This window comes from Cyprinus carpio, chromosome B2 (assembly GCF_018340385.1).
Source record: "Cyprinus carpio isolate SPL01 chromosome B2, ASM1834038v1, whole genome shotgun sequence".
In the NCBI taxonomy this organism is placed as follows: Eukaryota; Metazoa; Chordata; class Actinopteri; order Cypriniformes; family Cyprinidae; genus Cyprinus; species Cyprinus carpio.
The window spans coordinates 16,228,344-16,300,432 of record NC_056598.1 but is presented as its reverse complement, the minus strand read 5'-3'; the positions used below and the strand labels follow the sequence as shown (position 1 = coordinate 16,300,432).

At 36.0% G+C, this 72,089-nt stretch overlaps 1 protein-coding gene across 1 annotated transcript; it reads left to right on the top strand.

Moving 5' to 3' along the window:
• Nucleotides 1-16,806: 16,806 nt before the first annotated feature.
• On the top strand, nt 16,807-46,202 carry LOC109095456 (cadherin-6-like). The gene is made up of 12 exons (XM_042718346.1): nt 16,807-16,963; nt 30,246-30,582; nt 32,749-33,043; nt 33,391-33,510; nt 35,739-35,912; nt 36,562-36,749; nt 36,910-37,160; nt 38,988-39,124; nt 39,372-39,502; nt 41,805-41,922; nt 42,162-42,413; nt 43,942-46,202. The coding sequence occupies exons 2-12, from the start codon at nt 30,370-30,372 to the stop codon at nt 44,445-44,447; spliced, it is 2,385 nt and encodes a 794-aa protein (XP_042574280.1). The 5' UTR covers nt 16,807-16,963; nt 30,246-30,369; the 3' UTR covers nt 44,448-46,202.
• Nucleotides 46,203-72,089: the final 25,887 nt, after the last annotated feature.

Below are 72,089 nucleotides of genomic sequence, written 5' to 3'. Positions count from 1 at the left end.
AGCCAAAACGATCATGTGAGCTTTATTTTCTTCACGTGTATTGCATCAGATTTGCCTTTTCATGTATGTAGATTTCTTTTGTTGCAGCATACCCCAACATCTTTTCACCAATGGTCACTGCTGTTTGTGTCATTGCATCTCGCCAAGTGTCATTGAAAATTAATGAGGTAAGGTCACTTTGTCTTGGCAATAAGTGGCAGCCTTATTTATTTATTTATTTTAGTATTTATTGGTTTATGGATTTATTATTTTACACTACTATTCATAAGTTTGGGGTAGGAAAAAATGTTTTAATGTTTTCAAAATACATTTCTTATACTGAATAAATACTGACTAAAAACTGTAATAGTGTAAAAAAAAAATAGAATTTAAAATAACTGTTTTCTATTTTGCATATATTTAAAAATTACTCCAGTCTTTAGTGTCACATGATCCTTCAGAATGTGTTCTAATATGCTGATTAGCTGCTCAAGAAAACTTTTTATGGCACTGAAAACAGTTGTGCTGCTTAATATTTTTGTAGACACATATTTTTGATTGATAAATAAAAAGATTAAAAAAAAAAATAGAAATATTGTAACTTTGTTGTAAATTGTAATGTTTTTTTTTTTTTTTTTTTTTTTTTTTTTTTGCAATTTGTTGTAAATTATTGTAACATTATGTGTTTGATGTTACTTTTGAGTATTAAAGGATTATTTCACTTCCAGAATAAATTTCCTGTTATCCAAGATGTTCATGTCTTTCTTTAGTCAGTCAAAAAAATGTATTTATTTTTTAAATGACCATTTTTTTCACTAGATAAGATTCTTATTCCTCGTCTGGAATCGTGTAGAGCCCTTTAAAGCTGCACTGAAATTGCAATTTGGACCTTCAACCCATTGAAGTCCACTATATGGAGAAAAATCCTGCAATGTTTTCCTCAAATACCTTAATTTATTTTTGACTGAAGAAAAAAATACATCTTGGATGTCATGAGGGTGAGTAAACAACTGAGATTTTTATTTTTTATTATTATTTATTTATTTATTTATAGGAAGTGAACCAATTTCTTTGTAATCAGGTGTTCAATTTAGTAACTTGGGTAACAAAGCTTGGTGACTCAGAGATAAAAATTATGTTTACTTAAAGAAAATAAAAAAAGGAACACAGATAACTTTTACAATAACATGTAAAAATGTTTTAAATATGATTTCATATTATTTGCACAACAGAATGATTAATTCATCTTTAATTAAGGCTCCCAAGGTTCACCTCATTAAGTAACTACATAAATATGCCACCTTTCCTTGTAGGTAGTTAGAGCGTGCTACAACAGCTCAGGCAGCTGTTATCCATGCAACAGTGGCAGCAGCTACTTTCAGCAATTAAGCCACTGTGGTGACTGTAATCCAAGAAGAGACATGAAGAAATGTGAGAGAAAGAAAAAAATCCAATCAACGTGCCATTTAGCACTTAGCTCCTTAGTGGTTTATCATCATTTCATCAGAATTATCGCCCTTTTACCACGCCTGATATGACAGTAGATTTGTGTTGGGGATGTCATTGTTGCAACTGTAGCTCCACAAATGACGAGCAGATAAGTGGAGGTTGGGAGGACATGTTCTCTGAGACCATGTGTCAGAACCTGCATTGTGTGCAGCTTTATCAGCCACAATGTGATCCCTCTGGCAAGAGAAGACACACAATCACAGAGTACTGACAGTTCAATTTCACACTTCATTATTGGGCTGCAGAGTGGTTGGAGTCACTCAGAGAACTAGCATTGTTTTCCTTCAGTTCTGTGATGCTGTTCATTTTTCTCTCTAAATTGATCTGGAACACAATATTATCCACAAGGCTTTGAAGAATCTATTCCAAAAATAGAACGCCTGTGCTTTTATTTACGGTATATGCTTTGAATGTACACCTCTGGCGTAGATGAGGCAGAGAGGGCTGGTTCTGTTTGCTTGCTAACACAAGCTAATATGTTATGTGTCAATAGTTTAAAAAAAAAAGGTCAAATCAGGGGATACAAGTTTTAAAAAGTTTCTGCGATTGCTAGAACACAATGGTGAAATGCTGTTACATTTTGGGGCCACACTCACATTCTGTTTTACTATTTATGTTACAGTAATGGTATACTGTATATATATATATATATATAGATATATATATATATATATATATATATATATATATATATATTTGCCTTATGTGCCAGAGAAAAAAGTGAACAGCTTTCTTTAGAACATTGGGTTTGAACTTATTTTTTTGCATTAGCTGTGTATATTTCTATGGTGCTGCTGATAGAATGGATTTACTTAATGAAAGTTATAAAGAGTATTGTAATGTTTGAAGTGGATGTCATATGGCAGTAGACCAGGAAGATTTTAAAATGAGTGATTTATAATCCAAGATCTTACCTTCATTCTGTGGATGTACTGATATGAATTTGTGCTCATGAAATTCTAAGGCGACACAACACAAAGTCATTAAATATATCTCTGTATTTCCCCTATAGCCACCGTCTTGTGTCATTCACACATTGCATTACAGTTTAAATGAGCACATTTTCATACCTCAAACTGAGAAAGTGGAGGGGGGCTACCACTTTACAGCATTAATACATAAGCACGTACATGTTAAACTATTCATTCATTAATTTGGCAGTAAAATGTCCAAAGGATAGGGGTCACATCCATAAACACATTATGCTAATACTAATAGAGTGCTACTTCCACTAATATGTTTAGAATGACCTCTTTTTCACAAAACAAGATGTAAATCTTGTTATTTTTACCGAGCAACTGATGTAAAATACCGACCATAAAATTAACATCAGTAAAGTTTCTCTCCTGACAAGCAGCTTCCTAAGAGATGTGCTTGATTAAAGCACACTCTCATTGAACCGTCTTTTTGAAGTTCCTTGAAAGTGCCGGCTCCATTTCTGATGCTGTTGGTGATTGGCCAGCGAATCCAGCTTAGATCTACCAAGACCAGCTAAATCAAACTTGCTGCACTGAATACTTTGGCAGAACAAATCACACATTGCTTCAAAAATCTGCTGCCTGGGTATTTGCATTCATCTGTTAAGGGTTTATTTGAATTAAAGGTTTATTTGTTACAAGAAGTCAGAGCTAAAAATGTAAATTAGTTTTAACATTGGTGGATATCTTGTTGGTTTACTAGTTGGTAATGCTAAACTAGCTTTTTGGCCTAAGTGGCTAATAAAGTAGCATTGCATGGCTAATGTTTAAGTCATCCAGAAGGGTTACTCTTTAAACCATACCAAACAGCAGTTAAATTTAGCTTAGGATTCATTTAGATAGTGGAGAACCCCCTGTAGTCCTAACAGTGTTTCATCTATCTTCCCCATTTTAGGGCCCCATTGTTCAGTCATCAAGTGAAGATAAGTGAAATAATGCTAATCACCTGTCAGAGAACAAAAGTACACAGACATCAGAATGCCAATACTGATAATGGTGGACATCAGAAACAGAGTGTCCTCACCCAGCCTGTCTCCCGGCCTCCATATCTACACGTGTGCAGGTGTAAGGAAACAAGAGGATCTTTCTCTGGCTTTTCCTAAACCACATAACAGCAGATTAATCAGCCTGTCTCAACCTGGTAAACAGAAAGAAAAAAAAAGTTCAGGTTCCAAGGTAACATCAAGAAAAAAAGAGTACTGCTGTCAGCAAAGGGAAGGTCCATTGCATTTAAATTTATGTAAAGCAAAGTCAGTACAGGAGAGAAAAATTTGAACCGCTGAGCAGTGAATGTGGGTGTTCGAATTTGAACCATTTTTAACAAAGAAATATTATTGAATTATTAATGCACAAGGTATCAGTCTATACTAGTAATATAACTTAATGTTTAAATACAGTAAAAACTGCAATACTGTGAAAAATATCACAGTATTGCAGTACGTATTATGTATTTTAAAATGTAATTTATTCCTGTGATGGCAGAGCTGAATTTTCTAGAGCTATTACTCCAGCTTCAGTATCACATGATCCTTCAGAAATCATTCTAATATGCGATTTGCTGCTCAAAACGCATTTCTTATTATTATCAATGTTAAAAACAGCTGCTTAGTATATTTGTAGAAACTGTGATGCATTTTGTCAGGATTTTTTGATGAATACAAAGTTCAAAAGAACATCATTTATTTTATATAGAAATATTTTACATTAGAAATTAACATTGAAAAGAGCCATTTGTGGTTGTCTCCCTGCTAAACAAACAATTAATTGGTCACACTTTATTTTAAGGTCCAATTCTCACTATTAGCAAACTATAACTACAAAATTTGCTACTTATTATTAGTAAATGAGGTAGTTGTTAAGTTTAGGTGTTGGGTAGGATTAGGGATGTAGAATTTGGTCAAGCTGAATATGTCCTTTATAAGTTAAAATAAACAGCCAATATGTTGATAACATGCATTCTAACAAGCAACTAGTTAATAGTGAGAATCGTTACCTATACTGTGTTACCACAGTGTTACCAATTAATTTTATATATATATAATATATATATATATATATATATATATATATATATATATATATATATATATATATAAGTAATATATAAGTAGTATATATATAAGTAATAATAATAATAAAAAAGTATAACATAAAGTAGTGTATATGTTACTATTTCTCCATTTTAAACATAAAAATATGTAATTTTGAGTCTTTAAACCTCTAAAACACTTGAGTTTAATTCATAAATACTGTAGTGAGACTTTATTTTACATCACCACCCATAAATCACACACAAAAAGAAAACAACAACATAAAAAAAAAAAAAATCAGATGTCTTAAATTTTTAATGTTTACATGTCTTTTTCCATCTTAGGCGGTTTCTGCTATCTTTTGCATGTAATGAAAGGCCTACATCTTACAATCCCCTCTCGCCTTTTTCAGGCCCTAAAGTCTTTTCAGAGAGGCACATGAGAGTGATTGTCTGCAGTGTGGTAACTGGTCCTAAACTAGTGCTCATTTGTAGGATGGCTGGCTCAGCATTGCTGATCACACTCTCACTAATGAGCAGAGCCATGTGGAAACTGTGGAATTTCTTCGTATTTCCCGCCCTGATTTGGGGGGGAAATCTGTGGGATGTATTTAAACATGATAAAATCTGTTAAATAGCTGAGAGTATTAGACAATTTTTGCTAGCTGCAAGCATAATCAAATTAGCCAAAATTTGTCATAAACAAACATGGATATGTAGAACTTTGTGGATGACGGCTTTCCACATATACAGATATATTTGTGGAGTTCTGCACGCTCACATTCCTGCGGGCCTGCTAATGAGGTACCAATCAAAGGAGAAATCCTTCAAACGGAATCTGAGCAAGTAAAATCAGACCATAACATGAAATTAAAATTAGTTTAATTTCAGTGTAGAGTTTCTTAAATTGAGCTCACTGGTCATCTAGTGATGCTGGTCTTTTATTTAATGAGGTCTTGAGGGTTTACATCTAATTCAAACCACAGGTGTCATTTCACTGGATGATTGGTGATGCCATCACCATAATCATACTAATTATGCTAACTACTGTACAGGTCCTTCTCAAAAAATTATCATATTGTGAAAAAGTTCATTATTTTCCATAATGTAATGATAAAAATTCAACTTTCATATATTTTAGATTTGTTGCACACCAACTGAGATATTTCAGGTCTTTTATTGTTTTAATACTGATGATTTGGCATACAGCTCATGAAAACCCAAATATTCCTATCTCAAAAAATTTGCATATCATGAAAAGGTTCTCTAAACGAGGTATTAACCTAATCATCTGAATCAACTAATTAACTCTAAACACCTGCAAAAGATTCCTGAGGCTTTTAAAAACTCCCAGCCTGGTTCATTACTCAAAACCGCAATCATGGGTAAGAGGTTAACCCAGAAGGCCATCATTGACACCCTCAAGTGAGAGGGTAAGACACAGAAAGAAATTTCTGAATGAATAGGCTGTTCCCAGAGTGCTGTATCAAGGCACCTCAGTGGGAAGTCTGTGGGAAGGAAAAAGTGTGGCAAAAAACGCTGCACAACAAGAAGAGGTGACCGGACCCTGAGGAAGATTGTGGAGAAGGACCGATTCCAGACCTTGGGGGACCTGCGGAAGCAGTGGACTGAGTCTGGAGTAGAAACATCCAGAGCCACCGTGCACAGGCGTGTGCTTTTGAACCAGAAACAGCGGCAGAAGCGCCTGACCTGGGCTACAGTTGCTCAGTGGTCCAAAGTACTTTTTTCGGATGAAAGCAAATTTTGCATGTCATTCGGAAATCAAGGTGCCAGAGTCTGGAGGAAGACTGGGGAGAAGGAAATGCCAAAATGCCTGAAGTCCAGTGTCAAGTACCCACAGCCAGTGATGGTCTGGGGTGCCATGTCAGCTGCTGGTGTTGGTCCACTGTGTTTTATCAAGGGCAGGGTCAATGCAGCTAGCTATCAGGAGATTTTGGAGCACTTCATGTTCCATCTGCTGAAAAGCTTTATGGAGATGAAGATTTCATTTTTCAGCACGACCTGGCACCTGCTCACAGTGCCAAAAACCACTGGTAAATGGTTTTTACTGACCATGGTATTACTGTGCTCAATTGGCCTGCCAACTCTCCTGACCTGAACCCCATAGAGAATCTGTGGGATATTGTGAAGAGAAAGTTGAGAGCAGTTGTAGCAGTCACTGAAGCAGTCATTTCTGCAAAAGGATTCCCGACCAAGTATTGAGTGCATAACTGAACATAATTATTTGAAGGTTGACTTTTTTTGTATTAAAAACACTTTTCTTTTATTGGTCGGATGAAATATGCTAATTTTTTGAGATAGGAATTTTGGGTTTTCATGAGCTGTATGCCAAAATCATCAGTATTAAAACAATAAAAGACCTGAAATATTTCAGTTGGTGTGCAATGAATCTAAAAATATATGAAAGTTTAATTTTTATCATTACATTATGGAAAATAATGAACTTTTTCACAATATGCTAATTTTTTGAGAAGGACCTGTATGTGTTGGAAATATTTTTCAATTTACCCTGACCAGACTCTCCATATCTACAAAAATACACTGTTCAAAAGTTTGGGGTCAGTAAGATACATATGCTGTGTATATATATTTATATTTATAATTTTAGAAAAGATTTCAGTAACACTTTATTTTAAAGACCTATTCTCACTATTAACTAGTGCAGTTGCTTATTAGCGTGCATATTCTTAGCATATTGGCTGTTTATTAGTATTTATAAACCACATATTAATGCCTTATTCTGCATGACCATATTTTAGATGCCTTAACCCTTCCCACACCTAAACTTAACAACTACCTGAATAACTATTAATAAGCAGCAAATTAGGAGTTTACTGAGTGAAAAGTCATAGTTAATAGTGAATATGTGTTCCCTATTCTAAAGTGTTACTAAGATTTCTATTTCAAATAAATGATTCATAAAGAATCTTAAAAAAAAAAATGTATCACAGTTTTCCCAAAAACACACACACACACTGTATATAAACATTGCTGAAAGTATTTTTTAAAAGTTTTACAATTTCTTCACATATTGTTGTGCCTTTGTTATTCATAGTTTTAATCTGAATATATTCACAGTGTCCATTTTGATTAGACTCTTTTGTTTTAGTTGTGTTTTGTTTTCCAGTTTACTTCCTCAACCTGTGCTATTTACAAAAGATATTTAGCATATTTTATTTTTATTTTTTCTGTACTGGTTATAATAATGAGAAATAAAGGACAATATAGCCACTAAAGACTAAATCACACTAGCTCTTCCTCAAAATCCTCCTTCAGTGAAACAGTCTGTGCCTAATACAGTTCAAGGAACAGAAAATAAATGAATTAGCTAAATCTACTGTTCCTCTTAAGAGATTTCATCTAACATTTTATTAATGCTCATCTTTGTACAACTTCAGTGTGTTTTAGATATGAGACGTGTGCTACAAATTGCATGGCCAAGTGTGGTTGGTTTGCATAAAAGCATTACTGCTGAAGGTTTATAGTCAGAGGCAGCTGCTGAAGTGCTGTGGCAAAAGAATTGCAGGGTCGAGTGCACTCTCCAACCAAAGGTTGCACCAAAGTTAATTACCGTAGACTGAAGTTATTTTCTGTTCCCCCTGGGATTTCCTCGGTGCAAAAATAAAGCAGTAACTTGTGAATTCATGCTATTTCCTGCAGCTGTCCACCTCATTTTAAAAAAGGGCCAACCTCCAATAAATGTTACCATAGGTTTCCAGCAGTCCCTGCTCCTGCTTATTGTAGCCCTATACCTGAATACTATTTTTGACTAATCCTTTCATTATGTTCTCTTCAGTCAAGACAAAGGCTCTGTGGGTCATCACCCATTGGCTCTTTTAAACCTCAAACCTAGTCCTTACCAGTTGGAAAAAGTAGATTCCGGGCCACTTCAAAAAAAGAGGATTACGTCCATTGGCTTTGTAAACCACCAACAACTGAAAAGGCCTTTAAACGGGCCACACTCTGGGTAAAGATTTTCTCATTTTTGCCTTGTTAATTTGAAGATGGATTTAAACATACCTCTTGGATTAATCGACTGAACAGTCTCTAAGTGCTTAAGGGTAGTCTTCAGACAGCCAGAACCGCACAAGTGTGAAAAGTGATTTTCCTGAGGGACGGAACGGAAATATCCTAATTTGCATTTAGAGAATGCATCAACTTTATGAAATGTTTAGCAACTGTGAAGCAGCGCTTGTGTTGATGTCATAGCACAATTTGGCTTTTAATAGGACCAGAGGCTTAAGCGTGGCATTACATCTTTCCTTCCTCTTGAAATTGTCACTCCGTAATCCCTTGGCAAAGAGTAATGCAGCTAGATTAGTGGGCCAACCCCAGATTTCTGAGCGATCGTCAGAGGACCTACAAAAAGACTGCAGGACCATCGGCTCAAAATATGATTGATTTGATTGCCTTCTGCCCTTCAAATGGTAATTTCCTCAACCCACATGAGATCCCTTTTCAGAATATAAACAAGATTAGATTAGCTCAACACCTCATTCAAAATACTAACATAATCGCCTGTTAATTCGTTTTTTAACAGCTTTTATCACCTGTCAGCATCTTTATCAATGCAAGACAATCAAGGGGTAATTGATGCTAATGTCACATACAAATCAATCATATTATTAAATGAACAATGAGAATCATTTTGACTGTCATCACCACTGACTTGGCTGTTGATCGTCATTAGAATTGATTATAAATTTATTTTGCATTGTGATGTGTGCGAACAGAAAAATATGCAATGTAAATTGGTTTTGTGAACTTTAGTTTACTGTTACTCTTTTAGGTAACACTTTGAAATAAGTTTTAATTTATTAATGTTAGTTAATGCATTATATATAATATGCATTATATATAATATGAACTATATTCTTCATTTAAAATACTTATTTGTAAAAGTTTTTTATATATATAATTATTATACATTTTAACATTTTATATATCATCAATATTAATATTTGTTTTGTGATTTGATAATCTATGTATGTTTATAATACATTCAAGTTATTTTATACATCTAGAAAAGTGAAAAATATATGTATGTATAATGTATGTATATGTAGAAATTGACTTGAACCTAAAATGCTGTTATATATTGTTCATTGTTTATTATCATAAGTAAAAATACTTCAATTATTTACAATGAAAAATCATAATGTTAATGGATTGTACATTGTTGCAAAGTTACCTCTTTTTTTTGTTTGTTTCTTTTGTAGTTTTATTTCAAAACACACACATGTACTTGTATGTCCTTCTAGAATTCTTTAGGCCAGTGTTTGTCTCTTTCGCTCTTGCTTCCCCATGACAGAAGCGCTATAAATGCAACATGACAAAGTCTATTGAGAAGCACGTCTAATACATTTCTCCACTGCTGTAGTGATGTTGCCCTGGGTCCTTGGGATCTGCTCTCTTGCTGAGGGTGGAAATCACATTCCAGTGGTGGAGACGGGTCAACCCCTGCGATTTTCCATGCTCAGCAAGAGCGCTCGGGACTACTCTCTTAGGCCTCAATGACTCACATTTGAATCCTCAGGGAATAGATACTTTACAGCTCATCTCTTAACACACAAGCCTTACAGGACATGCAAATAAGATGCCCTTGAAGTTTCCACATTCATTAAAAGAAATTCAGACATTTGCATTCGGAAACATGGAGATGCGAAGACTTGGATGTGACAAGAAGTCATCGGCATAATTATGTATGTTATACAAACTGCCGTTTGTTCCGTGCTCATATTTTTTTCTTTGAAATACTGAAGGCATTGCATGACATATCTGGGCTGCTTATTATTTTACATTGCGCCCATTGCTCCTTGACTCTGTCTTGGGTGGTATAAGGTATAAGCCTGAGCCAATATGCTGTTACTGATTTAAAGCGGATTATCGTTTGCTGTCCTAAGCCTCAGTGAAATCCTTTAAAATATTCATATTGGCAGACCTGGATTAGAAAACGAAACAACAGACCTCTTTTTTTTTATATGTATTTATTTATTATTCTTTTTTTTATCTGCAAAACTCATACGAACACACTAGTTAGGATGAATCTCAGCTTCTTTACAATCAACTTAATGCTATGTTCATAGTTAATGTGTGATGGAGTGTGTGTCGTATCTATGCTAGATTAGATAGCTTTTAATGCAGCATAACATAAACATCTGCTGAGTGATTGGCTGTTAACATAAAACATGTGTGGTGTCATTCCCTTCCCCGTCACCACATTTATACTCATCTTCACATTACAGCCATAATCTCTGTTAGCATGAGACTGGAGACAGCAAGGAGAAGAATTTTCAGTATCATGCTGGTTTATTGGAGTCAAGAGCATTTGTATTGTCATCAATAGTCCATATATACTATATATATATATATATGCATTTTCTTTAATTCACATGCATGTACAGCTTTATCAGTGTATGACAGGATACAGTAAATGCACTTTTCCAATTTTTCATTTTTTTACTCACATACAAGCAGTACAAGCATTTGTAGGTTTATTCACGCTGACTTGAGCAAGACTTTCTACTTTGTCAGCAGTCAAGTGGAATGTGCATCAGCCATGTCAAAGAATACATTTAGGTCATGTCAGGATTTCATCAGTTAGAATTCAGCTGGTGTGTGTTTACGTGTGGCATTTCCAGAGTCGAGCATCATGCCTGTGAGCGCTCTTGTCACATTCCTTGTAACTCGAATTACTAATGCAGTGTTGGTCATTCTTTTCTTTTCTTTTTCTTTCTTTTTTTAAGAAAAAAAAAATTGCAAAGACAATTGTTAGAATTTTTTCTGATGTCGTGAAATGTCTCAGGATCTTGTGAGCAAAGCAATACAAATTTCACATCATTCAAGTCTGCTCCTAAATGCTGAGTCATAAATCTGCTGAAACAATAACTTTATTCTGTGCCCCCACTAACAGACCCGCTAATGGGGCATCATTAGGCCTAGAGGAATTCCAATTGTGTTTAGGAGTGGTTGGAGTCGACAGGAAGGGGGCTTGCTTCATTAAAGTGTGACCAGGTTTCATGGGGTGTCTCTCTGATGACTGAACATGGTATGTGGCTTTTGACTTTAGGGCTTGACTTTTAATACATAGCTTACTATTTAAGTTATCATAACAAACTCAATTCACAAGTTTTATCTAATACAAAAGTCTCAAACTACTTGTCCATTGGGCAGAATCAGATATTTATTTATTTGTTTGTTTATTTATTTATCCCTCTGAGTATTATTGGTTTATCACTCAATACAGTCTGCACATCAGTTTTCACTCTGCATTTAGGTTTGGCATTTAATTTTATCTATGGATTTATTTTGTCTTTATCTATAGGTTTGCTAAACAGTAAATTATGCCGCCGATGAGAGGTACACTGAAAATAAAATGTTGTTGTATTTCCTTCTTGGAAAAAGAAAAAAGAAAAAAAAGTTCACTCAGAAATTGGAAATTTCACAGATAATTACAAAAGTACAAGAAACATTGAAATAAAACAACATTTTGAAGTAGAAAGACATGTTCCAGTAATCTTTGTTTTATTTATATTTTGTTTTTACAGTGTACATGTATATGCACATTTCATAATTCATGTATAATGACTCATTTATGCAAATTTGGATATTGTCACAGTCATAAAGGCTGAATTATTGAATTATTATATAGAGATATAGTATACTTTGTACGTTGATGGTGATCTTTTAGCTATGTTAGTGCTGTCAATCGATTAAAAAATTAAGCTAATCACACATTTTTTTTTTTTTTTTCTGAAATTAATTTTGATTAATTTTGATTTAACACACTTAACATTAAAGTTTTTCTCTAATACACATTGGCCACAATTAACGGCACCCTTTTATTCAATACTTTTTAAAACCTCCATTTGCCAGTTTAACAGCTCTAAATTTTCTTCTGTAATGCCTGATGAGGTTAGAGAACACCCGGCAAGAGATCAGAGACCATTCCTTCATCCAGAATCTCTCCAGACCCTTTAGATTCCCAGCTCCATGATGGTGCTTCTCCTCTTCAGTTCACCACACTCATCTTCTATAGGGTTCAGGTCAGAGGACTGGAATGGCCATAGCAGAAGCTTGGTTTTGTGCTCGGTGGCCCATTTTTGTGTCATTTTTGAGGCTTGAGTTTGGATTATTGTACGGTTGGAAGATCCAAAAATGGCCCATTATAGGATTTCTAACAGAGTCAGTCACTTACTGATTTTTTATCTGTTGGTATTTGATAGAGTCCATGATGCCATGTATCTAAACAAGATGTCCAGGACCTCCAGCAGAAATATAGGCCCACAACATCAAAAATACAGCAGTATATTTCATTGTACACATGGTGTTCTTTTTATCCCTGTGTTCACCAAACCCATCTTGAGTGTTTGTTGCTAAAAAGCTCATTTTTTTGGTACATCTGACCATAGAAGCCAGTCCCATTTGAAATTCCAGTCGTGTTGGATAACTGAATATGCTTTAGTTTGTTTTGGGATGAGCTAGGAGAATTTTCTTGAAACCCTCCAAAACAATATGTGGTGATGTAGGTGCTGTTTTTAAGGTTTTCTGACCCTGAGACTCAACTATTTTCTGCAATTCTCCAGCTGTGGTCCTTGGAGAATCTTTAGCCACCTAAACTCTCCTCCTCAGCGTGCATTAGGACAATATAGACACACGATGGTGGAAATGGGAATTTTTACTGCTCTAGCTCTTTTCTTAAAGCCACTTCACTAATTTGTGAAGCTCACTTATCTTTTGCTGCACATAAGAAATCTATTATTTGGTTTTTCTCATTGTGATGGATGATTAAGGGAATTAGGCCTTTGTTTTCCCTACTATTTATATTTTTGTGAATCAGGAAGCCATGGCTGGATAATTTCATGTTCATAATCACCCTGGAGTGCTCCAAATTGTGAATATGAATGGGAATATACTTCAGAGATATTTTACTCATAAGAATTTCTAGGGGTGCCAATAATTGTGTCCAATGTGTATTTGAGAAAAAAATATATATTTCATAAAGATATTTCCCCCCATTTTAAATTCTTATTATCAAATGAAAGGTTCGATTTTTGTGAATTTTTAAAATAAAAGATCAAAAGGATTAACAATGCAGATACATTTTCACAGCCTCCTTTGATCATATTTACCAAGGGTGCCGATATTTTTGGCCATGACTGCATTGCAATAATTTCACATTCAATCTGCAAATTAATGTAGAAACAACATAACAACATGCAGTATAATTTTAATATTTGTTTAATGGCATCTTTTTATAACTGAAGGCATGTATCACTGATGCCAACACTACTGGTTTCTCTAGGAATTTTTCCCCTAATATTTAACCATTGACTATAGACATTTAAAGGGATACTCCACTCTAAAATTAAAATTTGTCATTAATCACTTACCCCCATGTCATTCCAAACCCGTAAAATCTTTGTTCGTCTTCGGAACACAATTTAAGATATTTTGGATGAAAACCAGGAGGCCTGTGACTGTCCCATAGACTGCCAAGTAAATAGCAGTGTCATGGTCCATAAAAGGTATGAAAGTCCTCATCAGAATGCTCCATCTGCCATCAGACGTGCAATCTGGGTTATATGAAGTGCCGGGAACACTTTTTGAACACTACATTAAAAATAACATTAAAAATAACGACTTTATTCAACAATTCCTTTGTCAACTGTCTCCTCTGTGTCTCTCCATATCACCATATGCTGCATATGCTCTTCTGTATCATCTGCTCCACAAGAATAAAATCGTTATTCTTGTTTTCTTCACTTACAAAAAGTGTTCCTGTAACTTCATATAACCCAGATTGCATGTACAGTATGATGGCAGATGGAGTATTCTGACGACGACTTTCGTACCTTTTATGGACACTGTTATTCACTTGGCAGTTTATGGGACAGTCACATGCCTCCCGGTTTTCATCCAAAATATCTTAAATTGTGTTCCGAAGACGAACAGAGCTTTTACGGGTTTGGAACAACATGGAGGTAAGTGATTAATGACAAAATTTTCAATTTGGGGTGGACTATCCCTTTAACATTACAGTATAATTGAGCATAATTGTTACATATACATTTGTGACCCTGGACCACAAAACCAGTCTTAAGTATCAATTTTCATCATCTGAAAACTGAATAAATAAGCTTTCCATTGATGTATGGTTAACTAAGAACATATAACATATATACAACAAACAAAAAATCTAAAATCTGAAATCTCAAAAAAAAAAAAAAAACTTATAAAAATACCTATAAAATTGCCCAAAAAGTTTTAAAAATGAATTCTTAGCAATGTATATTACTAATCAAAAATTAAGTTTTGATATATTTATGGTGGGAAATTTACAAAATATCTTCATGGAACATGATCTTTACTTAATATCCTAATGATTTTTGGCATAAAAGAAAAATCAATCATTTTGACCCACACAATGTTTTTTTTTTTTTTTTTTTTTTTGGCTATTGGTACAAATATACCCCAGCGACTTAAGACTGGTTTTGTGGTCCAGGGTCCCTTTTGTCTCCTGATGGATAACAGTATCCAGCTAGGTCTTTTGCGTTTGAGACCCCTGATCTAATTCTTGATAGTGGTACTATTAAAGTAAAATGATTTGCCTTGCTGTCCATAATGGAGGGCTCAAGTGTTAAGATTCCCCCATGGATTACATAATGTAATATTCAGTAGAGTTACATCAAAACAAAGGATGCCGGAGAACAGATGTCACGGGAGTGAGCTGAGCAGATCTTTATATATTCTTATTACTGACAAGAGTAGAAAAACATGCTCTTCCCGAAATTTTTAGAGCTCCATAAAGTGCAACAAGGCCAAGAACATAACATAATAGTTAAATAGCTTCTGATGTAGGCAGCCTGATGCATTTCACTTTATTGTGGAGTCTAACTGTACAGCTGCTTCCATAACCAGAGATCATACATCAGTAATTCTTTTATCACTAGTCAGAAAAGTGCTAAAGCATCATAGTGCAAAAGAAGTCAGGCTGGGGTCTTGAGGGGGTTTTGATTCTCAGCAGAAAAATATATGGATGGTAAAACTTCAGTGAAATGTTAGGCTTCAATGCCTACAACAGCTATACAAGGTCAACAGAGTTATGACACCAAGTCAGAGTCTTTGAAAATGAACTAAAAAGCTTGTTCTCCATCTCACATAACATGTTCAGGATTCTGAAGCCTTTCAATAAAAGGATAGTTCACCCAAAAAAAGAAAATCCTGTCATGTGGGCCTACTCATCCTCATGTTGTTTCAAACCTTTCTTCAGTGGAACACAAAAGGAGATGTAAAAATGACAGCTTCAGTCACCATTCACAGTCACTGTATGGAGAAAAAAAAAGTTGAAAGTAAATGATGACTAAGGCTGTCAGTCCATAATATTCTGCCTGTTCTGCAATCTCATAATCTTGTACTGCAGTTATATCTGATCAAATGCACATTATTATTCTTTAGCTTGGGTTAAACAAATCAAATTTGCTTGGTTGGAACAGCCGCTATGCTAATTATGTCTCTATTTGTCTGTTTTTGCCACAGATTTACACAAGCTTCAGTCTGGATCCAGAACACCTGAGAAGAGATGATGCCAACCCCTCACAGGAACTCAGATGATGCCCACCCTGAAACAACATACAGACCTACCAAATTTCGCTATAGGTTTGATTGCAACATAATTGCTATTAATAGTATGCATCATATGTTTGATTACATCTTTAATTGATTTTTTTTTTCCTGTACATTTCTGCCATATGTACATTAACTGACATAGTCACCACTGATAAGCTACAATTAAATATATTGTAGAAACATAATTTTCTGTAAAGCCGCTTTGCAATGATTTGTATCGTGATTTATATACAAATAAACTTGAATATAATTGAATTGCCTAACATCTCTTTTTGAGCTCTTTGGAAAAGTCATACAGGTTTAAAATATCATGAATATGATCAGTAAATGACCTACTGTAATTAAATTGAAAGAATAGTCCCTTTACAAGCAACGTAAACACAAGTTTGGTTGTTTGGATTTTTTGAAAAAAGCTGCCTCTGACATTCTCCTTCACGGCCAAAAATGGATTAATGATAAACTGAATCAAAGTAGAGAGTTAATAGTAGTGACCCAAATCTCTGAACAGACGTGACGATATCATATAATGCGGGCATAATTTCCAAACTACTGTCGCATCCCTTAATGTTCATGATCCCTCTCAGTCACCGCGCTGCGAGTGACAGCCAATCAGCGGCTCTGTCGCTTACTCACGAGATTTGAGAGAGAGAGAGAGAGAGAGAGAGAGAGAGAGAGAGAGAGAAAGAGAGAGAGAGAGAGATGATGCTGCGCACTGGGGAGGGGAGAGAGAGAGACAGGGAGTACACACAGCACAGTGTCTTCACAGCGCTCAGCGGATACACATCGAAAGCAGGACTACTCTTGACTCCTCAGCATAGAGGTGAGTGGGGAAATGAACTAGACTTATCTAATATTCGCCTTTAATTAAACAGAAGTGCACTGAATATGCCTGCGCTATTTGACCCCTACACACTGTGTGCTTATGCTGTAGACTGACTTTGGTGGATGCGCGGATGGATGGTGCCTGTCAAAACTGGCCCGAATACTTAAAAATAAAAAATAAAATAAAGTAATAAAAAAAAAAACTATTAAGCAACATATAAGTGATGTTTACCATAGCAAAACATTTTTATGATGTTATCTCTACGTGTTAAATGTTTATGGTTCGACAGCTTCCTGTGTTGCAGAGCGCGTGAGTTTTAAAACGCTCGTTGTAATACTGCACTTTATAGTGATGTTTATTCTTGTTTTTATTGCTTAACCTAATATTCGAGTTTAAAAATGTTAATACTATTTCTGGAGGGAAGTTGAAGTATTGTTGTTGCCGTTTAAGATGCAAAACCTGCTGTAAAATGTATATTTTTTTTTTGTTTCCATCTATACACATAACTTGCCACAATAATAACTTTTTAATAGTGTTTTGATGGTTTTTATCAGTAATTGAATTCAAAGGAGTAAAAAGTGCACTGACCGTATCACTGCAGGTTGTGATGTGATGATTTTATTTAATGATTTAAGGTAGCAATTAAACTTAATTTTTCAGTTTTAGTGGGTTGACATTTTATGCAGTGTGCTCACTGTCCATCTGTTGTGTGACATGATTGTCAGAAATGATGTCCTTAGTTATTTACATTTCAAGGCCTTTTTTTCATCGATAACACTGAACTGTTAATAATTGTATTTTTCAGCATGTATATGCAGCATCTATTTTTGTCAGTGCTTATGTGACAGAGACTCTCTGTGCTGTTTGGTGAACATTGTTACCCTATTTTCACCATATTTTAATGTCAGGCCTTTTAAAACTGAGATGCTAACTTTAAGATTTGTAAGATTTGCCTATACACAGATGTGAACATGAACTGACCAGGGGTCTCATTTATAAAACTATGATCCAGAAAAGCAATGCAAGATATACCTGATTTATCGACTAACCATTATTAGTATACCGATTTAAAAACGCCAGATATTATATAGTGTTGAGAGTATTAAGTATATATATATATTAGGGCTGTCAAATGATTAATCACAAGTATATATATATATTAGGGCTGTCAAATGATTAATCACATAATATATGTATGTGTACAGGGATAATATATGTATGTGTACAGGGTCCAATCATGTACAGGGTATATTTATTATGTATATAAATACCACATATAAATTATATATTTTTGTAGAAAATATTTACATGTATATACATTTATTTTATATTTATATTCTTATATTTTATATTATATATAAATATATTAATATATAAACATAACATATTCTTCTTAAATATATACATGCATGTGTGTGTATTTATATAACATAAGTAAATATACCAATATACCCCGGTGTTTGTGCACATATATTATGTAAACAAAACTTTTATTTTGGATGTGATTAATCGTGATTATCATTTGATATAAATACACACATATAAATTATATATTTAGAAAATATACTGTATATACATTTATATATTGTAATGATTAATCATTTATGGTGACAGCCCTATATATATATATATATATATTATATATATATATATATATATATATATATATATGTGTGTGTGTGTGTATGTTGTGTGGTGTGTGTGTGTTTTGGATGTGTGTATGTATATATAATATATATATATATATATATATAAATTGCTAGAGATCACTATAAATTACTACAGACCACTCAAAATTATTTCAGAAAAATCAAAATCAATTAAAAAAAAAGTATGAATAAATTAAGAAAGGAGTTCAGACTGAATCCCTTCTGAAAAAGTAATGGAGAAGTCATGGAAATTCAATGATCAAAAGGTGCGGGAACATGTTCAGACTGTAGCTCTGTTTGAGTCCTTTTATGTCAGGCACCTGTAGATTTTTGGGTGGATTGATTAAAGTTGTTCTACATTATGTAAATTATTCATAAATTCAGGACTTCTCCTTCAGAATTTATTCTGAGGAAAAACCACAATAGTTGCAAGTGTTTCTAAAATGTAAGATGGTATTTTAATTTGTCAATGTTATTATTTTGTCATACGAATACAAAACAATATTAATGTTTGTTCTTTCCAGTCTTTGTGGCGATGCAGTTTTTAATCCTATAAATTGCTGGATTTGACACACTGTAATATATCTTAGTCTTGTGAATATTGGTTGAGCAACTGTGGTCTTCAGTATATGGATTGTTTTGTAGTCTTCTACTTGGACTTTGATTGGATTTTAGGCCATACACGTAACAAACAGTAGACCTCTTAGATATAATCCTTTTTGATAATGCTGATGTTAGGATTTTTTTTTTTTTTTTTTTTTTTTTTTTTTGAGAAATTATGAGGAAACTGATAGATGGGTTTATTCAAATTGATGTTAGTTAATAGTATACTGGACATAAAGATATGACATTTTAAGTTATCCTTTTAAAGGAATAAGTCTTTATGTGGTTCTCTATGGCTATATAATGGATTCTGAACAGTTGGGTGTTCACTAAAGGCTCAAAGAACCCTGATACATAATTTCTAAAGGAAGATTTGATGCAAAACATGGATTTTCAATGGATGGAAATGTAGCTGCCTACCACATGCATGTTTTTTTAAAACCCAAACTTATCATTTAAATGTTAGCATATTGAGAAATATGTCACCCAGTAATCAAAGGGTTAGAAAATACTTGCAATTCTGTTTGGGTTCAGAATAGTTTGCCAAAGTCTATATGATAGTGAGGCCATTTGACCTTTGACTTGCTGAAATTCTTTGACAACAAGCCATGTCACAACTGAATGGAGAATAATATACATGTTTGTTGTTGTTTTATCGTGGCCATTTTAATTAAATCTGAGAGGCCGTCTGAGAGGTTTTTTTTATTTATTTATTTAAAAACACAAAACAAAAAAGCATTTTAATGGCAGTTGTCTTAGTTGTCATGTTGCATTTAAACAAACAGATTTTAAAATATGATGTTTTAGCAAACAATAGACTTTCTCTGTTTATCAAAAGTTTCACACTTTGACAGTTTTAATAGTTTGAGAGTTCTCAGATTGTGAGGATGCCTGTATGCAAATGTTTCAGTAGGCTCTGTATGATAATTAGATCAGAGCTATCTGTCACCTGACATGACAAAGGCCCAGCAAAAGCTGTGTTTGCTCGCAGGAGATGAAGCAGGATAACATTGATTAGCACATGCACGTGATTAATTTCACCCAAGAGTGATTTATGGAGCTCCATCTTGCTTTTACCTCAATAATGGAACCCCTCATAAATATCGCCCAAAATTAAGCACTTTCAGACAACTGAACTGCAAAATAACATGATCAAGAAAAGCGCGACTGGAGTTTAAGCCTATTTTTCCAAGATATGGGTAATTTGCTGTTCTGATGTGTAGAACACTTCAAAAATCAATAGAACAGTGTTTATCTACACCCGCTTTAGTCCAATACGAGGTGATTGATTTTCTTTACCAATTCATCGTCCGCTATCTGTTTTCAGTTTCCTGGCTTGTTCGTGTTCGTTCTTGTTGTTTACTAATTCGTAAGGATGGGGATGGAGGGAGGCGAACGAATGAAAGTGTCTCCCGTGAATCTTTAAATGGGCCCACAAAGGAAAATACGTTCTCCACGGTTTCTGTCTATGATAATAAGTTTACTTCTTACAGCAGGGTGTTGTTATTTTCTTTCATCCACACGTCCCTATAGGAAATAGCCTTGATATAAGCCCTGGACGTCCTCCATAGCATACTCCTCACATCGTGTAGTGTGTAAGATGACAGGGCAGATCACAGAGAGTTTGAGTTGGAGGGAATTTGGGGGGAAAAAATAGCATTGATGATGAAAAACAAACTTGAAACGGAATCCACTATGCACAATGAATATTTCTACGATTCAGGCTGGTGCTTTAGAATAAATTAGGATTGCTTGCTTTTTTTTGTGCCGAGTGCAGTGTGAAATAAGAATGCTGATGACAGAGACACCGTGCTGGCAGTCCTGCCATGGCTGTGTTTATGTAAGATGATTTATTCAGTCAGCACATGACTTCTCTGACCTGTGACTCCCCTCCATCGTAATCACTGTGACCCTGGTGAATCAGGTAAACTTCAGTTCAACTTCAAGTCTTCTGAGCATGTACAGTTAGTCAAAAGGATGGGGAGCGGTTTGCATATGGTTCCTTTAGTCATCGATGGTGGGATTTTAAAACATTTGCTTTCATAAAAGATTCACTGTAAACAAATCTGTGAAATGGCAACATTTTACATTATACAGAATATATAAATATATATATATATATATATATATATATATATATATATATATATATATAGATATATATATATATATATATATTCTGTATAATGTAAATGTAAAATGTATATATATATATATATATGTATAATGTATAATGTAAAATGTATATATATATAAATATAAAGATTTTTAACAGTGTTACTATATCAAAGTAATAAAGTTCATCACAAGTACTTTTTTCACAAGTTGAGGTAAATACTAAAACATAGAAGGTGCACAGTGTCAGTTTAAAGTTTATCAACAAAATTAACAAATAGGCTACACACGATACATCAAACTGAGCACAACTGCCAAGTAACAATGGAAAAACAAAACCAAAACTTTAATTTAAAAGCCCAAAATGGGGAATATGTGACAGCAGCACACAACACTAAAAAAAAATAAAAAAATAAAAATACAAAATTCAATATTCATTCATTTAACAACATAAGATGTAACAGAAAACCTGACTTATATGAAAGTAAGTAAGATAGTTTTTAATTAAATGTGAAGTGTCACAAACATTTTGAATGTCAATTTTTGTCAAATGTCAAATTATAAGATTGCTTGTTCTTTTTCACTTCTTAAAACTACACTTTTAAAAGTATTTTTTTTTTTTCTGAAAAAAAATACACAAAATGTCCCATTATGTCTTTGCCAGTTTTTTACCATACTTACTATAGAGTAAGGGAACTTACTGTCAATCAATTAATATTTTTTTTTTTACTATAGCATTTTTACAGTCATTTACCATTAAAATTACTTTCATTTTTACAGAAATGCAGCTTGAATCTGTTTTCACGAGAATGGAAAGCCTTTAATCGGAAATCCTCTTCAAAGTTTTTGATTTGTGTTTGAAGTGACTTTTGATTCATGTATGCAGTGACTTGCTCAGCTCGGCTGTCTCTGCTGGTGTGATCTGCTCTGGCTGGTACATGTTGAAGCTAAGTTCTCCACCCTTGTACACAGGGATACATGAGTCCTCTCGATCAATTTTTTATGGTCATATATAAGACATCTCTAACTGTCTCCAGATGTCCCAGTTGCATGGAAATTTGTGTGTGGCTAATTATCTGGTGGCTGGTGTTTGAAATACAGCCCATTGAAATCTAGCGCTCATGTATCTCCTTCAGCATAGCCTCTTGTAATAAAGTCTACATTTGCATAACTGAGGAGCTTCCTCCCTTTGGAAGTTGAATCTGTGTCCACAATATATGGTGGCACCTAATTACTCACCAGAGCTGGGTTGTCAAAAATTGGCTATCTGCGCAGGCAGCATCCAATCATGTAGTCCACTTTCAGGCACAATATTAGGCCTAATTTCATTAATGTTCCTCTCAGTTGTCATGGTTCTTTTCAATTGATTGCTTTCTCCTATTACGTACGAGTCAGTCCAAAATGAGGCAGAATGTATTACAGCTCTCCAATTATCGAACCTACCCTGGATGTGTGTGATATGAATTACACCAGCTCCGAAAATGTCCATTCTGTTGAGGAATCACGGTTGTCTCAAACCTAGATTGGCCAGACAATCTAGCCTGGATATTTTCCGCCAGTGACATCTCGCACCGAAACTGCGATACTGATATATTTACCTTTGGAAAAACAAACTGCCATACAAGCAGCATGGTCCAAAAGCAAATAGTTATTACCTGGAAGACGACACAGTCAGAATGTGGTCACCAAAAGGGCACAAGCCCCAAGAGCAAAGTGCTAGAAATACAAACCACATACAGATTACTGTATGGCTGATGTATTTAATGGTAAATGAGATGCAGTCTGTTATGGAATGGGTGAACAAGCTTCTTCTGTAATAGAAGTAGTGTGTATACACAATTTTTGTGGTACTTAATCAGTAATCAGCTTATTTTCCTTGCATTATTTTTTTTATTATTGTTTATTATTATTATTGGCCTTTTGGGTTTTTATTGGATATTTAATTGTGCACACTCATCTCTCTTTTTTCTTTTCTTTTTTTTTACATGTATATTAAATTTGCCATCATCAAAGTCTCATTTTAAGTTAATATTTAGCAAATATTACTTTGTATATGTACATTTTATATATATATATATCAACGTTGAAAAATCCACAGTCGATAGAATTTAGCCTTTCCACCGTTTTAGAGCCAAGTCCAAAGAAAGAAAATATAGAAGAAAATAAGTCAGTTTTAATTAACAGCCTTTAAGCTTTGCACTCTGTTTGCCTTTGGCATATACGGTGGCTTTTAATATAAAGAATTTTCCATTTCCGCTCACAGGGTTTATTTATTTGTGGTCACAGAGCATTGGGATTTTCAATTGTTGCTGCGCTTGTTAATGTCAATAAATGTCATTATTGATTATTTCTGTTGATATATACTTTTTGCTTCCTTGTCGTGTGGGGCCTGAACTATAATATCAACAAAGAAGCAGAATCAAATGTCAGAGTTTGTTGTGATTGCAATCAAGATGACTTCGTGTGACCTTTTGAAATGGAAGCATTGTTACCTTGATTGTAAAATCCTGTCTTTAAGGCTTCTTCTACAAAGCAAGGGTTAGAGGCATAAAACAACACAATGAATTACGACCCAAGCCAGGAACGGTTCCATTTAGATACCTTCATGTAAATCCCAGCCGTAAATTTCAACCTATTCTGGGGGTTAAACAACATGTCACAGTCTGTCTGGAACTCAAGTCTCTTGTGTTTACCAAGGTAAAGGTGCCACACTTACAAGATGTTGTGAGTCTCAGGATGAGTTAATGGCATTGTCAAGTTGTAAAAGGGCCTTCAGGGTAGAACACACAATAAATATCAACTATGATACGAGAAACAGTCTGTTTGACTTTGACAGGCTCTGCAAACTCTATTAGCACAGTGTTTGTGATTTGCGTATTTGTCAGTCGTGGAAGTGACAAGTAAACAAGCACGCACGTAAACGCGCGCACACAAAACAACCAGACGTGGAGACATTTGCATTGCAATGGGAGCTGCATTCCAGGGCTGAATCACAATGCTGAAGGGAGGCTGCTGTCTCGTAGGCTCCCGTGGAGCTCTTTACACAGGCCGTAAAACTGCGGTTCCCACGGCTTCTCCTGTGCCTCATGAGGGGAACCCTAAACAAACACCCCACAATGCTGTTTATGGGATTACAGGGAAACCTTTCCAGCTCCACTGTAAACGCTAGGAACACACTGACACAAAGGTTAACAGGTGTTTTGTGCTATCTATTTGAACAGTCTGCACAAAACGTCAAAGGAAGGGCAAGCTGCAGTCTTTCACGTGACACTCTCTCGAGCAAATGAATGGTGCGCGGCTAAATGGAGATTTGAGGAACATTTGATTTTAGCAGGTTTGGCTAAATTGCTTTAATTCACCACACAGTACGGTCTGCTCCAGGCAATTTGTGTGGCAAAAACACACGCTTTCAGCGTCATTATGGCCGACCAGGAAAAGCAGATTCGAAGTCAGTGGCACAACATTGCTTCCAGATCACATTATGGCCTCTCTCGTTACGTAATTAAGAGGACCCATCTGGTACGGGCAGTGCTCCCTGACACTAATTGTGTTGGTGTGCACATGGCCGTCCCATTGAGCAAAAAAAGACCTCCAACATTTGAATCCATTATCTCCTACTGTTCAGATTAAGGCACACATGTTGCCGGGGAGATTATGGCGGAGGGTCGAGCGACGCTTGTGTCTTGTAGGGTCGAGGCTTGAGGATTAAGTCTGTGGTTTGGTAACCCTATTGGTTAAGTACTTCCAGCAATCTAGTCACATGCCGGGTGTGCTGTGTCTTAATAAGTCACTCCTTTTACATGTAGAGATAATCGGTTTTGACCGATATTCATACTTTTCATACTTTCAAACTTAATCATATAGGAGTTCTTTAACATTGGGTCTATTTAGCAAGTCACTACAACACCCACCTCACTTACCAACAATAGGTAATAACATTATTTGAAGAATTAATCACCCTTTTTCAAATAACAGCCATTCATTCTCAAGTTAGATATGTATAGCTTAAAACTGAGCTAATAATTACTATAAATATAGGGGACAAATTTAAATTCTTAATAATAATAAATATAAATAGTAAAATCTATTATTGTAGCTAAATTAACATGCATTATATTTTTTTTTACGTTATTATTATTACTCATTTAAATTTTGAAAAAAATATAATGACACATTCTATATATATATATATATATATATATATATAAATATATATATATAATAGCAAAATTATATGAATTATATTTTATCATATTATTATTATTATTATTATTATAATGTATATGTTGCTATTGTAGTTTAAGTTCAGTTTTGAATTTGAGTTATTTGATAGTTAATTCTTAACATTAAAATAATCCCTCACTATCGATCATAAAAACAGTATATCAATCGATTGTGTGCTGTTATGTGATACTCCTGTCCTTTTGGTTGTGTCAGCCGCAAAAACAGCACAGTATTTACCTTCTCATCACCGATTTATTCCACATCTTAGCCTTTTTGCTGTCAGGTAAATGTGTTATTGCTTCTAAGCATCAAGTGATGTGTATAAATAGCCTTGGCAAAATGTAGGGTAGGTCAGATATGAGAAAAAATGTATGTCTAAAATGAATAAATCAATCATCGCTTACAGCCGAGCTAGAGTGTTGCAGGATAAGTGATACCTTAACATTCGAAAACCCAGCTGTCTAGACAGCCCTTTTCCCCCCAAACAGACAAATCAATATATATTGATTACCCACTATGCCCTGGGGAATGACATGGATACGCTGGTTGGCAGGCAAGTGCACTGAACGGACCGAAGAGGAACTCGAATCTGTTTAAGTGTGCCACCCTGACTGAATTTGTGTTCACCTGAGCTCGACTTTGCCTCTCATGCACTGTTGCTCAGCGGTAGTAAGAGAACCGCAATCAAACATGGCACATGTCTCCTACCATTTGCTCGAGCGAGATGAGTACTAACTGGAGAGTTTTCTCTTAATTCACTAACAAATAATTTATCCAGAAACAACACAAAAAATAATTACTTAACACAAAAAAAAAAAAAAAAAAAAAAAAAAAAATAAGAGATTTGCACAGCTCAGAAAAATCAAACATTTATGCTATCGCTATCATGAGACACTATATCATGTACCTTGGCTATGCAAACAAGAATGACCTATTTAAGAGCCGTGGCATCTAGTCTTTCTAGTTAATGGGTGGTGGTCCGGTGACTTATTCATTTTAATAGAGAGCCCGGAGACAGTGTGTGGCATTAGTCAGCTCTGTTTCTCTCTGCTCTGCTGGTCTGTGTTCCTGCAGCAAGACTTGTTACCTGTCGCCTCCCTACTCGGCTGCCCATGGCTGACATTCTCCTTCTCTCACTCCTAATTGCCCCTGTGGGACTTATCAGGGCTGCTGTGGCTGTCTGCAGTGTGGCAGAGCTTTCAGCGAGGGCCGCGCTCGAGGCCCCACCTCACTCGCTTTCTCTCTCCCCAGCTTCCAGCAGCCTGACCGACTTCCCGTGTCCTCCACAGGTGTCGCCGGTCTTCCTCGTCCTCCCTCACCTGTCAGCCCCCGCCTTGCTTGCGTTCCCGAAGGGGTTCTGAGGGGACTGTGTCTTTGAAAGAAAAATAAAAACAAAGCCAAAAAAATAGGACATCTGATGTCTCAAGGTCAGACTGCATGGTAAATTGCCTGATCTGAAAATAACAGCAGATAACGTTCAGGCAGACGTAAGTGAGGTGCTATTGAGGTTAATTTGTTTTGTCTGTGTTTTGGATGGCATGCAGACAACTGTGGCCCTGTTTATGGCAGGCACCCGGTGAGTTAATTACTTTATCGTTGCATTAATTAAAACATGAAAAATGTTAACATGCTAGGGTAACACAGTCAGTTGGTTTAAATGTGACGTCTGTAATTTATTCTACAGTTTGTGGGTTGGGTTCTCAGAAACTCTGTGGTCTGTTGTGTTTTCAAAACGTTGGTTGTTTGAGCTTCCACACCAGCCTGACACAGCAACAGAGGCTCAGCCAATGGCGTGATTTTGGCTGGGACTTTTCACCAATCGCTGACAGGGAGAAATTGTTAGGAAAATGTTCATTATTTTTGAAGTTCTGTTTTAGTGATGCCTAGTGACAGCAAAATTACGCACTGCAGCTTTATCTAATTATGAAGTTTGCCAAAATCTGTTTATATTGTAATGAACAAAAAAAATTTGGGGGGTTTGATCATGTTCATTTTAAAATATTAATAATAAAATAATCAGTGGTTAGTAACATAACATACTGACGTTTCCCCCTTTTTCATTTTAAAATACACATAAAAATAAGTCTTATTTTTAACAGTTACTTTCACCATGCTGTGCCATGTAAAGCATGTTGTAAAATGGAAACAAACTAGATAAAGTTGTATTTTTAAATTAAAGTTCGGGAGATTATCACATTTGAATAAAATCAAAGAAATTCCATTGTCAAAACATTTTTTCCATTATTGCCACATACTCATCAAGTGAAGCAAATATTAATTAACTATATGTTATAGACTATTTCTTCTGTGAATCACAATTGAAAATATTTGAAGTAATTTTGGGGTCCAACATTCATTTTCCCCAACAAATGATCTTCCTTCCTTCTGCATTTTACAGAAGAAATGCAGAAGTGGTTAGTAACATAACATACTCACGTTTCCCCCTTTTTCATTTTAAAATACACATAAAAATAAGTCTTATTTTTAACAGTTACTTTCACCATGCTGTGCCATGCAAAGCATGCTGTAAAATGGAAACAAACTAGGTAAAGTTGTATTTTTAAATTAAAGTTTGGGAGATTATCACATTTGAATAAAATCAAGGAAATTCCAGTGTCAAAATTTTTTTTCCATTATTGCCACATACTCATCAAGTGAAGCAAATATTAATTAACTATATGTTGTAGACTATTTCTTCTGTGAATCACAATTGAAAATATTTGAAATAATTTTGGGGTCCAACATTCATTTTCCCCAACAAATGATCTTCCTTCCTTCTGCATTTTACAGAAGAAACACAGTCATGCAGAATGAGGTTAATAGGCATTTGGATTATCACCCTTTAGTGGCACCTTTATGTTATGGTAATGGTGGGTTTGAAGATTTAAGAAAAGCTACAATGGAAGCTAACACTAAATACTATTCAGTTTACTTTTTTAGTTTTTGTTTTGTTTGCTTTATTTTTGAAACAACATAAGTGTGTGTACTGTAAATGATGAAAGATTTTTTTTTTCATTTTCATCTGAATTATCCTTTTAAGGTACTCAATCATGACTTTCACAGTATAAGACTGACATAAAGAGTCTGTAGTTGTTGATCAGCATGTATCAAAATGGCACAACAGTTAGCCTGTAAAATGAAGTGCTGTGTGAAACCATAGTGTCCCACTGAGTTCTCCTAGTTTTGTGCTTATATTTAAGGATAGCAGGGGAATTTTCATCCTTCACTATCCATCTCCCCCTCAGCTGGATGGAATTGTAAATGAACGAGCAGACATTTTGTCCTGGAAACTGTCTGTTCACTCTGACACACCATGTAACAAAACCGCTTTAGATCCAGCTGAGTTCCCCCGGCAGGACTGTGTCAAGGGATTTGCCAGGTCACAGAGCTGAGCAAAATGGCTGCCTGAGTTTGACTAATGTGCTGCAGGAGCCCGATCTCTTTGCCCAGGAGTTTTGGGTGGCTGAAATTCATTAAAGAGCACCATCCATAAACTACAATCGTTGGACATAACAGGGCCCACTTTTCCCATTTCGCTTTCTTGTTTGTACTGAAATACACAGAAAGAATCATGCACACACTTATTTTTATACATACGCAGAGCTCCCATGATAATTTCTAGCTCATTGAATTTGACAGCAAATCAATATCCTGTGCTATCTATTGTTACCTAATTCAATTAGGCCAATTCATAAAGCAGAACATAATGGAGCTAATGGAAAGTGCTATTAGGGGAATAGCGGCACCATTTAAGTCACGCAAGGAACTACGAAAGTCAATTCGGCATTGCAATTGTGCATTTCCATCTGAATCGCTGGCCCTCAGCCGCCGCTCTTCCCGGATAAAGGGCGATGTTGACCTGATGCATTTTTACACCGACGGAGAGAGGTGCGCAAATGTCGCAAGCAATATTGTAAATCAAAAAAACGGAGGTACTTAAACGCGATTCATTGAGAGGCCCGCGTCTCCCCTTTGCCACTTTGCGCAATCACATTTGCAATCTGCTTGATAAAGTGCGAGAGGGAGCGAGGGCAGGCGTTCAGTTGCAGACAAAGCCACAGATTGATGTGGAAACAGGAAACGTGCTGATTGCTGATTATTATGTGGTGGCAGGATGCTTTTGTCTCTCAGACTGTCATTCCAGCAGGTCAGTTCAGAGCCAGCAGGCTATTGTGTCCACGCATGCTGATAAAACCCAGCACACTTTGGTTGTTGGGTTTTTTTGAGGGCCGGCTGAATTCAATAGCGCTGCGAGCGTTTAGATCTTTAAAGTGGGGCATTTAGAGAGCATGCGTATTGATTCATTGATTACAGATTTGTGAGAGCTCGCCCATTGGCCCGCTTTTCAGTATTTTAGTCAGAGGTTAATGGCTAGGTGAAAAAAAGCCTTTCTGCCTTTTATAGTGATGGCTGCAGCACTTTGAATGGCCTCTAGTTTTATACTTCATGAATGTGGGACGCCAATTATATAGATATCAGAGCCTTGGCCACAAAACTTGCAGTGGAATTGGTGTCTTATGGAGAATGTTTCAAAGATATCTTTAATAAGGGGATGGCTGTCGTATGATACAGGAGCTCAAGTTGCCTTTAATTAGGAAGAGAAGCATTGCCAGCAGCCTTGGGATAACACAGTGAGACTTTGCCCAATAACTGATTGTTTTTCAATTCCTTTCTCTCTCTTATTACAGGTACTGTGTGGCTCACTGGCAGCCGGAAGGACTATGAGGGTGGCTGCTGCCTGCACTGCAGAGCTCTGTAACTTCGGCAGATAGGATCATTATCCCCCTGTAAAACACCCTAAGAGCGGAAAAGATGAGGACTTGGATTATACTTCTTCTGTGGGCATGTGCACACCAGAGTGTGAATGCAGTTACCCTTTCAAGAGGGCCAGTTCGAAGGAAAACCAAAGAAACTGAAGGACGGCAAGACAAAGATTTGCTCAGACGTTCAAAGAGAGGATGGATGTGGAGACAGTTTTTTCTTCAAGAGGAGTACACAGGAACAGAGCACCAGTACATTGGCAAGGTATGAGATTGTGTTTCTTTTCCAGGCTATAATGGTGGTGTGAGCAATGCTGGAGTAATGTTGATGGAGTCGATTGCAGAGATTTGGTTTCATCACTTCTGTCTTCTGAGGTTAATATAAAGAGAATGATCAAAACTATGGCTATGCCATATGTAGGGATCTCCAGCATAGCGCCTGCTGGATTTAAGATAAGGAGCAAGGTGAAATCTGACCTCCCTTGTACCTCACACTTTATCTAAACCTCAGAGCTGCTGAGGATCAAAGATTAGAGCAAAATATAACAGCTTGATACTGTTGCTTATAGCAGAAGATCTCAAACTGTGGCCCTCAGTTGGCAAATGACACAACACAGAATTTACAATACTAAAAATATAAGGTCATCAGTTTAAAATGTTAATTCATTAAAATATTCTGTAAAACAAAAATAATAATAATTGATTGTGTAAACAGAACAAGGAGTGGCTCAAGAAGAATCACATTAGTGAAAAAACTGACGCAATATCAAATATGTGAAAAATTTAACCAGTAATAAAAAATTTGACCAATACAGATAAAATCGATCAAAATTTTTATTTTAAGACTAAAATAACTTTACACTATGAAAATTTGGTATTAATAAGAATACATTTAACTGTGTTACTGAATTATTCATTTTATTAGAGATTAGATGATGGCAGGGAAAATGAGCATTTCACAATTAAATATCCAATATCAACATACCAATATAAACAAATAAAAGTAACAATAACCAATATACTACATATATTATGCATCCCTAAATATACACTAAAGTTCAAAATGTTTGTGGTAAGTGACATTTTTATTTTGAAATAAATGAATACTTTTATTCATCAAGGACACATTAAATTGAAAAAAGTGACTTATTAATAAAGACATAATGATATAAAATTTCTATTTCAAATAAACGCTGTTCTTTTGTGTTTTCTATTAATTAAACAGTCATAAACAAATCACATTTTCCACAAAAATATTGTTAATAATAATAATAAAAAAAGATTGAGTACCAAATTAGCACATTAGTATGATCGATCGCTATAGGATTAAAAACATAAAGAAATCTTATTGACACCAAACACAGAAATGCATTACTATACAATACCATTTAATAAACAGATAAAAATTTATACAACAATATTGATATTAATCAGTAAATGCTGTTCTGTATAAGGCCTGTGAAGGAACTGATAAGAGTTTTTACAGGAATATTGATATTAATCAAAATATGACACTGTCTTTAATACACAGTCCTTAAGCTTGCACTCCAGAGAGGAGAATGTATTAGGTGGTACTTGAATGTTCTGATTTGATCAAAGGTGCTACTTGGCCTGAAAAATCTGAGAACCCCTGACTTAGAGACTCGAAGGCTTTGCAAAGGATCACGGACCACTGGATTATTCATGTGGGAGGTTGTAAGCGCAGAATTCACAAAGCTCTCATTGTTGCTATGGACATTATGTGTCTGGATCATGTAGCAGTCAATGTGGAGTAGAAGCAGCTATTTCTAAAATGTTCAGAGGGAAAATCACGAAGAGCAAAAGAGCCATTGTGTTGGAATGGTCTTTTGTATTTTACTACCCAATTTTACTATAACAAAGCGGCTCATTCAAGTGGAAAGAAATGCCAAATCATTCACTCACTCCTCTATCAGATGTCATTGTCAAAGCTAATCACATCACACCTTCAGCTCTGAAGTGTGATGTTCCTATCAATCAATTCCGTCATTTCTTCTAACAATAGTCATTATCAAAAAAAAAAAAAAACAGTTCGACACATCTCTGAAAGACGACAAGCAGAAAAGTTTGATTTACCTTATGAATATCAGACCAAAGTGGTTGCACTAATAGATACCATGTGGCAGCATCACTGTTAGCAACAGACGTGCATTCACCTTGATTGCACATTCAGCATGTTGTACTTTCATCTGATATGCCATCAGAATTCAATTCCGCAAGGACTCATTTTCACATATTTACCATGGAGAACCTGTCTCTTGCTACATAGTATTTCTTCATTGTTTTATTCCTTCAAAATCAACGGATATTGAATACATTTAGAATATTGAATGCAATACATATTCATGAGCCCTATCAACAACAGAATGAGCGGAGGTGCTGATGAAATGCTTGAATTGCTTCCTCTTAACAGCTTCACTCAGATATGGATAGAGGAGACGGCACGGTGATGTATGTTCTCGCAGGAGAAGGTGCGGGAACGATCTTTGTGATAGATTCCAACTCAGGCGATCTGCATGCTACCAGGAGCCTGGACAGAGAAGAGAAGCCTTTCTACACGCTCCGAGCCCAGGTTGTCAACAAGAAGAACGGCCTCCCACTGGAGCCAGAGACAGAGTTTACTGTGAAACTACACGACATCAATGACAATGAGCCCAAGTTTGACAAGGAAGTTTATACAGCGTCCGTACCTGAGAGGTCACACATTGGTAAGATTCGGCAGCTTCAAAAACAAGTTTACTGAACAAACATGAATGATGTAAATATTGTAGAAGTAATACAAAACAATCTATTTCTTTATTAAGTAGTACAAAACAATATATATATATATATATATATATATATATATATATATATATATATATATATATATATATATATATATATATAATATTTTTAAAGAACAATTACGTCCAAAATAATCATTTTATTATTTAATCAATGCCATAACATTGATTAAATAAAGTCAGAACAAGCGTCATGTGAGTGACTGCATAATGACATTTTTTTGGTTTTGTAGGTGAACTCTTCCTTGAACTGATTTCTTGTTTTTCAGGCACCTATGTCACTCAAGTTACCGCCCATGATGCAGATGATGAAATGTTTGGCTACAGTGCAAAGCTGGCCTACAGCATCAGCCAGGGACATCCATACTTCTCAGTAGAGCCAAATACAGGTCAGTCCTGTTGAACTGTTATATCATAGACAGAGATGGTGAGATAAACCGAGAGAGTGTGTGTATCTGTATAATTTGATATGGGGCAAGGGTTGTACTGCAGCTCTGTCGTTCAAGCTTTTTAGCCGAGCAAATTCGCCCAGCGAGTTTAATCATTGCTAATGTGTGCCCTGGAACATTTTCCTCAGAGGTCTTTGTTTAAACAAAAGAGAAATAGAAACACAAAAGCTCCCATGGCAGATTAGTGTCCAGCTTAGCACTGATATGCTTTAGCCCAGATGGGACACGAACGATGATGTCCATGAGCACACGAAATCCTAAGACCGAAAAAAGGGATATTCATTAGAGGTGGGGGTTAATCTGGGAACATTTGTGCCATTCAAAGAAGCAGCAGGGCCTGGGTTCTTCTCTACATGAATTACTGGATTTGCCTTTCGCCTTTTTTTGAGTCTAACCGAGACATCAGGCGTATTCATGTTCAAAGTCAACGTGAATCACTGCTTGAAAGCCGTTTTACTTCTGTAATGTGATGTAACATGAATTTCAATGACAAAAAAATTAGGACGGGACTGAGGGCGTTACAAACCAGAAAGTGAGATTACTAAACAATCCCACAATCCCATAAAAGATATTTAGCTATTGGTTAACATTATCAAGTAGTTGAGTAGTTTTCTTAGAGTTTTTACATCAAGATTCTGACAAGAGTTAAAATAATGTGCAATGATCAAAAACATTCACAATAACAAAATTAATTTATAATTGATTTATTAAAGTAATAATAATAATAATTATTACTATTATTATTATTATTATTATTATTCGTATTAATGATATAAATCATATAAATATACAATTAATATAATAAATAAAACAATAATTATGCATTTTTATGCATAATTAAGGGTTATGATTACATGTTGTCTTAAAATTTAAATTTAAATTATTTTTTATTAGTTATTTGATAATTTATTTAAAATGTTTACATACCTTTACATCATGTACAGCATTTTATGATATTATATCTCTTGTTATCGATAGAAATTAAAGGTGTATTTCACCCAAAAATAATAATTATTAGTTAATTACTCACCCTCATGTTGTTCCAAACCTGTAAGACCTTTGTTCATCTACAGAACACAATTCAATATATTTTCAATGAAATTTGAGAGCTCTCTGACCCACCCATAGACAGCAAGGGTACTACTGCGATCAAGGCACAGAAACGTAGCAAGGACATCGGTAAAATAATCCATGTTACATCAGGGGTTCAACCGTAATTTTACGAAGATACGGGATTAATTTAACTTAATACGGGATTAACTGCTCCGGGTGTGTGTTCACAGTGTGTGTGTGTGTTCACTGCTCTGTGTGTGTGCACTTCGGATGGGTTAAATGCAGAGCACTAATTCTGAGTATGGGTCACCATACTTGGCTGAATGTCACGTCACTTCCACTTCTACTTCACTTCTTTATGTGTGCAAAGAAAATTCACTGAAAATTCAAGAAGACACACCATCCACATGTGTCGGGATACTCTGTCCACAATGGCGGTGCATGACAGCAGACGGGATGAGGAGGAGGAGAATTGTTGAATAAAGTCATTATTTTTGTTTTCTTTGTGCACAAAAGGTATTTCCGTAGCTTTGTAAAATTACGGTTGAACCCCTGATATCACATGGAGTATACTGTATTATTGATGTCTTTGCTATGTTTCTGTGCATTGACCGTGGTAGTACCCTTGCTGTCTATGGGGGGGTCCGAGAGATCTGGAATTTCATCAGAAATATCTTAATTTGTGTTCTGAAGATGAATGAAGGTCTTACGGGTTTGCAACGACATGAGGGTGAATAATTAATGACAGAATTTTCATTTTTTTGGTGAACTATCCCTTTAACTTCACTTCTTTTGCAAAGAATTGCTGGTCCAAATCTGTCAAGCAAGTCCAACACTGTCTTACTCTGAAATTGCTTGCGATCAAATTGGTTTGGCTTGTAAAACACTGGTTTTAATAATCCGAGTTCTTGTTTCCTCAGAACCCGCAGCGATCTCTCAATCAGCAGCTGCTGCCTATAATAATTTCTGCAGCAAAATGTCAGTCTCAGTGCATGTACACAATTAGTTCTGCACTGTTTAAACACAACCAAGACTCAGTGTCGTCCATCTCCTAGAGTATGGAAACTGGGCTGGATCGGATGTTAACCAATTAAAATAAACCATCTTTCCCTCAGGTATAATCCGGACGGCTTTGGGACCTTCCGATATGGACAGGGAGCAGAGGGAGCACTACCAGGTGGTGATCGAAGCCAAGGACATGGCCGGCCAGAGGGGGGGCTTAACAGGCACCACCACAGTAAACATTAGCCTCACCGATGTCAACGATAACCCTCCTCGTTTCACGCAAAGTAAGCATGCATTCAATAAATAGAAAAATATGTATGTAAATGCAGAAATATCACCGATCTGATATTTGCACAAGACATTTGTTCCATAATTCCAAAGATTTCTGATAGGATGCAAATAACAAGAATTATAATACAGAAACAAAGAAGGGGGCACTTTTTTTTATCTTTGTGTGAAGAAAAATTGTTAGTGGCAAAGCTTTAGCAACTGTGTGAGGTCTGTGTGTTAATCCTGATTAAACGAACAGAGTGGGATCAGCTCACTTATTCTTTTGTTTTCTCTCAATATAATCTATTCTTTTAGCCTCCATGCAAATAGAAAATGCTTGGAATTTTTGTCTTGTTAATCAGAGAAATGCACGGTATGAGCACAAAGCGGATTTATAGCAGGCAGCACTATATCAGTCGCGTTCGCCATTTATTACAGTAAAGAGAACACACAAAAAAAACAACTTTAATTGTCTGCAGTGTTAGATAAAGGGATCAGATTTTTGAATGTAAAAGTTCCCCCAAACCCTTATTTTGGCTTCCCCCAAACCATTATTTTCACTATAGTTGATAGTTTAAATTATAGATCTTCTCTCAAGAAAAAGAAGACTCTTGAGAATTCATAGTTCCAAGCACAGCCTGACATTAACATTATGTTCCCCAGGTATATATCAGTTCAGCGTTCCAGAGATCACCAAGGTAGGATCATTAGTTGGCAGGATTAGGGCTGTGGATGCCGACGTCGGCAGAAATGCGGAGATGGACTATACTGTTGTTAACGGAGACGGTCTGGATGTGTTCGACATCAGCACTGACAGGAACACCCAAGAAGGCATACTTAGTCTTAAGAAGGTACAGAGGTTTTTTTCATTTCACTAATGCAAGTTTGAAAAGCATTTTTTTTTTAAATTAATCTGAATGGTTTGTGAATAAAATGCATTTTTTTTTTTTTGGCTGAAAATTTGACCCAGAGTGGGTTGTTTATTCCTGTGAATGTGTTTTTCCATTGCAGCCTCTGGACTATGAAAAGAAGAAATCGTACATGCTTCAGATCCAGGTCCAAAACACACATCCAGACACACAGTTTTTGAGCATGGACGCTAAGGACATAGCAAACATCAGGGTCAGTGTTGAGGATGTGGATGAGCCCCCTCAATTTGAGAAAATCAACTATATTTTGGAGGTGAAAGAGGACGCAGCTGTGGGCACCGTGATAGGATCGGTCAGTGCTGTGGATCCTGACATACTCCGCAGTCCGGTCAAGTAAGGGCTTTGCATCAATATCATCCCACATTGTTTCCATCATCTATATTTACAAGATTGTGGTAAATCTCTTTAAATTCATAATTTCCCAACACACAATAGCTTGGCAGAAAGCTCTTAAACATCTGCCCGATTCTTCCAGTGACCTTTTGATAATCACAAAACCCAGATTAATCTTTCTGGAGCTAAGGCTATATGAGCTTAGATGGACTGCTTCCTCAGAGCGTGCTTATTAAATTCACATTTAATTCGAGAGGTCCTTCAATTGCAGCATCTTTATGAGATAATTGTAATAAACTACAATTATAAGAATAAATGAGGATATTATCACTGTCCAAAGTGCCCTAATGATAAAGCTGATGCAGAAGGCTCAGGAGAACAATAAATGGATGTTTTTCCCTCCGGAGTCCACAGTAAATAAGAACACAGAATGGAAGCGCAATTAAAAAGCCCTCTGCAGCAGAGAACAGGACTTCAGGGCTGGTAATTATCAGGGACATCAGAAGCACGAGCAACACTGTCGCTCTGAACATCAGGAGGCTAATTAGGAAATTGAACAATCCCACTGATTGATTGCATTTGAAAGAGCAATATTGTGATCTGGTGAAAGAAGAACAAATGGGAACTGGGCATGTGTGGGCTCAGGGCAGTGGGATTTCATGCAGTTATAGCTCTGGTGTGCATCAAGCTTTCTCAAGTGTCTCCTGCTCTAAAGGATCGGCCGTGTTAATGTTTGTGAAAACCAGTCTTGGGGAAGCTGTTTTGCCAAGTTACAAGCTAATTTGAATTTTAAGTGTTCAAACTAGTCAACGCACACTTTTGAAAAAGTAGTATCTTTCATGTTTTTTTCTTTCCTTTTACTGTGTAAGAATTAAAAAAAAAATATATATATATAGTAGTTACAAAGCATTTACAAAGAATATTTAAATGATCATAGCTGATCATAACCAGAAAATGTATTGTCATTTTTTTTTATTTATTTTTTTTACCTTTTAACTTTTTCTGGCATTTCCAGGTTTTCTCTGAACTGATTAATTTATGCTAAATGCAACAACATATATATATATTTTTTTTTTTTTAAATGAGGAAGACCTAAACAGTCACTGTGATTTTTGCAAAGGGACTCAAATCAGCGAGTCACTTTGATAGAATCAGTTCATTTACATGAACCATCTGAACAAACTGATTCTTCCAGAATGAATTACTTTCCAGCACTTAACAGGAGAGTGAAAGGGGCAAGTATAGCACTGTGGATTTGATTATTCTTCCCTACAAAGACAAAACAACAGTTACAACAGAACTGGCTAAAAAAGATTTCCATTATTTCTCTGAAATTTTAATGATTTTCACGCTCCATTTTCTCTGAGCAAATGAGCCAAACCTGTTTATCACAGGTCATGTCTTAATTTAAAATGTGTAGAAATTTTGTTTAACCTTGCAACACGACATGTTTTGTCATGCTAAAATGCTAATTAAAAGTCGCTAATTACTGGAAGAGTTACACATTTTGAAAATAACAGAGTAGTTCACTTCCAGAATGAAAATTCTGTCATCATTTTCACCCTCAACCTGTATGAATTTCTTTCATCTGTTAAACACAAAAGAAGATATTTTGAAAAGTTTTAATATCCGAACAGTTGATGAGCGCCATTGTAGGAAAAAAAATACTATAGAAGTCAATGGTGCCCATCAGCTGTTCGGATACTAACCTTTTTCATTTATTTGGAGGGTGTCTAAATGATGACAGAATTTTCATTCTGAAAGTGAACTACTCCTTTAACACTGTTGAAAACATGTTGACAATTGAGCTAAATGGTTTGTATTAAGGTACTCCATTGACCGGCACACAGATGTGGACCGGATTTTTGGTGTCTATGCTGGGAATGGATCTATATTCCTGCAGAGGCCTCTGGATCGAGAAGAATTTGCTTGGCACAACATCTCAGTGATCGCAACCGAGTTCAGTAAGTGACTCCACGCGGCTCACAGCCGCAGTTCATTTGGAATGAATTTAGGCTGATAAGCTCAAGTCATCCAGCATTAAATTTCTCCAATAGGATTTACGCATTTTCATTTGCCATGACAGCTTATATTGACTAAATATATTAGTTTACTTTTTTAAATTAGAAATCCAGTTTCCTCCTGCGACTCCAGTAATGTGAGTTTCTATCATCTCAAGTAGTCAACCATCATCTGCCACATCTTTTTAAGGACACTTAGACAACCCTGAGCAGACCAGCCGAGTGCCTGTGTACATCCGCGTACTGGATGTCAACGATAACCCCCCCATGCTGGCATCCTTCTACGAGACCTTCGTCTGTGAAAACGCCAAAGCCGGTCAGGTAAAGAGCATTTTAGTATATGTTTCCCATTTTATCTGCCACATTGTCAATTTTGATGTAAGATAAGGGGGAATGAGTCCACTTCTCCTGTTCGGCTGGTGGATGGATGTGTCGATTTAAAGCAGGGGCGTCTGTTAAACAGTGTGTGACCTCTACAGAACTCACACCTCCGGAGCGAGATAGAGATCAGTGATGAGTATTTCTCCTTCATGGATTAGACGGCAGAGCCTTTTTCTGTCAGGCTTGATGAGATTATGTGTCATGGTGGATGACAAGGGCTGTCACATATCACAGGCACTTCATAATAACTGTCCACCTCTCCTCCATTTCCTGACTCTTCTTGTATCCCTCGTTGTCTGTCATCACCCACCTCACTGACCCGCCCACCTCAGCTGCTGGCAGAATTGTTCAACCTGGGGTGTGCAAAGGTTTAGTTATTACTGGGTACAAAAAGACCGAAGACTCTATATTAAGAACATGCATCACATAGGGTAAATAAATAGAGGAAAAACAAAACTATTTCCTAAAGACATCCGTAGTATTGGTATAAGTGGTACTCGCCTTCAGTCATAAAAAAAAAGATGCCATTAAATAAATATAAAAATATATTTACTATCTATCTTTATGTTGTTTCTACATCAATTTGAAGATTGAATATGAAATTATTGCAATATAAAAGGGTAGGGTAGGATTAATTGTGATTTGTGAAGTGTAAATCTAACACAATTAAATGAGGTTTATGTTGAAAACAAGAACAAACAATCTAAATAAATAAATAAATAAATAATAGTCATTTACCCACAACCCTACAGAGAATAAGCTATTTGGAAAATGGATGGATGGATGGATGGATGGATGGATGGATGGATGGATGGATACACACGTCGGTGTGTTCAATTGCATTTTTTCTGATAACGGCAAACATAATTTACATTGCTCTGTCATTTTTGATCGTATAGATAAGAATAATACATCATTAAACAATGTGTGTCGCCTATTTAAGTATGTATAGGTAAAAGAGAGTTACAAAACAGCAGACTTACGTGGAAATGCTGTTACTTGCATAATGAAACTAAACAATTAGTAATTATTATGATGATTATTAGTTATATTTAAGCGACGGCAGTGTGAGATAAGGCTGGGATCTTGGTTCTGTTGAGCAGTTATATTCTAACAGACTGCAGTAAACCCCAGAGGAAAGGGAAGCCAGCCAGCAACACAAGAAATCTGGCCAGTACGTAAGCCTGGTAGAGAAAAAACACCAAGCACACAATGGATGATTACATTTTTGTCACAGCGTGTTGCCAGTGCACCCTTGAGAGATGCATTTAAACTAAAATTGCCCTTGGTGACAACTAAAGATAACCATGAGCCAACATCACTGAGCCAACATCTTTCCTCGCTGTAAACATGCTTACAGTGTTTACATGTAAACACTTATAAGGTCTGAAAGATGACATTGTGAATGGGTCATGCAGTACATTTCCAGCTGTGTACCTTAAATAAAAATGAACAAAATATGCAAGTAATAGGGTATGTGCAGACTTATATGCGCTGGTCAAGCTCATGCATTTAAATGGTATTTATCACACAAATTGAGAATTAACCGGAGACCTAACTGGAAGGAAATACAGAGAAAAAGTTAGCTAAAAGGAGTTAGAAGACAAAAAAAAAAAAAAAAAAAAAATTAAAAACGTGGAAATTGAAATTGGAAAAAAAAAAAGATAAATAAATCATGCTAATTAACACAATATCTCTAGAAAGCATTTTTATTAGAAACAAAATATAAACTATTATTTTGTGACGTTAGAAAAAATGTCTGTTTTGGATATATGAAGTTGATATAAACATCAACATTGCATTTTAGTTAAATAAACTAGAAAAAAAAAAGAAAAATGAGAGAGAGAAAATTTTAATGTATAAATATGAATTAACAAATAATAAACCATACTTCCCAAGTAGAATTGCAAAATCTTTTGTAATTTTTTTTTAACTGTTTTTTAAATATGCAAATTAGGCATTACCTAGTTAAATATGCACTAATTTGCATACATTTAAAAAAATGAACATTGGATAAAGACAGAGCAGATTTTAGATATCATCCCATAAAAAAAAAAAAAAAAAAAATTATAAAATCCTGCACGATATATGATCAATCCCACTGTAAAAAGAATGTAGATAAAGTTTGTTGTATGTCAGTACTTCTGAAATTGAGAGTTCTGGCTCAGTGCTGGAATAAAAACCTAATTTTGAGAAAATGGCTTTTAAATACAGTGTATCATCATTTGCTTCTTTGCCACAGAAAATCCAAACGATAAGCGCAGTGGATCCAGATGACCCGGTCGGCGGACATCGCTTCTTGTTCTCTTTAGCACCAGAGAGCTCAGTGCGAGCAAACTTCTCAGTCCGAGATAATGGAGGTGGGTGCCCTCTCACATTGTCTGGCCATCTAACTAGCTCACTGTCTCTCTTCATGACAACACAGACCAATCAAACAGGAGAAATCTTTAAGACACATGGCCTCTCCACGTCTAGCTGTTTAAACTGAGGCAGCTCGTTCTGCAGTACCCATAACTTTAGGTCAGTCTGGGCCCGCTGCGGTCTACAGAGAGGCCAGATCTTTCATTTCTTAATAAACTAAGCACTCAACTCTCTACAGATAACACAGCTGGGATCTTTACACGACGCACCGGATTTGGCCGAATGCACAAGAGCACCCATCTAGTGGCTGTGGTGATCTCAGACGGACACATTCCCATGCAGAGCAGCACGGGCACGCTCACGATTCGGGTTTGTACGTGCGACCGAGACGGCAACATGGAAATGTGCAACGCCGAGGCTCTGAGCAGCACCACGGGGCTCAGCACAGGGGCGCTGGTGGCCATCCTGCTCTGCATCCTCATCCTGCTCTGTAAGTAGCCTTCAGTTCTCTCTTTTGACTTTAACAATCAGATCACTTCTCCTACGTCCATCTGTCTGATGGCTGCTTCCTCCATCTGTCTGTCTGCTGTGAATCCAACTGTTCATCTTTCAAGCCCTTTGTTAGTGGGACTTTTCAGTTCATTTTCCCACCTGTCTTCCTGTCAGTTAGCGCTTTTGTCTGCGCTGCCATTTGATTAATTACAATTCCAGTGGTCTGAAGTATGTACGCCTGATCTGCATGTAAAATAATTTGCAATTATGGGGGGAAAAAAGGAAAATAAAGAAAAACTATTTCTGACATGCTCAGATGGCTGAACTGATAAAACTCACTTGTTGGTTTTTTAATCAGGAAACTGGGTAACAAGGGCTAGATTTCAATTAAACTCAATCTAGTCTTGATTTAATTCAACAAAAAAAAAAAGGAATATCACTTTTCAGTTTTAGACTTGATTTTAATTGAAACACTTGTGTCTTCATACAACTAACATTCTTCTGTAATTGATCGATTTACTGTGGATTTTTTTTTCTTCTGATGATGCATTTGAATTGCTGCAGGAAAGCTTGCTTATTTGAGTTCTAACTGTTAACATCAGCTAGATCTCACCTGTGCACTCTGCGCAGTGGCTCTCTTAACGACCTGACACCTACATTAGGTGTCACCCACAGGGTGAAAGCATGCATCATGTATGAAACTGTTCCAGCTCCACTACAGTGAAAGTTCACTGATAAAAGCAACCAAATGGCACTAAGGGGGGTGGGGGGGTTGTTACTAAAAATGTATTGCGGCCCACTGAAAGTGTGGTTTATTTGCACACACTGTCTGAATCACTTCTTCAAAATGCCAAAAGCATACTTGACTACACCGCACACCTGGAAATATGGCCATTTATAATGCTCTTCTTCATCATTTGATGAATATCTGCTATAATGATCAGCAGCAAATTGCATTGCGTTTACCATCTGCTTTCTGCGGGTGGTTTTAGCTAACGCTATTTAGCAGCATTGAGTTGCTAATATAAATATATTGTATTTTTTTTTTATATATATATATATAGATATATAGATATATATATATCTATATATCTATATAAAGATATAAATAATATTACTATAATAAATTTCTGTAATTGCAAAGCTGAATTTTCTCTGGGTTTTAGTGTCACATGATCATTCAGAAATCATTCCAGTAGCCTATGCTGATTTGCTTCTCAAGAAACATTTTTTATTATCAATGTTGAAAACAGTTGTGCTGCTTAATTTTTTTGTAGAAACTATGATACTTTTTGTCATAATTCATTGATAAATTGAAAGTTCAGAACTGCATTTATTTGAGTATTTTGCAACATTATAAATGTACTGTCACTTTTGATCAATTTATATGTGTCCTTGCTAAATTAAAAATAAAATCTTACTGACCCCAAACCTTTGATACATTTATGAGTATAAATAATATTTGGAAGGGTTTTTCATTCTGGTGCACCACTAATAATTACCTTTTTCCATCTCTCATTCTGTAGTGATTGTGGTGCTTTTTGCTGCCCTGAAACGTCAGAAGAAGAAAGAGCCCCTGATCATCTCCAAGGAGGACGTGAGGGACAATGTGGTCAGCTACAATGACGAGGGCGGCGGCGAGGAGGACACGCAGGCCTTTGACATCGGAGCGCTTCGGCATCCGGAAGTAATGGAGGAGAGCAAATTGCGGCGGGACATCCTACCCCCCGAGTCACTCTACCCTCCACCGCCACTTCGCAGAACCATGGTGCCGTCCCGAGGGAATGCAGACGTGCGGGACTTTATCAACCAGCGCGTGCAAGAAAACGATGGGAACCCCACGGCTCCCCCTTACGACTCGCTGGCCACATACGCTTATGAAGGTAATGGATCGGTGGCCGAGTCGCTCAGCTCACTGGGGTCCGTGTCCTCGGAAGGGGAGCAGGACTATAACTACCTCAGCGAGTGGGGACCACGCTTTAGGAAGCTAGCAGACATGTATGGCGGCGAGGACAGTGACTGGGACTCCTAACGGACAGACTGTGGAGCCAGACTCATTTGCTGATCTGCCACTACATGAAGACTGGAGTGGCAGAATGAGGCAGTCTAATTTCTTTTACAAAGTGCCCTTTTATCCTTCTCTTTGTCCTACAATCAGGCAGCCGGTTTCTCTGTCCTGATTGATTGATGAACTTCACGCTCTGGCGAAGAGGACGTATCCGTACGCCAAATTCTCATCAGAAAGATCATCTGTGGTGACATCTTCCTGCATAATCCCAAATTGTTCTGGAGATGTCTGCAGTTTTTCACATCCATAACCATCGCTGAAAATGTTCCTTTGAAAAGCTGAACATCTAATGCAGAAGCGCTCTTCAAATCCTGCTACAACGATCAGTTTATCAGTTGACTGTGAGCCTGTGAAACACTTGAAGTGACACTCGAGCAGGTCATTGACTAAAAAAAGGCCAAGGCCGAGGACTTTATGAAAGTAATGAAACCACCGCCAAACTCGAGCCTTTGAATTCACCATCAGACCTCAACGTGTAGCGGGCAGCTCAGAATCAAACCGTTCTACATCATAGGAGTTGTCTAATAACTGCGAGGAATTTTCAAATCCTTACTATTAACCATTTGCATAATTTTACTAATCTACTTACGCACTCAAGAAAAGATGTGTTGTCCTGTAACCCAGTGTAATCAAGACGGATTGTATGAAGCCCATCTAGAAAATGGGTCAGAAGATGTTTTACGGTTGGCACTGATTTTCATCATCCACATGAAAACAAAAAAAAAAGCCAGAAGCTTACAATTATCTGCTATGTCATTGGACCTAAATGTGTTTTGCTTCCTTTAGCAGTCTGACAAACGTTTGGTTGAACTCAGAACTGCTTAGTATGACTTTCAGACTTTCACACGGTCCCTTAATGACGTGCTGCAAAATTTACGTTCCATACTATTACCTTTAATCACTGTATTCGTATGTGTTTTTTTTTCCTCTCTGTCTATTCATTCAGATGAGACCTTGACATGAACCGCAATAGAGTCAAACCATCCGAAAGAGAATGAAACGTTAATATCCATACATAGAATTACAGCTTCGTGGACCAAGAGATCGAAACCAAAATTGTTAATTAATCACAGTTTGAAGCTGCAATTCTCACCTTTCCTTTGACAACCTTCTGCTTTTAATAGCGAGCATCAAATAACCAGGGAAGTAATAAAGCTCAACTGATTTATTTCTCGGCTGAATGTTAACTACAAACGTGTTGTATTGAGGTGCAAGTCAAATCTTAAAGTAAATCACTCCGCAATGATTGCGCCCTCTCTTCAAACTACAAAATGAGCCTGAGATTGCCTTCACCTCTTCAGTTAGGAGGGGGTGAGTCAGCTCTGACCGGCACTCCAGCAGGTAAATATTTGTGTTTTAGAAGCAGAATTTCCATTCTTTGTCATTGATATGCTGTAAAAAGAAAACAAAGAAAAAATGAAGAAAAAGATGGTAACTCATGCTGTAAAAACTTGGTTTAATGAACAGTGCTTTGTACCAGTGTCTTGGGAGAGTAGATTATGTCCATGTACTACTTTGCTTTATATCTTGTGAAATTTTGTACCAAATATTTATATACCACAATGATGACTAAATATTCTTGAATTATGTACATTCGGTATTATTGTTTCTGTGTTTTCAAAGTGTTAAACTGTAAATGTGAGCTGGTTGCAGTTCATTTGATGACGTGCAAATTGGAATGAAACTTTCATTAAAATAAATGTTCTCTTTTACAGAAAACCTGAGCAATTCTTTGCACGCTCAGAAACACTTATAAATGCATAATGTTAAGCTTTTGACTTATCAGAAGCAATTTGTGTTTATTTATTTATTTTGCAAATGACTGTTGGGCTGTTGCCCATTTTGTGAGCAAAGATAAGTTCAATCATAGAACCTTAAATAAATGTATTTAATATTTATTTAAATGCAATCATATTTTATAAAACCAGTCTTAAGTCACTGGGGTATATTTGTAGCAATAGCCAAAATACATTGTATGGGTCAAAAATATAGATTTTTCTTTTAAGCCAAAAATCATTAGGATATTAACTAAAGAGCATGCTCCATGAAGATATTTTGAAAATTTCCTACTGTAAATATATTAAAACTTCAGTTTTGATTAGTAATATGCATTGCTTTAAAGGCGATTTTCTCAATATTTAGATTTTTTTGCACCCTCAGATTGCAGATTTTCAAATAGTTGTATCTCGGACAAATATTGTCTTATCATAACAAACTGTACATATATAAATATAAGCTGTTATCGTTACTCCTGAACATTTATCTTTGTATTTTATTTTATTTTATCACAAATATATTTCCTACATATATAGTTTATAGTATATAGACATACTGTAGATAGTATCTAATAGTATTACTTCCTGTGATGCTTAATATATGTGCATGACTTTAACATGATTCTTAGAGGCCAAATGTCATGATCGTTATCGGAAAATTTCCAGTGTCTGTCCCAGATCGTCAGCTCATTAGACCAATCTATAATGAAGATCTCAAAGCTTGCCACTGGATTTGGAGGGAGAAGAAACAGTATTCATTTTAAATTGATTGGGGATCAGCAGTTGTGAGGCAGATGGTGACATTTCAAACAATGCCCATGTTAACTCAATCACCCTGCCACCCAGCGCTCTCTGCAAATATGTGCGTAGACACTAGTCTCATCTGGTCTATCTGTGTGTCTGTACAAAGCCATTAAGGGCTTAAATATAAAGCATCACTCTAGGATTCAGGTGCACTAACCTCATTATAGAAAAATCAGAAAAACATATACATTAAAAAACAATATAAGGGATTGCTATTTTAAAGGATGCGTTGCTTTTTTGCTTCTTTGAAACCGGTTGATTTAAAGGCTAATCATTGAAAAAGTAAGATGTACAAATGGATAACTATTTGCAAATACTCTTATTTAAGGTGATTGCTATTTTAAAGGAATAACCCGCTGTTATTTTATATCTAAAAAAAAAAAGTTTTTTGATAGATTTACAAAAAGGTGCCGATTGTCAAAATTCCAAAAAATGACTACACATGTAATAATAATAACTATTATTTTTTGTTCTTCCTCTTCTTCTTCTTCTTCTTGAAGCTAATTTGACTGTGGTTGCAGCTAACTCTTATTTAAGCTCAACCTCACCTTCTTCTTCATTCAACAATCAAATTTAACTAAAAAATAAATAATGTGAATATTCTTGTTTTGTGATCAGAAGTAACAATAACAGTTTATGAGTGACATGAAGGTGAGTAAAAAATTACGTGAGCGGAATTATAACATGAAATGTATCAGAAGGTGCTCGAGTAAAAAAATTATTTATAGTAAACGATTTAAATTACCCAAGATCCGATCGGTTTTCACCTGTTATCTACCAACGCCCGTCTACCAAGCTGATGCAAAATGTAACCTTACTAAAGCTAAAGTCTTCTGATAATGAACCCAGATAAGGAGAGATAACAAGAGGGAGAGAGAGGAGACGTGCCTGCGCGCGTACTCACTCACTATATTCAGAGCTTCGGTTTTTGAAAGCGTCGCAGAGTCACTGGTTTCTCACGCTGAAGTTGGAGAGTTGGCAGCTGGTTACGTTTGGCGCTAGCTGGTCAGCTGTATCCCAAGCAGGCGCTGAATGGCAATTAATTAATTCAGGGTAGTGAAATTCAAAAATGTACAATGAACATATTCCCTGGTGGTAAGGGATAGCAGCTAACAAAAGAGCCTGAGCAAAACTTAAACAGACTTTGTTTAACACTACGTGCTCAGTCATCAGGTGCAGATTTTTCGTATAACAAAACATCCTTAAAAAAAACTAAACAACCTGAACTTTTTTTAACACTTTAACGTTGCCGTAAAGTCATCCGCACAAGCTCATCAGGTGCAGATTTTTCTATGATAAACAACCCAAAGAGCCTGAGCAATAACTATATTTTTTGTTCTACTTATTGAAGTTAGCTTTTTGTAGTGACCCGTTATATGCAAAAATTAAGAATGTGAAGTTTTGTTGCAGACTAACAATAACTGTTGCATGATGGTGAGTAAAAAATCCCTCTTAAAAAAAAAAAAAAAAAAGAAAAAAAAAAAAAAAAAAACTTGAACCCGCCTTTTTTGCCATAGTTGGTGTTCTTAAGCTGGTTTTCAGCTATAGAGCACTCTTTCAAACCTCCACCTAAAGGGAGTGATCTAGCTGTTAGACAGGCTATGACGCGAAGACCAGCTAAGCCCTGGTTTCAACAACTTTCAGAACGAAATGGGTGAACTTGTTAACAATACGTGCTCAGTATCCCCGATATAATGAAGTCACCAAGGCTTAAACACATTTTACCGGTATGCACAAGCAGAGTTTGCGCAGAATAAACGTACAAATACTCAAGTGGAGTTTATATATCTCTGTCATACACGTTAATCGCAGGATAAGCCGGACAAATTAGTTAAACTATGTGCTTGAGGGCAAGGCGCACAAAGCAGTAAGGATGTACCGCTGGGGATCCGTCTGCTCTCTCCTTCTCAAGTTAGCTCTTGAGGCCGATCGCTGGAAGGAGCCGTTGCTCTCTCCAGGGCAGTCAGGAGCGTGTCAACCAGTCAAGATGTCACAGCCAAGCCAGTGCGGCTGCTGAGGGTTGTAACTACATCAATGGCCGAGGCTTGTTTTTAAACTCGGCGCCGTCGCTTCCATTAGCCTCGCCGTTCCTCTTTAGCCTTAATCTTTAATGGGCATGTCATGTTAGGGGAAATGCTAAACACCAATCTACCTCATCTTGGGCTTTGATTTCCTTCTCTTTCTACCCAATGCTTTCATGGGGTGCCGTTATTCACAAAACCATGTACAAATTTTGGGATTAAACTTTACTCCAGAGAGTTCTAAAGCACCGTTCCCACTTTCTTTTGTGCCAAAGATGATGTTTATATTCAATCTGTCAAGCTACAAATGTTGTGAAGTGCACTGAAAGGTCTGTTGTCTGTTATCTAAGAACTCCTGATGTTGTTTTGAATGTGTCGTGTCATGGCCTATTTTCCAGTCATTCACTGAATGAGTCTCATTCACTTGTACACTCATTTTGGTTACTTGTTGTAGTTCTGACTCATTTAACAAGCAATAGGCTGTTTATTTGCCATACAAAAGACATTTAGCTATGGCTCAAAATAATCTTCCAAACAGCATGTTTAGTGATACGTACACCATCGTTCAACAGTTTAAGCAACAGTGACTGTTAAAGCTTTACGTAGCCATCATTAGACTCTGATACAGTGAGCGCTTTTGATGGATTATTCTAATTAATATGGACTCTTGCGCTTTTCTTGGAATGGTACTGATGGGAAGTGTCTTATCTCACAATACAACACATCTCTCAAAACAAAACAAACCAAACTAACTTAACATTCCCAATACTAATACAGGCCTACTTTGATAAAAGCTAAAAAAAAAAAAAAAACTCTGAGTCTCTGAAGCAAAAATATCTTGTCAGCATTAATGCAGCATGATCTTTATCACCCGTATTCTTTATTTTTTTATTTTTACATAAAACTGATTAAATTAAAAGCTAGTGGGGATAATTTAGAAACTGTATGTGACTGATGAATTGGTCAAAATTAAACCATTTAGAAAATGTATAATGAAAATATGACAGGTGTTGCATAGCATTTAGGCTATGAATTGCCAGTGGTGGATAAAGTAATTTTATTTAAGTGCCTTTTTCAGATATCCTTTCCTTTATTACAGCATTTTCACTTTGGAAAACTTATTTTACTTTTGACTCATTTTGACTTTTGAACTAAGGCTCCAAGGCAGGATAGCAATGTCTGAGTCATGAACAAATCACGCATGTGAGCTGATTCTTTTAGACAAATCTATTAAATTGGATCATAAATGGCAGTAAACGATTCATTTGCGAATGGATCCAATTACATCTGTTCTCGAATCAACAACTGATTCAGTGATCTGCATGAAGCGAGTCTCTAGTCAACCATTCTAACTCGAGGGTGCAGAGGATTTGACTGATGGTACAAAAAGACACTAATGCTGAACTTAAGTAATGTTTGTTGTAAATGAAAATCATATTTTGGTTGTAACATTAATAATTTAAATGTAAACTAAATTCATCTATAAAGTAAAAAAAAAAAACTCATATAATCAAAAACCTATGTGTGTGTGTGTCTAGGACATTAGACCCCTCTTGCCCCTAAGACATTAGACCCCTCTCTCCTTAGGTATTTTGCAACCCAATCTCACAGGAAAACCTATTTAATGAGGAGGCAATTTCGTGTGAATTTTAACAATGTGAATCGTACAAAAATATTATTTTTAAAAAATACACATGAAGGTCCACCCCTAAACATAACCGTCAATGTGGTTTGAGAAATGAATATGAATGAGGTCGAATCAGATATCCATTCGACCAAAACACAAAGAAATTAAGAATTGTCATGAAACTGTGTTGGTATTTTGAGCAGTACACATAAATAAAGTTCATAAAAATACTGACCAATGTACTATGACAGAATTTCCATATTGACTTTCTACAAGTGTCGTTGTTGATTTTTATTCAATCATGTATTCCTGTGTCGTGTTTTAAGGTTGAGGGAAATGTCTGTAAACATATTTTTCTACAGATATACTGTATGTTTACTGGAGGCCGGTTATCTGTACTTTTTATGTACTTCATCTACCACTGTGATTTGTAAACCAAAAGTCCTAGTACCAGAAAATACTGTGGCATAAGACAATTCACAGAGCCTTCAATTTTTGTCCTTTCACCCTGCTTATCTGGGTACATGACAGGTATTTGGTAATCACTGTCTGCCCATCAGAACAATAGCACGTTGAAGAGTGAGTGGTCTGGAAGACAGCCGATGTCAAAAAGGCCAGCAAAAATTCATTAGAGCTTGAAATATCGAAACTGTAAGGCACCAAGAAACAATCTCCCACCGGGTTTCGTGTCTAGTTTTTCATGTCTGTAGTGAATGTGAAGCCATGCACAGAGTATCCAAATCTGTAAGGACCATCCCCGTATATGCTCTTAAGAACTCCCAAACCTTTCTTTTCATCCAAATTAGACTTCTCAAACTCTGCATCCACATAAACCAAACTCTGTTTCCTGCTAGACAGGACACAAAGGTTCGCTTCAAATCAACGCACATCTGAGGTGCTAACATCTCTCTCCAATGGGCCGGAAAATGTAGCCTTACCACACACCGGTGGAAAGAAGGAACATTTATTGGCCACACAATGTCCATCATCACGGACCAATTCGTGAAAGCAAAGACAGCATTAAATTTTTACCCCAAGTTCCCATTTTCCCACAGCTTAGCGCTTACCTGCCTCCAAAAAACACTGCAATTGCTTTGTCATCAGAATCAGAATTACCATCACCAAATGAAAAGCTAATCTCAAATCAAAATTATATTCTCTAATAAGCCTCCATCTGCCGAGTCTATGACTTTATGTTTACTCGGATGGAGGGTGGTGGGGTCTGGAGGAGAAGAAATGAAAGATCGTCGGGTCTGCCGCATCTCATTCACTTCTCTACATTTCATTTCACCCTCAGTATTCATATTCTTGCCCCTAAATTGATCAGAATAATTCATGTGCTCCAGCGTTGCCTGTAGAATGCGATTTCCACTTCTCGGCCCTCTCAGCTGAACAACCCCACAGAGGCTTTGGACTTTGAGGTCACTCGGATCCAGCATAGATGATGCCCATATCTATAATTCAATGGACAGGAAAAAAGGGATGAGTACAGATCACAGACTACTTAGAAGACATACGGTGGTCTGGAATCTCCCTCGTGTCCACAAGATTGGACCCACATTCCGATGGGGGCATCTAAAAGCAAAGTCCATTAGCAGGAACCTTTCCTTTAAAATATTCCTGCCCTCTGAAATGTTTGTTTTGGCCCTTTTAACTGAACTTTTAGTTTTAGTCTATTTTAGGGTCTTGCGCATTCCTCTTTTTTTTTTTTTCAAATGTAAGTGTATTTGCGTTCTCAGTTCGATCGCCCAGATGTCACTGAATCCACTTTAGTTGCTAACACATGGCAATATGAAAATGGTTCCATTTTCATCTTAGATGCACTTAGCTTCACCAAGTTTAAAACTCCTGTGTACTAAACAGGCTTTTTGCTCAGAAATGGGAAACATAAAAATTGCACTAGTTCAAACGGGATTACAGACCTTTTCATGTGGAGTGCTAGTCCTTTCAAGTTCGTTCACGAGTGGCCATTAGGTCTTCTTGCATAGCTTCCTTCTCAAGCACTTTATTGATTGAGCTCAAGGGCCTCTCTTAACCAGTCCAGTTACCTATTAATAATCCTCGTTGCGAACGAAGAACGACACGAGCACTTCTGTCGAGTCTAAACGCAATGTGAAGACCTAATATGACAGAGAAAATTAAATAATGTACTATTTGTGTACTGCCAATCATCTCTACCCTTGGGATAGAAATAATGCAGTTTACTGAAAAATAGATGCCTTCATACAACAACTACAGTTCTTATATATATCATATAAAATGGCAATAGAATGGTTAATAATGAAGCAGAATGAACCAGTAAAAGCTTTTCTTGGTCACAGTACATCCTGTAGTCGTTTTCTGGCACAGTGCACTATGTAACACATTTGTGCTCTGGAGAATTACTCTCAGAAAAGCATTTTTATTGATTTTCTACTAATTTTAGAGTCATATTTGTATGTAATGATTAATTTAAACGCTTAATTTTTTGTTTGTTTGTTTGTTTTTACCTGCAATAGATGCATCATTGTGCAATAACTGAGTGGATGCAGCTATTTGTATTTAACTATCTATCTTTTGTATGATTTATATAGTAACATTTTAAATACTGCTACATTTTTGGCGTTGTTTAAAAGCACTTTGTCAAATAGTCTCATATCAACAATTTAACAATTATAAATCACTCACTATAAATAATTATACACCCCAGGGCAAGATACCTAAAGAGGGCCCTCCAAATTTATAATATATTCATTTCATTAATTTATTCATTCATTCATTCAAAAAAGGGCAAATTGGCTTGGTGCTAATACTTAAACTTTTTAAAACTGAACAAAACCCAAGCTGAAATGTTGACCACTATGGTTCTGGGTAAAACTGTACAAAAACTTTTCAGCCAGTTCTACTTTTTTACATTTAGATCTATGGTTAATTTTGAGGGTCAGCGATGTAATCACTGGCACTCTCCACACTCACCTTTATTCATGATTATTTCAAATTTTGAGGGCCCTCTAAAGCATTTATGGTACTCCAGCCCCTTCTGCTTTGGTCTAGAAGAGAGGTGTCCCTTCTCATCTTCTCCACACCACTCATTCTCAGAGGCTCTAAGACGCTCTCAGACATGGGGCTGCCGGCTCCTCCCGCATCACTTCAAATGAGACCACCATTCTTTGTCTTAAGGGCTTTTAAGAAGAAAGAGCGCATTTTTGCTCTGTGTTCACTGAGTGCTGACTAAAATTTATTGTTTCAAGGGGGTGACTATTCTCTAAATTATTGTGTACATTTTTATCTATGTTTGTCAAATTTAATATTATATCAGTTTTTAAAAATATGCTTTCATTTGACAGCAATGACATGGAGGATCCTAATAAAGCAGTCTGCCTCATATACATAACACACCACATTGAAAAACCACAAAAGTAAAAAACAACAAAAAAATCTCCCACAAAAAACGGCTGTCCCACTTTCTTGGGCACATTGTGTTAGGCTCTACATTTGAATTTTCAACTCTCAAAAGACACACACCTCATTAGGCATGCTGTGATGCCAAGAAAAGGAATGAATGGAATAAGTCCGCTAATACATGAAAACTCCCCTGATAAAACATCGCCATTAGATAGCTTACAAAAATACTTTATTTTAGAGGACTTGTATGATTATTTAAGCAAGCAACCAGAAGTGCATTCTTACTGTTGATTTACTGTTGGAATCGAACAAAAGAGCTCTGCCATTTTTATATTGATCATTTTGCTCTGGAGAACATGTACATCCATCTAAACAGGCTGGACAGACTGGCAGCTCCTTCTATGTGCTGTTAACCTTGCTATCTAAAAAAAAAAAAAAAAAAAACTCTGATTTTCTGTTTCAGAGTGCTCCTATATCATAAATCCTGGATAAATGATAAAATCCCAGGTGTTTTTGATGAGCTGGTGTACTGGTAAAAGACAGCCCTGAAGGGAAATCAGGCTTAAATCAAGTTTACCTGTCTCCAATTACAGTAAATCAAGGTCAATTCAAGAAACTGTCAGCAATGAGACATCATAAAAGACCAGTATGCCATGTTTGTAGTTGCGGAATAAGTTGAAACACCCTTTCCAACGAAACACATGGATTAAAAAAATGCATCATATCAATGTTTTGTTCAGTTGTATTTATATCAGACAAGTCTGCTTGTTCTATGTCAGCATGTGGATGATGCATGAACCAGGCATGTGATCAACTAAAGACAAAAAGGACAGCATTTTTTTTTCTGAATTCAGTTTGATATGTGTGTATAATAATACTAATATTTTATTTTATTAATTCAATTATAAAAAATAAAAAAAATCAATAAAGACATGCAATACTATTTTGCTACTAATACTATTATCCTTTAAATAAATATTTTTTTCATGTATTTGAAAAATCCTTTTTCATCAGATTTATGCAGTTCATACTTTTTAGGCCATAATTAAAATCTCATGAAAAAAAGATTTTGAAAACACTTCTGTTGTTTCTTCTGAAAACAAATAGCCTCCAACACTAGCAGTTTTCAAACTGGAGTCATGCAAAGTTTAACATTGATGGGATGTTTATGTCATGTTAGAAAATATTAGTTTTCAAAATCAGTTAACAAATCCGTAGGTGGGCATACATATTTCCAACAAATCATGACCTTGTTGACTACACAGCATTTTCCTTGACAGAAGCACAAAAATACCGCAAGCAGTGCTCAATTACATATTTTAGCCTTATGAATCAGTATTTTTTTTTTTTCTATTATAAAAATTTTACTCAATGATTTTTTAACAACTGTTATAAAAGTACACTTTAAATAGTATGAATGTGTGTGGTATGATTGTAATCTGGACATATTTGTCATATTGTCATTGTCATGTGACCAGCATAAGATGTGTCACTTTACTGCCCTCATGGAATAGTAAGTCCATCAGGTGTAGAGTCCATCAAATGCAGATTCTGAATTGTGCCTGAAGTAGTAAGACATCTAAGTACTTTTATCCTAATGTATAATCAAATCTTTAAATTCAGACATTGTGAATTGTCTCCTGCACTAAACTGCACTAAGACCCGTTTCGTCAAATGACTCACATGGTGGGGAGTTACCGATCTGAAACACCAAATCACGGAGCAACTTAAATAAACAAACAACAAATAAACACCAAACTCCAATCCAACACTACCAACATACAAACAAAAAAGAAATAAAAAATATAATTATAAACTCCGTATAATACATCACTCCATGCAGTGAAAATGATAACTACATGTACTCAACCTAAAAATATGACAAGAAAAGCTTACTTTTTCCTATATTTCACTCAAAAGGGTTAGGGAGCCACCGTTACGAATATTAAGGTGTCCACCGTTTACTCATGGTTGTATGTAATAACGTGTACTAAACCATGTTTTTGGCAGGTACCGTTGTGACCCGGCCGCAACGATCAATTTTATTTATTTTTTTTATTTTATTTATTTTATGTTTTTTTTTATTTTATTTTCTTTTATTTTATTTTATTTTATTTTATTTTATTTTATTATTTTATTTTTTTTATATATATATATTAGTATGAGTTGTATTAAGATATATATAGTATAACATCACTGTATGTTTTTGAAAACCCTGCATTAGTTGATCAAAATTAATGTGAAATATTATTATAACTTAAAATAATAGTTTTCTATTTGAATATACTTAAAAAAAAAAAAATTATTCCTGTATGCAAAGCTTTTTCAGCAGATGTCACCTGTAACATCACTACACAAAACCATTCCTAATATTCTGATTTATTAGGTGGAGACACATTCTGTTCTAATATATTTGATGAATATTAAAAAGAAACTTGCATTTGTTCATTTCTAATAATATATATTCTAATAATATGATTTCGTTTACTCACTTTTTTTACTCATTATTTTGCTGAAAAAAGTTATTTATTTTTTTAAAAAAAGAAGGAAAAAAAATTACTGATTACTAACCAGTGAGTGTGTACATTGTTATTCCTAGCTTCTTTTTTTTTTTTTTTTTTTATTCATCAAAGTAATCCTAAAAAAGTGATCACATGTTTGAAAAATATTAAGCAGCAGAACTGTTTCCAACCTTATAATGAATCATTGATTAGAATATTAAAGGTCATTTGATAATGATCCTAAAAATTCATTTGCATCCAAAATAATGATAATTTAAAGTATAATAACTTTAAAAACATTATTTTTAAATGTTTAATAATGTATCACATCATTTTTTTTTCTGTAGATCAATAAATGCTTGATGAGCAGAAGAAACTTCTTTCAAAACATTAAAAATAATAATGTTTCCAACTTTTTGGTCTGTACTGTATATATATATCTATATATATAATATCTATATGGGTGATATATATTACTATATATATAGTATATTATATATATATATATCTATATATATATTTGAAATTGAAGATTTATCTACATCATCTAAAAAGCTGAAGAAACTTTCCTATTAATGTGTCGTTGTTAGGATAGGTACAAAAATCTAGAATCTGAGGGAGCAACATATATATAAACATATATAGAAAAAATATCATAGTATATCTATATATATCTATATTTATGTATATATATATATTATCTATCGAGAAAAGCGTCTGTTGTTCCAAATTAAGTTGTAGGCAATGCTATATGCAATCAGCCAGTACATTTGATATATTACGGTACAAAAATATCTTCACATCTAAAATAATCTGAGGGAGCAATATATATATATTAGAGAAAATCGTCTTTAAAAGTGTCCAAATTAAGTTCGTAGCAATGCATATTGCTAATCAAAAGTTACATTTGATTTTGATACGGCGACAGGATAGGACGAAAATAGAGAGGTGGGATTCGACGTCTGCAGAGAAGGCGGGAAATATCTTACACATCTTAATTTTTTAGCAAAAATATGTTCATGATCTGGTACTTAAAATCCGTGAGTGATTTTGGCATAAAGAAAATATGCTATCATTTTGACACATACAATGTATTTTTGCCTATTGCTACAAATATGACTGGTTTGACTGGCTTTGTGGCCCAGGGTCACTTTTGTATAACCACAGTGTCACTACAAATACAATGGTTAAACTATGGTTACTGTAGCAAAACCATGGTTTAATTTTCATAAGGGCATTGCTCAACACCATAAGTGCTTTCAAAAATACTAAATTATTATTGCCATTAGTTTGTAATATAAAAACAAACACAAAATGATTGTTACAGTAATATACAATGTTAATATTGATATTAATATCACCCTGATTTTTACAATGCTACAATACAAGGAAGATATCTGAGTGACTTAATTATGCTATTTCAAAAGACATGCATTTCTCCACTACTACCCCTTCATCACCAACTACAATTCACTCCCTTCCATATAAACGTACACAGCATTGCCAGAGTTTTATTTACATCCTCGCCATCATTGAATTCAATTTGAGGTCGGATACCGGTAACGGATAGCTTAATAAACCCACTCCTCTCCCAGAGCATCGCTGCAATGGGCCCGTACCAGCAGAAGAGGGGAATGAGGAAAAAATCCTCTCTCTCTATTACCCCGGAGGACCACTTAAAACATCTCCTATAGTAGAGGAAATAAATGAGGGCACCAATCTCTCATCTCCACAAAAGCTCAATGCACAGGCAGGGCTATGGAGCCTGGGGTAACGGGGGTTTGGTTGGTGAGGTGGAGGCTCAAAGAGAGCAGAGGAGCACCTATCAATCTACTCTGACAACCTGTCCTGTTTTCTTCCTTTATGCCAAGCCAGAGCGCATCCTTCATCTGTGTCCACTCCACCCCGGCTCCTACAGTATACTTTTACTTCCCTCCTCTATGCCGTTCAATCTCTTTCTCTCACCCAGAAGGGATTCTGTCATCTACTATCGGCTCTGTCGTTAACAAGAAGGGAACACATCAAAGTGAGGCTGAAACCTCAGGAGGGGAGAGATCAAAGTTTGGCTCTAATCTCATCAGGAATGAAGCAGATTGATGAAGATTTGAGGAAGGGTGGTGGTCTGCTCAAAGACAGGAGCGCGGTGGGAGGAGGCCAAGGCAGGGAACCCGAGATCTGTCTTTCAATCAGCCAGATGCATTATATGGACACTGAATACTGTCAGGAAACAAGACTGTGTCCTGACGTTTTCCAGCTCTTTGATTATTTTATTACCATTTCAAAAGAATATATGAATGACTGCAGGTGAACGGAGAAGCAAAAAGTCAAATTAACCCACATCACCTTTTATATTGCAATCTTTATACTCCTCCAGAAGCCTCCATTTAGTTTTCCATCGTCTGTGCCAAACAGTTTCGTGACATTTGTGAGGGTAAGCGCAGCTCAGTTGTGACTACACTGCTTTACGAAAGCATTTCGCCTCTTTTGCTGCAATCAACTCAATGATATCTCTATATGATTGTAGCACACTCTGCTGGCTACTGCCGCAACGTGTTGACACAAGCAAGTGTGAGATACAGCTTATCAGCTTTTAGCCAATATATCACCCACCTAAAAACTAAGGATAAATACAAATTCAAAATATGTCGATCTTGAGCTTTATGTTTTATGATATAATCATGTGGCTAACCGTGATGACATGTGACATTTAGACTTAACGAGTCTTAAATAAGCCCATGTGCCTTCTCTCAAGCTGTTTAAAGTCAACTTAGAGGCACTGAACTGTAAAGAAGGGGTTAACGTAATGTCAGGGGTAAAGGGTTTGTGCCAACAGGCAAATTGAAAGGCTTCTTGTTGTCCTAGCAACAGATGCAAAACCTCAAAATGCAGGACAACATGACTGACATATCTTTTCAGTGTACTCATAAAAATTCAGGAATATCAAACATGCCTTTCTCAATGAACGCTTAAGTGGTTCCTGTACATTGTGTACAAAGACATCTAGAAATAATGATTATATTGTAATCTGTGGCATTGAAATCTATTGTGCAAAAACAAGATTGCTTGTCTTCACTGGAATTTATTTCTAATGTAAATCAAATCTTTCTTTGGACTTTGTATATTTTCATGAACATATTTGGTTCTGCAGCTCTATTGGTAGAGCAAGGTACTAGCTGGTAAATACTGGTAAAATCTACATGCTGAATGTACTGTTGGTCTCTTTTGATAAAAGAGTTTCATACATGTTTTGAATGTTTTTTGTTGTTGTTGTTGTTGTTTTTACATGCTTTCAGTCAATCAAAATGGCACTCGGTGGAAAAATATGATTGCAGCCATTACAATTATTGCTAACATTCATATAACCAAAGAAACATTTAAAAATCGGGACATTCTGAATGTTAACTTTTAGAAAATAACATATTTATATACTGGCTGAGAATGTCAGGACAACATTTATAGAAATTGTTTTCTGTAATGCAATTTAGGAATGAACCATTTCTGGCTGATAACCTATAAATAGCCAATATTAAAATTCTAGTTTACCCCAAAATCATAATTTACTCAACAATGAAGTTTTAATGTGGATCCTCTGTATGAATTTCTTTCTTCTGCTGAACACAGAAAAATATATTTTGAGGAATACTATGGAAAAAAATACTGTTGAAGTAATAACTATTAACTGTTTGGTATTTTCATTCAGAAATTGCTTGTAAATTTTACAAACAATTACAAAGAACTGACAAGTAACACATTGAATTAAGCATTAAAAAACTAAAAACATACTATCTCATAAAACACTTTAAAAAAACAATCCATTAATCTATTTACAACTTACACAAAATACAAAAACATTAAAAATTAATAAAAATTTAAAAAATAATATTTTATAAATTCATTTCAGGATCTGCTAAGGGATACAATTAACAGTTATTATATTATTAATTATTTAAAGTTAAATAATCAGATAGTAGCAAAGGTAAATGTAAACAAAAAAAGGTAATCTAAATAATAACACTAAAAAACTAAAAATGAAATATCACAAAATACTGATACTGACATTAATAAAATCTATATTACTGGCCTGTTGCATCCCTAATGTATTTGCCGTGTTTTAGGTTCAGTTCTGTTTTATCTGTTGACAATCCCCCTTAACAATTACAATGAGAAACAGATCACGGACTGTCGCTGAGCCATAAACGCTCTATGTGGCACTCATTTGTCAACTGTTGATTTGTGCACAACCCTCAATAAAAGGCTGTGACTTCTGGGATTAGATAAAGAGGAGTGAGCATGGGTGGTCACCCAAAGATGACCATGGCAAGCACAAACACCCCTTATTTTTCTCTCTTTGTACATTGCTACCTGAACCTGCTGTGGCTGACATCTCCCCCTCCATCACTGTCCTGATGTTGGTCCACCCCCAAAGCCTCATCCATCAGGACCCTTGCATATCTTCTACAGGGCTAAATGTGCTCTTGGCATCACGCTTGCCTGTTTTTATCACCCCCTCAATCTATCATCAGCAGCCCAGCACAGCTCAGATGCCCTCTGTTCTTGTTGGGATAAAGCAAGGCTTGGACAAAAGGATGTTGGAGACCCACACGGACTGAGTCACCCATCACCTGGATTCATGAATCCACTTCAGGTTGGTGAGACAAGATAAAGCACATCCTATCGGATAGCCTTGAGTGACAAAACAGCATCTTTCAGTAGTAGAACCCCCATCAAATAAACATCTCATATAGCCATTAAGTGCGAAATGCCCACTCAGTTGCAGAGCTTCACCAACAACACAAAAGGCAGAAGTCTATAGCAGAGTTCATTTCTAAATTGAGCGGTTTTGCAAAGAAAAAAATATAACTGTGCTGCTGCAGATTGCCACGGGTGATCCACGCAAAGGCTAAACAGCTGTTTGAAAGGCCATGGCCCCTATAATCTTACCCAAGGCATTGCAGAACAATATTGCAAATATCACCACTGCCATATGGGGCATCATTCTTCCGCAAGTGTGGGCTTACAAAATCCTTATTACCTCTGACATTTACATTCATCCAAAAGCATTTCCTCTCTTGATTTTTCCAACTACTCGACGTCTCAAGTTTCTAATAACCCCATTTATAAAAGTACGTCATTTCCATCATTTGTTTTAATGGAATTTTGACTTATGTAGGTCAGCGGCTTGGTGCGAGTCAGTCAAATTTGGACCGCGGAGTTTATGTAATCAGAAATTAGTCTTGCACATTAAAAGGGTAAATGAAGCGAAAGGAATTAATTTACCAAAGGGTGGTATTTGGATGGGAGATGAAAGCAGCAAGGGCTTCTACAGGGCACGGCGCACGCAGCCTCTTTGACTCTGGATCTTGTTCCGACATTTTGCTGCATTAGAACACTGATGGGATCCGAGTTAAAATACTTTCAGTTTGGCTGTTCGAGTACTCGAGCGTTTAATTGAACTGACCTTGCAGCTTTATTTTTGTAATGTTTTAGAAAGTACAGGGATCATAATTAGGCCTTCGTTTTAATACACTGTGCAAAAATGTTCTGTGGATGAGTTCCATATTGTTTCCTCCAAATGCTGCTGAAGATTTTCATGAGTGCAAGCAGGGGTGGAACAATCTCTTTTGAGGGCATCTGGTTTGGTCACCCACTTTTGATGGGGCAGTATAAAAGCCTCATTATAGTGAATAATGTCAAGGATGAAATCTTTATTTAACAATTTTTACAATATTAGGATATTGCAGGACTGTAAAAACGTAAGGTTATTTGTCATTTGTAAGCCTGGGTCAACAGGAAGTACATGCATTTGTAAAATATCACATTCAAAATATATAATACGAATTCAATGTAAAGTTCAGCCAAAAATTAAACAGTATAATTTTTATTTTAATATATATATATATATATATATTATATTGGAATTCTTTCCTTAAATACCTAACTCTGACATTTAACTTGTATAGTTCAGCCCGAAATGAAAATTCTGTCATCATTTATTCACCCTTATGTCATTGCTAAGCTGTATGACTTTCTTCTGTGAAACCCAAAAGATGATATTTTGAAAAATGCCTCAGTGTTTTTTGTCCATACAATGATAGTCAACAGGGTCCAATGCTGTTTTGGACCTCATTTTATTGTATAGACAAAGCAACAGTTTAAGCATTCTTCAAAATATCTCCTTTAGATGAATATGAAATATAAATATGCAAAAGGGACTAATGCATAAGGCAGAGAAATATATGAATCAATGTCATTTTTCATTTTATGCAAATAAAAATGCACCTGTGATGCATAGATTTACAGCCCATTCAATTGTTTGTCAGCAGACTGCACATCAATCTTTCACAGTCTAGTTTGATTCACATAATTTAAATATGGCGTCTATACCCTGACTATGGTCTTTAGATGGAAATCTAGAGAGAGATGGAGATGAGAAATGTTACAGGTGCGCTATAAGGATGATGAAGGAGGCTGTTTTAAGCAGCCCTTTTCACCCTGCAGCTGAGCAGCTCTGAGAGAGGATTTTGCAGACTGAGAAACGCATTATTTATTTCAAATCATGTGTATATTTTTACCTAAAAGTTATGTTACTTAATGTCCATCCAGTGGTTCATCTTTCACAGCAAATGTGTGAGAAAGTGTTTCTTTTACCATGTCTAATAAACCCAGCATGATACGGGTCACTGTGCATTTATACTAAACTCAACAAGCCTCAAGAGACCGAGAGAAAGAGCGAGAGGACATACAGCACTGATTATACAGTTATATAGAAAGGTAAAATGATTGTTTGATTTATTCATATGGGTGAATTCATTAAATAAATTGCAGAAATGATTAATCCTGTAAAGCCTGACATAATATTTAAATATATATATATATATATATATATATATATATATATATATACATTTTCTATGTGCATTTTTTTTACCCTAATTACTATTTACTATCCTACAGAACCTTTGCACAAAATATTTTTTTAATATATGTGTGTGTGTGTGTGTATATATATATATACATATAAAGAATTCCTGTTTTATCTATTATTGTTGGCCTAATAGGCATTTATCACATTTTAATGCTCACAACAGAAATGTATTTTTCATTCCATTTACTGTAAACTGCATGAACATTATGGTTCACCCTTTAATTTTGCTTTGTTTTAGTCAAAGTTTAAATGGAAACCCAATTACCAAACTAGGTTATAAATCAATACTATAATTTTAATTTATAATATTTTTTATACATTTTATCCACAAAATGTTCATTGTTAAATGTCCAAACACAATACAAAAGCTACTTTAATACATAAGTGCACTGGGAAATGGACATGTAGAAAATATATAAAGACCTACATAGCCATCTAATAGGGCAAGTTTTATCCACAAGGGGCAGAAGACATAGATTGTACACAAAAGTGTTTTGGGAAAGTATTATATAAATGAGGGGATTAGAAGCCTTAGAAAGTCATGTTATTACATATGGTGAAGCCCTTTTTCACTTCTATATCTTTTACTTTCCTGATGGATCCCCGCTATTGATCATGGGTCCATCTGTGCTGCCTATTCGGCATATACCCCCCGTGTTTGTGCCTGTGAGTGCAAGCATGAGTGATGCTTTAATACTTCCCTTCACCTTCTCCTCAGAATGTTTCCACCTCATTGGTGCTTATCGGCTCTGACTTAGTGACAGTGAATATAAAAGAGAACATTTACAGGAACTGCACATTAAAAAACCTTCTCGCTATTCACTTCTTGTCTTTCAAACTAATTTCCTGAAACCTTGCAACCTGGATGGTGCACTTCTTATGATCCGAGAAGTCCCTTTGGCTATTGCAAGAGATCCAGGGTTTCCTACCAGGGGTCCCTGAAGGGACTCTAGAGGGGCCACGGAGAAGATATCATATATAAAATTTATTAAATTTAGCTATTATATTTAGCTGGGTAATGGAGTCTTTGGGTTTATAAAGGTTGAAAACTTCTCCATTAGACAGATGAATAACACACAGATTGAGAGCCTGTCTTAAAAAAAAAAAAAAAAGATAAAATATCATAGCAATATTCAATACTAGGGTGGTAATCCTGTATTCTGGTCTTTTTAATAGTAAGAGCTTAGAAAGGCATACAAAGCCCCACCATCTGCTCTGCAATGGCGGGTGGCTCCGCTAGACTATAATCCACAGATCAACTGCACACAGAAATTAGGGACATAAAGCTCAGCAGAACGGACTTCTCTCTCACTGCGTTTGATGGAAATGAAGCTGAGAGCTTATCAGCCGGAGAGGCGTCTTAGGTGAAGATAGCGCTGAAACAAAGCCATGCGAAGTTCTCCAAGGAGTTCAGCAGTTCACTTCCACAGTCTGTGAGAGTGGAATCTTTTTAATTGGAGATGGGGAGATGGTGACCCCCCACCACGAAATCCATCGAGCCTTGACAAGATGATGAATAGAGTTCTGTGCGTTCACACTGGTGGGCTTTGAAATTCGGATGAAGTCTGGGAAGGTATTGATGATGACATGGTTGAGTCTTCAAGAAGGCTTGAGGGATCTTCTTTGTATGCTCAAAACCAGCGGTGGAATTATAAGTTCTCCTGAGTCCCATAATGGCAGTGATTTTCCAATCTCTGAACAGTCATTTGGATTGTACAGGAGTTGTAATGTCATAATGATCACCATGGGAAACCGAGCATAATCAAAAAATCAACATAATCACTTTCAGTGCTTCTGTACCTCACGCAAACCGCTCAAAAACCAGGTGTTGTTTTGAAGAGCGAGCTCCGTTCTGAATCCCATCATCGTCCAGACGGTTTCTTTCAAATCCCAACAGCATTCGTAAAATCACAGCGAGACGCCAGAGCTCTGTTTAAGTGATCCGAGTGTGCCGTTGATAGAGCGCGGTGTCGCTGCGGAGTGGTAATGTGGCCACTGCCTAGCCGCTGAGCGATGTCTGCTCCTGTTGTCAGCGCTCTCCGCACCGGCCTGATAGATGTGTTCTCGCAGGGCAAGAAGAAAGCCTTATCTGTTCCGATAAAGCCTACTTTCTCCGGGGGCTCTTAGTTTAAAGGTCGCATTACGTCGGCACCAGTAAGACCCCGGTCTTTGGAGTGTACACGGCATATCCACGGTATCTCTATATGAGTCACATGCATGGCGGGAGATGGCAAAGGCACCCTTTCTGGTCGGCCCTGAATAGCATATTCAATATCAACCTGTGCCTGCAGGCTGTACTCAACCCCTTTTGGTGTCAACAGAACATCATATTAGCTTATCAAGCTTGGTTGGGGGTCAGAGATGGAGAGACAGGTTGACACTGTTTGCTACCAAAACTCTTCCTGGCAGTCAGGGAGGATGACAAAAGTGTCAGGGAAGAGAGAGGCGGAAGGGTGGGAGGTATCAGAACGCCACATCTTCCCCTCGGTCACGGATGCGCGGCCCACAGTAAGCCACCGCTATCGGGAAAGGTATTCCAAGTCAGTCCTCCATAGGATGACTTTTCTGCTTATTATTCATAGAGGCTGAAGGTGGAGAGATAAAGTGTGCATTGCTGCCACTGTGTCCTGTTAGCATGGATAGCCGCTATGAGGAAAGGCCAACTGTGGAGATGAATATGAAAGAGCAGGAGAAAAAAGGTGGACATGCACTCTCACGCTGGGTACGCCTTTCACTGCCAAATGCCAACTTGTTATGATACAAAATATGGCGGCGGTGGCCAAAAAAATCTGAAGGAAAGTTTTTTTTGTTTTTTTTTAAGTGAGCGCTAACACCCGCTGGCGTGCATGCAAATGATTGATCTTATCATCTGCTTCTTGAACAGATTGGAGTGTCGAGTAAAAGGTGTGATGCCTTTGTAAACTGATGTGACACAAATAAATAAATAAATAAATATCAAGTTCTGTGGAAAGAATGTTAAAGCAGTGGTTGTGTCTTTTCCCGTGTGCATTACGTTCCATCTGGTCCATACAGTCGACAGATGAAAGTGCTCTCGAAGCTCAGCTTGGGCCTCACTGAGCAGATGTTTCACGCTCTGTCTAGCTATAAACACAGTTAGCCAATACACACAGAAATGTTTTCTGTCTGGCCCACATAAACTTCTAGACTACTGAAGGCCAAGCGTAGCCTAAAGACTCTTCAGGATTGTGTCAGAGCGAGTGATGAGTAATGCTGGGCCACCTCAGGGAACCCTACTGCTTCCCTTTCCCTTTTACAAGGTTATTATGGTTTTGCATTTTCAATTTTGTGTTCATTATTAATAGCATTTTCAGGTTTAATTTTATTGTTTGTTAATCTCTGGTTTTGTTTTTATACATTTTAGTTTTGATTTGATTATACTTGTATATTTGATTCATTTTACTTGCAGTGAGGAATGCAGTGATATTGAAATCCAGTACAAATAAATTAATAATCATCTCCATTTGATGGCAAATAGCTGATCTTGTATTTTTAAAAAAAAGCACCAAAAAAGTAAAATCAATAGTTTTTTGTGGTAACACCTAATTTTAAGGACCAGTTCTCACTAATAACTAGTTGCTTATTAGCATGCATATTACTAGCATATTGACTGTTTATTAACACTTATAAAGCACATTAATGCATTATTCTTATTTTAGATCCCTTAATCCTACCCCATATTTACCCTAGTAAAAAGTAATATATTTAAAATACATTTATTTATAGTTCAAATCTATTAATATATTTACTGATGTATCACTTGAGACTTACTGATATAAAAATTATAATTAAACTTTATTTGGGGTACTTTTTTGTGCACAATGCACATTTAATAATAGTAAGCCTAAAATGTGTTTTAATGTTACTATTGATGAGGATTGTATGATCTTTCAATAATATCAGTCTTTAAATGTACATTAAGTATACTTGCAGTAGTTCCACTTCACCACAATCAAATAGGCTACTTAAGTAGTCCCAACCAAAATAGTTGTTCCGAATTAGCAGGCCTTAAGTATACTAGTTTAGTAAACCAAAAGTAAAACTGCAGATTATTTTTTTAACGACGTAAATATGTAAATGTATTTGTAGTATACTTAGAATAATATAAATACAAATGTGCATTCACAATTAAATATCCAACATCTATATGGCAAAAATATCCCGTATATTGTACATCCCTGAAAGAAACTAAGAATCATCTATCTATCTATCTATCTATCTATCTATCTATCTATCTAGTCTGTCTGTCTGTCTGTCTGTCTGTCTATCTATCTGTCTGTCTGTCTGTCTGTCTGTCTGTCTGTCTGTCAGTCTAACTATCTGTCTAGCTAACTATCTAGCCCTGTACAAAGACTGCACTGATATAGAGGCAAATTCTGAAACCATATAAAGAGATTTGGAGTGAGTTGGACCACAGCATGGTCTCTTCTTGTGTGGTTGAACACCCCTCTGTTTGAAGCTCTGTTGGAGAGCTCATTAAAAAATATGATGGACACTGTCCTCTGCTGGTAAGACATTGAATGCCTGTTTTTATAAAAAGCATGCTGCACACTGATCTGTAAGTGTTCTACAAAACCAAAAGTGTGATCTGCTGTATATCAGCTATGATAATCATGCACCTCGTCCTCAAAACCACTTGGCAAATTAGTGTTAGTAATCATGTTGCCTTGGCAAACATGATGAGTTTTCAAACAGACTGCAAGCTTGAGGTGAAATTAAGCCCTCAGATTCCCATAGCTCTGAGGCACACTTTATGACTGTCAAGTTATGAGTCTGTAACTGACAAGTGAAGAGTTTGATATAACCACCACCATCAAAGCTCAATGGATACACACACACACTAAGATAACAGCTTTATTAAATCCAGAACAGGAGGAGGAGTAAAAAGGGCAAAAAAGGAATAAAGATTTAGATGTTCCTGAAATGAAAACTGTTCCAAGTTCTTACCCTATGGCCCTCAAATGTCTCAAATGTGAATCCTGTACTCTTACATTTCTCATAATTTCTTACTTTCCTCTTCTTAATATTTTTTAAGCTGATTTTTGCATTAAAAATTTACTGCTAATGTAGCCCTACATATGGTTTTATGCATACTGATGCGGTAAAGATATTAGTCTATTTTCCCCAAAGCTGGGCACTGGATTTATGAGAGATTACCATCAATAGACTTGTCAATTATGTTAAACATTTAGGCAATGCATTGATCTGTGAAGTGGTCCGGGGTGTTTTTGTGGAAAAAATGGGAATGAAATATCAGGCGGGTAGCTTCACTCATCATTTATTTCATATGTGTCATCCATCTGCTCGAAAGAGAGTCATCTAATACCACAAAACAATTTTACGATATCTATACAATCAAGCATAAATCACAATGACATATCAGCCAATTTCATATTTTTCTGCATTTACCACATTTCAGACAGGTAGCATTATCAAGCCAAAACACAAGCTATTTTTAACTAAATCTACCCATAAAAACATTAGTTATTTCGATTTTTTTCCAGCTGAACAGATTATTTCAGCAAGCATAGATATCAAACCGCCATGTCTTCGAGCAGCTGACTATGGGATTTCCAAATCTCTCTGCAACCAAAATATGAAAAGATCCTCTTTTGTAGTGGCATGAGATCTTCACTTGATAAAGTTGTACAGCTGAATTATTCAAGCTCTCTGGGATGTCTCTACTCCTATCTAAGCAGAAACTTGAGTGAGTACAAGCTAATACGAGTAAGATGGGGAAAAGCACTAATCCTGGCATTAGATTTCCCTTTTAACGACTCAGCACACAATAATACTGTCAAGTTTGTTTTGTATAGCATCTAGAACACAAGCGGGTAAAATACAAAAACATTTTAAAATAAAAATACCTGGTTTTCTGTCACACATATAGAGATAAAAAACAAAGGGCATAAAATGATGGAGAGGAACATAAAAACAGGAAATGTCACAAACTGAAATTAAACTAGCAGAATCTACATAAGATCAATGGAGTAATCGCTACAAAACGTTACCGACAGCACCATTTTCTTATCCTAATATGCTACTATGCACTAAAATACATCAAAACAAATGTGACCCTGGACCACAAAACCAGTCTTAAGTCGCTGGCGTATATTTGTAGCAATAGCCAAAAATACATTGGCTATTACAAAATTACTGATTTTTCTTTTATGCCAAAAGTCTTTGGGATATTAAGAAAAGATCATGTTCCATGAAGATATTTTGTAAATTTCCTATTTTTTTCTAAATAGTTTGATTTTTTTGCACCCTCAGATTCCAGATTTTTAAATACTTGTATCTCGGCCAAATATTATCCTATCCTAACAAACCATACACAAATGGAAAGCTTTCAGCTTTCAGATGATGTATAAATCTCCATTTTGAAAAATTTACCCTTATGGTCAAAAATGAGCTAGCTAGTTAGCATTAGCCTCCATATACCTTGGGCATGTGGGTAATGGGGTGCAGGAAGACAGATTTGACAGGACTGAGATTACCACAGTGAAACATTCCCAAGAATCACTGTGATTACTGTGGCTCAGGAAGAGAAAAAGTGTTGAAGCCCACTTCAAAAATTCTCTTGGACTCAGACTTGGAGCCCTAGCATTTGAGCACAGTCTCAGTGCTGTCTGTCGTACTCCCTCCAGTCAAACCGCCACCCACTCACCTACACTGGACTCTTTGAAACTTCAGCCAATCAGGATGCCCCAGGAGGCATGTGTCCTCAGTGGTGGCGGATGTGACAGGGGCATTCATGCGATATGGGAAGAGCTGTAAAGCAGAAAATAGACAGAGGGAGAGGGGGAGAGAGACACAGAATAGAAAGAGAGGGAGAGATTGCATGAAAAGAAATCGCAAAAAAAGCAGTTAAAGAAGGGTGAGAGCATGACTGTGAAAGAGGGAGAGAGTGATGAAAAAAGAGAAAGGAGAAAGGGGGAGGGATGAAAGATAGACAGAGAGAAAGAATGGGAACATTCTTCCTTCAACACCTCACTGTGTTTCTAAAAATAGAACAAACCTGCAAAGATTCTGGGACCTTCTTGACATTGATAAATTTTCCCTGCTCTTCAAAAGGGCACAATTTGCCCGTGCAGTAGGCCATGATGCAGTCTGCTCCTCACAAAGCCTATAGCAACAGCCCATTAAAATGTACAAAATCTCTTTCGTTCATAAAACAAATCAAATGTGCTACTATTATCAGTAATATTGATGAGCCCACAGAATACATATCACTTATAATGAGAAAGTTGTAAATTACAGGGCGGGGGAACCCCCACCCCCAACCCCCCTCCAGACAGCAATGTTTCAGTGGTGATTTCAAACACTGGATTAACCATAAAGGTTGTATTACAAGTTAGCACATATTTCCAAGTAGACGCACAAACACAAAAATCGCATTCATATGAGGAGGTTACCATAGCAACAGTACACTGCTCTGATGGTATATCGAAAAAATCGGTAGGTATTGTTGTAGTTTCTCACTTCATGATAAATTTACTAGGGCTGCCCCCGACTAAAGATATTCCTAGTCGACTAACACTCCTGCATTTTAGCTATTAGTCGAATAATCGTTCATTTATGATATTAATATAAAAACTTGCGTATATACAAGGAAAGGTATAGTCCAAGTTGAAGTTTAACACACTTCTATATGACAGAAAATGCTAAAGCATGATATTAGCGCGTTCAAAATGAAAATGAAGCGCTTAAAACAGAATAGTAAAGCGTTTAAAGTATACAGCGCTTACGACACAAAAATCAGTGGCCGGAACGTTATAGGCTAATTATAACATAAAAACAGCAATCAGACTACCTGTGCGTTTTAATAATTTTTATCAAAAAATACAAACTGTAACAGTTTACATGTCAAAAAAAAAAAAAAAAACAGTTTTGAATAAAATAAAACTAAAATTCGTTCTTTAAAATACATTAAATAAACTTATTAGTAACTTAGGCATAGTACAAAACAAAAAACAAATAAATACTGTAGGAAAAACGCTGTTTGGTATAAAAATAGTAAAATACAGTGGAAAATTAATATAATTTTATATTGTTCAAAAGGAAAATTAACAAAAACGAACAATTTAATAAATGCACATGGCACATCGCACAACGCCAAAACTTAGAATAAAAAAGGCGGCAAACAAATCAACAGCCTAAGCATTTGATTAAATTGTTTAGAACAACTATATTTAAGACAAAATGTGGAACAAATAATTTAAAGAACACTAATACAAATCAAAAAATATCAGAGCAAAGCCGCAAACTGCCATTAAGACGACGGATGAGTCTTGACCTGAAACAACAAATTGCGAATATCAGACTAATTTTTCTTACAGAAGAAAAAAACAACTTCTGCATTATATAAAAACGAATAAATAAAAATAATATGTATTTATTTATTTGTATAGCCTAACCGTTATAAAAATACCCGGGTTTTTTTTTATATAGCCGAACAGATAGCAAACGGAAACACTACAAAAAGGAAATTAAGCATTCTTACCTAAGCTTTCAATTCGATATTTTTTTTTTTTTTTTTTCATATTATGTG

What these genes read in the sequence shown, in the direction of transcription:
- LOC109095456 (XM_042718346.1), top strand. Translation starts at nt 30,370, where the DNA reads ATGAGGACTTGGATTATACTTCTTCTGTGGGCATGTGCACACCAGAGT. An exon ending in ACCTGAGAGGTCACACATTG is followed by an intron (nt 33,044 to 33,390) that starts GTAAGATTCGGC and finishes CTTGTTTTTCAG; the next exon opens with GCACCTATGTCACTCAAGTT. An exon ending in GCATACTTAGTCTTAAGAAG is followed by an intron (nt 36,750 to 36,909) that starts GTACAGAGGTTT and finishes TTTCCATTGCAG; the next exon opens with CCTCTGGACTATGAAAAGAA.